Source organism: Piliocolobus tephrosceles, chromosome 3, assembly GCF_002776525.5.
Source record: "Piliocolobus tephrosceles isolate RC106 chromosome 3, ASM277652v3, whole genome shotgun sequence".
Lineage (NCBI taxonomy): Eukaryota > Metazoa > Chordata > Mammalia > Primates > Cercopithecidae > Piliocolobus > Piliocolobus tephrosceles.
Genome location: NC_045436.1, coordinates 57931779 through 58003867, shown reverse-complemented (window position 1 = coordinate 58003867; position 72089 = coordinate 57931779).

Here is a 72089-nt window from a genome sequence, read left to right as displayed (position 1 = left end):
GGGCCAACATAATAAATTCAATCATGTTTAACAAAAATTTGAGCAATAGTTGGTGATGTACCAAGAGTTCTTATCAGAGACTTATGGAGAAATTAATGAAATTAAAAAACATTGAGAAAAGGACTGTGACAAGTTTATTCTACTGTGAGACAAACAAGCACGCAACCTGACTTATGTACTTTTCTAAAGATCTTGTTCCAAGGTGCTAATATTTGAAAAGATGTTTGTTTTAAATGAAAACTATAAAAAAGTAGTCTCATTTCCTCTATTTATAAAGCATACTGAGATGGCCTACTAGTCACAGTGCTTTACAAGCATGCATTTGTATTTGTCAGCACGTATATACTGCTGAGGAGCCATATCCATGTTTGTATGCTACACATTCAATTATTTTTCATACTGTATTTGCATTTCTATAGTGCCTCTTCGCAACGAAATAAAATAAAATCCCTTCAGTATTTGGAAAGATTGATTATTTCAGTCTTTAGTTTATCACATGTTCATGGCTAATATGTCAACTGGGCCGTATAGTACCTAGATATTTGGGTAAATATTATTCTGAGTGTGTCTGTGAGAGTGTTTCTGAGTGAGATTAGTGTTTGAGTACATATATTAAGCAGATTGCCCTCCTCAAAGTGGGAGGGCCCCATTTAATAAATTGAAGGTCTGAATAGAATAAAAGACTGAGTAAAAATGATTTCTTTCTTGCCGCCTAAACTCTTCCAACTGGAACACGGGCATTTTCCTGTTTTCAGAATTGGAATATGATTGGAATATAATTCAATATACCATTGGATCTCCTGGGTCTGTACTTCTCAGTCTTCATAATTGTATAATCAAATTTCTTATCATAAATCTCTCTCTCTTCCTCTCTCTTTTGGTGTGTGCTTGTGTAACCTATTATATACAAATATAGATATTCTATTTATCTATGTCTTTGTAGTTATAAAAAGATACATAACAAATAAACAGATATGCAAATATATACACATCCTATTAGTTCTGTTCCACTGCAGAATCCTGAAGAAAACACACATATTATATTTAGAATACCAATAGGAAATATCAAGTAATTAGAGTAAAACAATACTGGTTTGTAAACTTTAAATAAAACAGATAAAATTATTTGGCAAAATAATGAAATAATAACTGAAGAATAATAAGAACTACAAACTGAATTAGACCTACAAATTAGAAAAACAAAATGAAATAATATTCTGAAGAAAGTCTGATTTGAAAACAAGAAACATAATTAACAACAAAAAATAAACAGCAGATATTATTAATGACTGTTAAATTTATAGAACCTAATATTTCCGAAATTCTCAGAAAATGTATGGAATGAGTGAGATTTTCATGACTTCCAGAATCTCAAAATGATTGCTCATAGTATGGGAACACCACAGTATTCTGTGATCTAACTTGAAGGAGTGAAAGTAGATATTTCTCATATATGATTATCAAAACATTTGCACTTCCAAATTTAATAATTGTATTAACTAATATTTGAATATTCCAAATTTTAGGATAAGTGGTAAAATCACATCATCTATCTGCACTTATATTATTCTTATACTCGTAAATGTATTAAACTACAATGGGTGCCTTTAACCACCCATAGATTCTAAAATAATCCTAGATCAATGGAAGTTATTTTTGCATGCTGGTATTTTCTTGTATGCATTAATATTGCCATCATAATTAGATGAGATTAATTCAATATATCGCAAATATATAATCTACCAAATGAAAGTGAAAGTAGAAAACAGAATGGAAGGCAAGCTCTTAACAAATGTGCCTGTTAAATAAAAATGGAAAACATAGGATGTTAAAAAGCTTAATAGTCTTAATAATGGGAAATGGAGTAAAGAGAAATACTGGACAAATAAAGAAAAATTAGGAACACACACTTAAATATATTTCCAAAAGGTCTTATTAGCTTTTCTAGTATCTGTACTGAAAACAAGTGACTAGAAACAGAAAATAATTTTGATACATTTTATTCAATTTAGTTATATCTAGAATATTGTTTCAACATTCAATTAATGTACATATTGATGGGATATTTTACTTTTTTTCCTATGACATCTTTGAAATCTGGTATACATTATATGCCTACAGTATATCTCAATTTGAGGACTCTACATTCCCATTGCTCAATAGCCAGATATAGCTACAGACCACTATATTGGACAGACAGCTCTAGGGAGTTTTCTAAGACTAATTATGTTTTTATTACATTTTCCGAATATATTTTATCATAAAAGACACATCTCACCTCTGACTGTTGTGGATTAACATGGTAGCAGAAACTAGTATTAATTATAAACATATTTTCTCATTTTAATATGACAAAAGTTCTGTTTTGGGGTGTTATTATTTTTAATATCATTTACATTTGTTTTATTTATTAAATTTTCATTTGTATTTTAGATTCAGGGAGTACATGTGCAGGTTTGTTACAAAAGTATATTGTGTGGTGCTGAAGTTTGGGCTTCTGTTGATTATGTCACCCAGATAGTAAACATGGTAACCAATAGAACGTTCTCAGTCATTGCTCTGCTCCCTCACTTGCTGCATATAGACTTCCCAGTGTCTGTTGTTTGCATCTTTATGTGCATGTAAACCTAAGACTTACCTCCAACTTGTAAATGAGAACATGAGATATTTGGCTTTCTGTTTTTTGTTACTTTGCTTTGGACACCAGCCTCCCGTTGCATTGATGTTTGTACAAAAAACATTATTTTGTTATTTGTTATGTGTGGGTAGTATTCCATTGTATATATATATATATATATATGTCCCATTTTCCTTATTGATGCCTAGGTGCCTTTGGTGGGCACGTAGGTAAATTCTGTATCTTTGCTATTGTGAGTAGTACTGCAATGAGCATACGAGTACATGTGTCTTTTGGCTGGAACAATTTATTTTCCTTTAGTTATTTCCAGTAATGAAATTGCTAAGGTCAAATAGTAGTTCTGTTTTTCTCTCTTTAGCTTTAATTCTCTGAGAAATCTCCAAACTGCTTTCCACAGGGGCTGAACTCATTTGCATTTCCACCAACAGTGTATAAGCATTCCCTTGTCTCCACAACCTAAATAACATGCTATTCTTTGACTTTTTAATAGTAACCATTCTGACCTAGTGTGAGATGATGCCTTATTGCAGTTTTGTATTTTCTATGATGTATTTTCTATTTTGTATTTCTATGATGATTCATAATGCTGAGGATAGTTGCATACATTTGTTGTATTATGTACGACTTATTTTGAGCAGTGCCTTTTCATGACTTTTTCCCACTTTTTAATGAGGCTGTTTGTTTTTTCCTTGTTCATTCACTTAAGTTCCTTGTAGATTTTGGATATTAGTTTATTGTCAGATACATAGTTTCCAAATATTTTCTCCCATTCTTTAGGTTGTCTGTTTACTCTGTTGAGAGTTTCTTTTGCTGTGCTGAAACTCTTTAGTTCAATGACATCTTATTTATTGACTTTTTATTTTGTTGCATATGCTTTTAGAGTCCTCATCATAAATTATTTGCCTGGGGCAATGTCTAGAAGAGTATTTCCTAAGTTTCTTTCTAAAATTTTTAAGATTTGAAATTTTGCACTTAAGTTTTTAATGTATCTTCAGTTAATCTTTGCATATGGTGATAAGTAGGAGTCTATATTCACTCTTCTACATGTGGTTAGCCAGTTTTCCCACACCATTTATTAAATAGGGAGGCCCTTTCCCACTGATTATTTTTGGCAACTTTGTTGAAGATGAGAGGACTACAGGTGTGCAGTTTTATTGTAGGGGTCTCTATTATGTTCTATTGATCTATGTGCCTGTTTTTGTACCCACACTATGCTGTTTTGGTCACTGTGGCCTTGTAGTATAGTTTGAAGCTGGGCAGTATTATATCTCTGACATTTTTCTTTTTGTTAATGATTGCCTTGTCTATTCAGGCTCTTGTGTGGTTCCATATAAATTTTAAAATATTTTTTTTTCTAATTCTGTAAAAAATGACATTGGTAGTTTAATAGTGTTGAATCTGTAGATTGCTTTGGGCAGTATGGCCATTTTCACAATACTGATTCATCCTATTTATGAGCATGGAATGCTTTTCTGTTTGTTTGTGTCAACTGTCATTTCTTTTAGAAGTGTTTTGCAGTTCTCCTTATAGAGATACTTAATCCCCTTAGGTGCATTCCTAGGTATTTTACCTTTGTGGCTATTGTCAATGAGATTGCATTCTAGATTTGGTTTTCAGCTTGAAGATTAAATATATATTAAAATGTTATTTATTTTTGTACATTGATTTTATGTTCTAAGACTTTGCCAAAGTCATTTATCAAGTCTATAAGTCTTTTGGCAGACTCTTAAAGGTTTTCTAGGTATAGAATCATGCTGTAAGCAAAGATAAATGATTGGAATTCTTCTTTTCTTATTTGGGTGCCTTTAATTTTTTTCTCCTGCCTGATCGTGTTGGCTAGGACTTCTAGTACTATATTGAATCAGAGTGGTGAGAGTTGACATCCTTGTCTTGTTCCATTCTTAAGGGGAATATTTCTAGCTGTGACCTCTTTAGTATAATGTTGGCTGTGGGTTTGCCATAGATGGCCCTTATTATTAATATTTTGAGGTATGTTCTTTTAATACCTAGTGTGTTGAGGGTTTTTATCAGTAAAGGAATGTTGAATTTTATCAATTTTTTTTTCCAAATCTATGAGATGATCTCTTTTTGTTTTATTTTATTTTTTTGCTTGTTTATATGGTGAACCACATTTATTGTTTTACATATGTTGAAACATCCTTGCTTCCCAGGACTAAATCCCAATGGATCATGGTGTAATACTTTTTGTTGTGCTGCTCTATTCACTTTGCTAGTATTTTGTTGAGAAATTTTGTTTCTGTGTTCATCTTGGATATTGGCCTGTAGTTTTAGTGTGTGTGTGTGTGTGTGTGTGTATGTGTGTGTGTGTATGCACAATTTTAATATCAGGATAATACTGTTTTTGTAGAATGAGTTAGCCAGGAATCTTTACTTTTCAATTTTCTGAAATAGTTCCAATGGGATAGTTACCAACTTGTTTTTGGCGAATTGGTAGAATTTGACTGTGAATCCCTCTGGTCCAGCACATAATTTGATTGGTAGATATTGCATTACAGTTTAAATTTTAGTACTTGACATTGATCTGTTAAGGATTTCAGCTTCTTCTTGGTCCAAGTTTGAGAGGTTGTGTTTCTAAGAATTTATCCATTTCCTCTAGAATTTCTAATTTATGTCCATGTATATATAGATGTTTATAGTAGTCTCCAAGGAACTTTTATATTCCTGTGGAATAGATGTGATATCAACTTTGTTATTTCTGATTATGTTTATTTGGAGCTTTCCTCTTCTTTTCTTTGTTAATCTAGTTAACAGTCCATCAGTTATGTTTCTTCTTCCATAGAACCAACTCTTTGGGTCATTGATTCTTTGGATGCTTTCTTGGGTCCCAATTTCATTTAGGTCTAGTCTGATTTTAGTTATTTATTTTCATCCTCTAGCTTTGGTTTTAGTTTGCTGGTTTTCTAGTTCCTTTAGGTTCAAAGTTAGTTTGTTAATTTGAAATTTTTCTATCTTCCTGATATGGGCGTTTGGTGTTATAAACTTTTGTTTTAATGCTTATTTTGCCATATCCCAAAGGTATTAGTATGGTTTGTCTCTATTTTTGTTTGTTCAATTTTTTGTTCTACTTTTATTCCACTGTGGGTTGAAAAGATGCTTGATATGATTTCAAGTTTTGAAAACATTGTCAAGACTTACTTTAGAATTAAGTATGTGGTCAATCTTTGAGTTTTTTCTAAGTTCAGAGGAAAAAATGCATATTCTGTGGTTTTGGGTTGGACTATTGTATAGATTTCTATTTCATCTAATTAGCTAAATGTCAAATTTAAGTACAGAATTTCTTTGTTAGCCTTCTGCCTTGATAATATGTCTAATGCTATCAGTGAGGTGTTCAAATCTCCCACTGTTATTACGTGACTATCAAAGTCTTTTCTTATGTTTATAAGTAATGGTTTTATAAATCTGAGTACTCCAATGTTAGAGGCATGTGTGTGTAGGATACCTAAATCTTCTGTTGAATCTTGTATTATGGTGTAATAACCTTATTTTTTAATATTATTATTCAAAGTCTATTTTATCTGATCTAAGAATTGTGGCCTCTGCACTTTTTGTTTAATTGTGTAATAGTTTTTCTCTGTCATTTTTCTTTGAGCATTTAGTCCATTTATATTCAAGATTCATTTTGATATATGAGGTTTTATTCTCATTATAGAATTGATAGCTAGTTTCCTTGCAGTCACAATTGTGCAGTTGCTTTATAGGATCTGTGAGCAATGTGCTTGTGTATGTTTCTGTGATAGCAAGTATCATTCTTTTGTTTTTATGTGTAGAACTTCCTTTAGCATCACTCGTAGGGCTGATCTGGTTGTGACAAATCTTCTTAGTGATTGCTTGTCTGAGAAAATCGATTACTCCATCATTTCTTAAGCTTTGGTTTGGCAGGATATGAAATTCCTAGCTGACATTTTTTTTCTTCTTTAAGAATACTAAAAATGAGCCCCCAACTTCTTCTGGATTGTATAGTGTCTGCTGATAAGTCTGCTGTTAATGTAATGGGCTTCTCTTTATAGGTAATATGACCCTTTTCTTTAGCTATCTTATTATTTTTTTTTTACATTGACTTGAGTAGTCTGATTATTATGTGCCTTGGAGATGGTTATCTTGTATAGTATTTCACAGAGGTTCTCTGCATTGCCTGTATCTGAATGTTGACCTCTCCAGCAAAATTGAGAAAATTGTGTTGAATTATATTCTCAAATACATTTTCCAAGTTGCTTACTTTATCTTCTCTCTAAGAGATGCCAATAAGTTTCATATTTGGTTGTTTTCCATAATCCCACATTTCTTGAAGGCTTTGGGTTTTTATTATAATAATAATTATTATCACTTTACCTGAGTAGGTTGATTTGAAGGACCTATCTTCTAGCTCTGAATGTCTTTCTTTTGTTTGATCAAGTCTGTTGTTATGGCTTTTAATTGTATTTTGAAATTTATGTAGTGAATTTTTTAAATTCTTGAAGTTCTTTTGTTTATTTCTTTAAGGAGGCTATGTTGTCTTTCAACTCTTGGATTGTTTTAATGTTTTCTTTGGACTGAGTTTCAACTTTCTTCCATATCTTATTGAGTTTCTTTGCCATTTATGTTTTAAATTATCTGTCATTTCAGAGATTTTATTCTGGTTAGGATTCATTGCTTGGGAGCTAATGTAGGTGACCACTCTATTTTTTTGTATTGCTAGAGTTGCTTTTGTGCTGATTTCTTTTCATCTGAGAGAGCTGATGTTTCCTTTTTTTCAGTTTGTTATTTCTTGGATAGAGCTTGTTGATTTTTCATTCTCTTTCCCTTGAAGGTATAACTGTAGTATATATTGTGTGATTGATTGGCTTTGTTTCTGGGTGCTTTCAGGTTGCCAAGGCTCTGCAATTTTTCCTTCATGGCAGATAGGTTCATGCAGTGGCTTTCTCAGATGTTCCTATTGTAATAATGTAATTTTGTTTGGTGGTGTAGTTTAAAAATCAGTTCCTCAACAAATACAACCTACCAAGATTGAGTTATGAAGAAATGGAAACTCTGAACAGACTCATATTAAATAAGATGATTGAATCAGTAATAAAAACATCTATCAAAGAAAATACCAGGAACTGGTGGTTTCCCTGCTGAATTCTATGAAACATTTAAAGAATAACTAATACCAATTATTTGCAAATGCTACCAAAAAATTGAAGACAATGTAATAACAGATTTTATGTTTGCAGCATCACACTGATACTGAAGCCAGACAAGGACAATAGAGAAAAAAGAATTACAGACATATCTCCCAAATGCATAAATCCTCAATAAAAGGCTACAGTACTGAATCCAATAGTCTCTTAAGAAGATTATTCACCATGATCCATTAGAATTTATTTACCAAATGCAAGGATTGTTCAACATCTGCAAATCAATAAAAATGACACATCATATTAACAGAATAAGGGTCAAAAACAATATCAGCATTTCAATAGATGCAATAAAATGTATTTGACAAAATTAAAATTGTTGTCGTAAGTTCTCAACAATTTAGATATACAGGGACTGTATTTCAACATAACAAAGTCCATATGACAAGCACATAGCTAACTTCATACTAAATGGAAAAATGCTGAAAGCCTTTTCTCTAAGATCTAGAATATAACAAGCATGTTCACTCTTGACACTTATATTCAACATGGTTCTAGAAGTCCTAGCCAGAGTAAGCAAGAGACATCTATATTTGACATAAAAAGTTATTTTTTTTCCTATTTGTAGACAGCATGATCTTATATAGAGAAGACCCACAGTCCAGGCATGGTGGCTCAAGCCTGTAATCCCAGCACTTTGGGAGGCCGAGGCGGGAGGATCACAAGGTCAGGAGATGGAGACCATCCTGGTTAACATGGTGAAACCCCATCTCTACTAAAAAATACAAAAAACTAGCCAGGCGAGGTGGCTGGCTCCTGTAGTCCCAGCTACTCAGGAGACTGAGGCAGGAGAAGGGCGTGAACCCGGGAGGCGGAGCTTGCAGTGAGCTGAGATCCAGCCACTGCACTCCCTCCCAGGCCACAGAGCGAGACTCCATCTCAAAAAAAAAAAAAAAAAAAAAAAAAAAAGAGAAGATCCACAATACTCTACCAAAAAACTATGATTACAACTAACTAAAAGATTAGTAAAGAATACAAAATCCACCTACCCAAATCAGTAGGGTTTGCGTGTGTGTGTGTGTGTGTGTGTGTGTGTGAGAGTGCTAATAGTGAACTCTGTGAAAAAGAAATCAGGAAAACAATGCCATTTAAAATAGCTATAAAACATTTACATAGTAATAAATTTAACCAAGAAGGTAAAAGATCTCTGCACTGAAAACTATAAAATGATAATAAAAGACAATGAAGATGATACAAATAAAAAATTCCCATGTTCATGAATTGGATGAATTAATATTTTAAAAATTTCCATACTACCCAAAATTATCTAGATTCAATGCAGTCCCTATCAAAACACCAATAGCATTCCTCACAGAAGAAATAAGCAATCTTACAATTTTTATAGAAACACAAATGATTTCAAATAGCCATAACAATTTTGAGCAAAAATAATAAAGCTAGAGGCATTACACTACCTGACTTAAAAATGTACTACCAACTATACTAACCAAAGAGCATTGTACTGACAATTAAAAAAAAAAAAAAAAAAAAAAACAGATACATATACCAATAGGCATCCCAGAAGTAAATCTATGCATATAGAGCGAACTGATTTTCAACGAAGTTAACAAGAACATATAATGGTGAAATGAGTCTCTTCAATAAATATTTTGGGACAACAACATGTACACATGCAGAAGAAAAAAAATTAGACCTTTATCTTGTACTTTAATCTGAAAATAAGCTTAAAATAAAGACTTAAGTGTAAGACCCAAAACAATAATCCTACTAGAAGAAAACATACAGGAAAAGCTCAAGGATATTGGCCTAGGAAGTGATTGTTTTAGATATGACCAAAAAGCACAGACAGCAAAAGCAAAAATAGACAAGTGGGATTGCATTAAACTAAAAATATTCTGCACAGCAATGGAAACAATCAACATAGTGAAGAATCAACCTACATTATGGGAGAAAGTATTTACCAACTACACATCTAATAAGAGGTTAATATCAAAATATATTAAAACTCCAAAGAATTCAATATCAAAAAAAAAAAAAAGAACACAATTTGTAAAAAGTGCAAAGAATCTGAATAAATATTTTTCGAAGAAATCATATAAGTGGTCATAGGTAAATGAAACAAAATGTTCAACATCAGTAATCACCAGGGAAATGAAAATTATAACCAAAATGAGTTATTACTTCAACCCTGTTAGAATGTCTATCATCGAAAGGACAAAGATTAGTGTTAATGAGGATGTGGAAAAAAAGGAACCATGCATACTGTTGGTGAGAATATAAGTAAGCACAGCCATTATGAATAATAGTATTGTGGTTTCTTACAAAATTAAAAATAAAACTACCATATAATCCAGAAATCCTGCTACTGGGTATATATTCTGATATGGTTTGGTTGTGTCCCCACCCAAATCTCATCTTGAGTTGTAGTTTCCACAATTTCCACGGGTTGTGGGAGGGACCTGGTGGATGATAATTTAATCACAGAGGCAGTTCCCTCCATACTGTTCTCATGGTAATGAATAAGCATCATGAGATCTGACGGTTTTATAAGGGGAAACCCCTTTTACTTGGCTTTCATTCTCTTCTCCCGTCTGCTGCCATGTGAGATGTATCTTTCCCCTCCTGCCATGATTGTGAGACCTCCCCAGCCACGGGAACTGTGAGTCCCTTAAACCTTATTCTTCTGTAAATTGTCCAATCTTGGGTATGTGTTTAACAGTAGCACGAAAACTAATACGGTAAATCGGTTCTAGTTGAGTGAGGCACTGCTGAAAAGATACCAAAATTGTAGGAGTGACTTTGGAACTGAGTAACAGGCAGAGATTGGAACAGTTTGGAGGGCTCAGTGGAAGACAGAAAAATGTGTGAAGTTGGGAACTCCATAGAGACTTCTTGAATGGCTTTGACCAAAATACTGATGATACAGACAATGAAATCCAGGCTGACCTGGTCTCAGATGGAGATGAAAAACTTGTTGGGAACCAGAGAAAAGCTAACTCTTGTTAGGTTTTAGCAAAGAAACTGGAAGCATTTTGCCCCTTCCCTAGAGATTTGTGGAACTTTGAACTTGAGAGAGATGATTTAGGGTTTCTAAATGAAGAAATTTCTAGACAGCTAAGCATTGAAGAGGTGACTTGGGTGTGTTAAAAGCAGTCAGCATTAAAAGAGAAACAAATCATAGATGTTTGGAAAATTTGCAGCCTGAAAATGCGAGACAAGAAAAACCATTTTCTGAGGAGAAATTCTAGCCAGCTTTCAGAAATTTGTAAAAGTAATGAGGAATTGAATGTTAATCACCAAGACAATGGGGAAAATGTCTACAATGTTTGTCAGAGACCTTTGAGGCAGCCCCTCTCATCACAAGCCCAGAGGCCTCGGAGGAAAAAATGGTTTCATGGGCTGGGTCCAGGGCCTGCTTGTTGTGTGCAGCTTAGGGACTTGGTGCCCTGCATCCCAGCCTCTCTGGTCATGGCTAAAAGCGGTCAAGGTACAGCTTGGGCCATAGACTCAGAGTGTGCAAGTCCCAAGCATTGACAGCATCCATGTCATGTTGAGCCTGTGGGTGCACAGAATTCAAGAATTGAGGTTTTGGAACCTCTGCCTAGATTTCAGAAGATGCATGGAAATGCCTGGATGTCCAGGCAATTGTTTGCTGCAGATGCGGGGCCCTCATGGATAACCTCTACTAGGTCAGTGTGGAAGGGAAATGTAGGGTTGAAACCCCCACACAGAGTACCCACTGGGGCACTGCCTAGTGGAGCTGTGAGAAGAGGGCCACCATCTTCCAGATTCAAGAATGGTAGATCCACTGACAGCTTGCACTGTGCACCAGGAGAAGCTGTAGACACTCAACTCTGGCCCAGGAAAGCAGCCAGAAGGGAGGCTGTACACTACAAAGCCATGGGGCAGAACTGCCCAACACCATAGGAACCTTTCTTTTGCATCAGTGTGACCTGGGTGTGAGACATGGAGTCAAAGGAGATCATTTTAGCAGTTTATGATTTGACTGCTTTGCTGGATTTCAGACTTATGTGGGGCCTGCAGCCCTTTTGTTTTGGCCAATTTCTCCCATTTAGAAAGGCTGTATTTACCCAATGCCTGTACCCTCATTGTATTTAGGAAATAACTAACTTGCATTTGATTTTGCAGGTTCATAGGCAGAAGGGACTTGTCGTGTCTCAATGGGACTTTGGACTGTGGACTTTTGAGTTAATGCTAAAACAAGTTAAGGCTTCGGGGGACTGTTGTGAAGGCATGTTTGGTTCTGAAATGTGAGGACATGAGATTTGGGAGGGGGCAGGGGCGAAATAATATTGTTTGTCTATGTCCTCACCCAAATCTCATCTTGAATTGTATCTCTACAATTCTCACATGTTGTGAAAGGGACATGGTGGGAGATAATGGAATTATGGGAGGCGGTTTCCCCCATATTGTTCTCGTGGTAGTGAATAGGTCTCATAAGATCTGATGGCTTCATAAGGAGAAACCCCTTTTGCTTGGCTCTCATTTTCTCCTTTTGTCTGCCTCCATGTGGTATGTCTCTTTCCCCTTCTACCATGATGGTGAAGCCTCCCCAGCCATGTGGAAGTGTGAGTCCACTAAATCTCTTTCTTTTGTAAATTTCCCAGTCTTGGGTATGTTTTTATCAGTAGTATGAAAGTGGACTAATGCATATTCAAAGCAAATGAAATCAGTATATCAAAGAGATATCTGCACTGCCATGTTGATTGTTGCATTATTCACAATAATCAAATTATGAAATCAACTTAAGTGGTCATCAATGGGTAAATAAAGAAAACGTAGCTTAAGTAATTAATATATAATTATATGTAATTACACAATTAAGTAATCTTCAGACACTTAAAAATATTCTGTCATTTGAGGAAAAAAAAAAAAAAAAAAAAAACGGCTTAACCTGAGAGACACTATGTAAGTGAAATAACCTAGAAACAGAAAGACAAATGGCACATGATCTTACTCATCTAGAATCTAAAAATGCATACCTTCTGGATAGATAATAGAATGGTGGGTATCAAAAGGTTGAGTGTTGCATGGGGATGTTTGGGTTGATGGTCATAGGATACAACATTTCAGATAGGAGGAATAAGTTCAAGGGAGCTATTGCACAACATGATTACTGTATTTATCAATATATTTTATTCTTGAAAACTAATGAAAAAGTAAATGTGAAATATTATCACAAATAATAACTATAAAGTAATAGATATGTTAATTAGAGAGAGTAGTCATTTCATAATTTACACATACTTCAAAACGATATGTTGTAAATGGTAAATATATGCAATTTTAACTATCAATTCAAAAAGATAAATATGTATATGTAAGGAAAAATTAAAGCACTTTATTTTTAAACTTTTATGTCTAGTTCTCATATTATGATGAATCAGTCAAACAATCTTTAGGGGGTAGAATGTAATTTCCCATTTTCACCATTCTCTATTTCTTCTGGCTACCAAGGAATTTTTGCCCTTTCTTCTGATTATGATTATTCCTTCATCAAGCTGTAAGTCCAAGTCATAGGACCTCCCTTTTCCTTTAATATCTCATGAATTTTCAAAATGTTAGTGAAAATTAAGTATGTTTTATATTGCTTTGAGGTAAAACTTAGCCATCTGTTACTTGGGCTACTGCATTTTTCAAAATCAGGTTTTGCTAACTTCCCCTTGTCACACTTTTTATAGTTACCATACCAATGTTTCTAAAATGCATTTCCAATAATTCCAGTCACTTGGTTACGTCTTTAAAATACTTTGTAGCTTACTATACAAAAGTTACTAAAGACCTTTATGCTGAATTAGAAGCTTTTTTATGTTATGGCTCTTTTTTGCACCTTCAAATTAGGTACTTGTATCCTCTCATGCCCTGGACCAAAGACTCTTTCCATTCTCAGCTACACCATATTAACTGTTACGCTTCTATGCTTTTGAAGATGTTGTTGTTATTTGTCATCTTTTCCCAAACCTTGTTTTCATGCAATGAATATCACTCTGTTTTTGTTTTTCTTTTGTTTTCTTCTGGCAATATTTCTATTATCTTGGTAGATTATTGTGGAAAGGTACACACTCAAAAAGAAAGTAATCTCATTGCATCTGCCCTGTAATTTATGCTATCTTTGCTAGAGAAGATTGCAGACTAATGTAGTATTTTCTATTGCTATCAGGTGAAGGTCAAGACACTGTTTAGATTCACAGGGAATGTACAACAGTATTTATATATAACCTGGCTCCAGGACTATGTTAGTTTTTCTCCCCTCTAGCCTTTCCTCAGAACATCACGCTTTCCACCATCTTAACTACCTCATCTTAATAGGATGAAATGATAAAAAAAAAAGTCCAAAGCACATTAGAAGCCTTAAAAAGACAGATGTACTTTACAAGGTAAAGATAAACCCTGATACCCTAATTTTCTGTACCAAATATGTGTTTTAAAATAAATTCCCCCCCCCCCAAAAACAACTCATGCTTAACAGAGACAAAAGCAATTGTGCTTACATGATGGTCCTTAAGCCTGTTATAGTTAGTTGAAAATTATAAACCACACCTTTATTCATAGTACCTGAAATAATAGATGCTCATTTTCTAAAAAGATATTTATCAGAATACAGAAGAGGTAGATTACTAGGCTCACTATTATATAATAGTGCTTCAATAAAGGTATGAACAATTGCATGTCTGAAATGAACTATGTTATTAAACAACTAAGTTTAAATTTTTGATTTGAGATTCTACAATTAGAAAATGATTACTTAATTGAAAAGACAATGTTAGAGAGAAAAATATCTTATCCATTACTCAAAGGATTTAGTGTACAAACCTTCTGGGTTAGAGAGGTAAAGAATGACTTAAGAAAACATGAGAATTATTAGAATATCAAATACACATTTTAATTTTCAGAAGGTCTTTTTTTTTTTTCTTTAATTTAGGAGTGAGTTAACTTAATCTCCAAGTATGTATGACTTTTAGTGTGCTTCTCCCTTCATTTTTCTGAGTTTCTGCCTTGCAATGTTTTCTCTGGAGACTGAAATATTTTCATGTCGTTTAACTAACCAACTGAAAAAAAAAATCTGGGTTATTAGTGAGAATATTGTTAAATGAAGAAAAAGTAGGAGGCCTCCCGTTGGCTGTTAGCACACTGAAGGCTATCATTCTGACTTAGACCTCTCCTCTGATTTTTGCTTAGCTATCTTCAAACTTTTTACCTATAACACAGTATTTCGTATCAAGATTTTATATTTTGAATTATAACATGAAGATGCAAATGGATTCCTTTAATAAATTCTTTTTCACATTATGAACAGTGACTTTTTTTCTTACACAAATTAGTCAGGATCCTGTCATATTCACCTATGTGGCCATTGTTTAAAGTTGATCATTTAATTCTGGGTTCACATATCCCAAGCTTTGTCTATGTTTCTTACTAAATTATATTAAATGTCACTGTATATTTTTTGTCCTTGAAGGTTATCAGAGCGGAAACTTGAATAAAAGTATTTAAAGTAAAAGTAGTTCCATTCTCAATTAAAAACTCTATAAAATTAAAAATATAAAAATCCCTATTCTACTAATCTGCATACAATAAATGAGTTGTAATGATACCAAGGAGACTTAATTCAATGACCTAATCAACAAAGGCTTATAAATTCTCATTAGTAACAGCTGAATCAGCAACATTTATGATAAGCCTAGTAATCAACTTATATTTGATTATATCTTATATTTACTCTTAGAAATACATGAAAAAAGCAGAACAGTATAGTGGCTCATGTATTAATAAATCATTCATTTTATTACTCCTGAGTATCTTTCATTTTATCCTTTACACATTAACATCTTTGTAGCTATTTTTGACCTGTGAAACAAAAATTACTTTTCCTAGATGTTATTAATGCTGATGACATATGAACAAATGTTTTGACACTTGATAATTTAGGAAAAAAATGTGCAATTGTTTTTTTAAAAATTAATGTTTACAGAGCATGCAAGTAGAATTTCAAATATTTTCATGTTTAAAAACATAGTCAATTGAAAATTTTTGTCAAGAAACCTTCATATTGTGAACATTATATTAATTTTGTCCACCATAAGTGATCAAATATATTTGACATATATGAACTGTTAATTACATTAATGTTAGTGAAACGTCTTTATTTTGTTTTAATTGTAGCCATAAATGCCATCAAAAGTAACATTTTCCATTTTTAAGTTTGTATATGCAATAGTATGACCTTTGGAAAAACAAATTTAAAAGCTTTTCTTTTATAGAAGATAATTGTCCTGAGATTGAAGAAAAAAAAATGAAATATATAGAAAACTACATTTAAAAAGCTTGAATTTATCATTAACAGCAACTACTAAATTTGCACATTTAGATGTTGGATATGTGAGTAAAAAAGGCCTATAGTCTCCTTAAAAATTGAATAATTTGAAGTATTAACAGTTTCAGTTACATTATAAAATAATTATTACCAAAGTTCCACCTTTGAATTTCCTGTATGCACTAAGAAGGAGATAACTAATATTACAATTTTAAGACAAGGTCCATTTATTTCCAAACGTACAGAGAAAAATACAGGGATCTCCCAAACTGTCTTTTGAATAACAATCTGCCTTCGATATTGTGTTCTCCAAAAGCTTCTCTTTTTAATACTAAACAGGTCTAGTATACTGTATATGAATTTATCATATATAATACATTAAATTACTATGAAGTGCATTTCTGGATCTAATTATTTATAGTTCTAAGATTTACTCCTGCATGTTTTTCCAGCTATGATAATTTTAATGCAGGTTAGATGATGACATGCCTTTTCACTACTTTTGTCTAAAAGTGTATTTTTTACTTTGATTTATTTTTAGTGAGAAGCATATATATTAATTCTATTTTGGGTACTCTGATGTTATTTATCTGTTTGGTGTTATCTTTCATCCATTTTGAAAAAATGCCACCCATTAACTCTTCAAATATCTTTCTGAATATGTCTTTCATGTTTTTAATGCTCATGTGTTGTTCATGTTGTATTGTGCAATCTGTGTACTTTAATTTGGATATTTCTATTGATTTACCTTATAGTTCTCCAATTTTTATTCTATTTTGTAGCCAATTCCATCTATTGATGGCGTGTTAATTGCATATTTTATATTTTGCATTCTGGGACATTCATTGAATAAAATTATTTGAAAATTGAACAACTTTTAACCTATTCTGTACATATTTTCATCAATTTCTTGATCTTTTAAAGTATTTGTCTGATCATTACAATATCTAGATCACCGGTGATATTTTAAATGTTTTCTCTCGGTTGTAAATTATGTAATTACTGATATCATTAATATGTTAAGATTTAGTCATTTCACAGAGTTCAATATTTTCTATAAAATGCATGCATAATTAATAGCAGGTGGCCAATTATATATAAATTCTTACAACATTTAACTGTTAATTAAATGGTGTTGATGGCTTATAATTGTTAATATTTCGTTATATAAGTAAATCAGAGAGGAAAAAATAGTAGACTCTGTAAGATATGATAGGCTAATTTTTCCTGCTGCTTTATATGTTAGAAGAAAAAACAGACTTTAATTTAAAGACAATTCAACTTTGAGTTAAATTCCTCAATTTGGGATTTCCATTCATTTTGTTAATGTCTTGTAAATATCTTACAAACTTTACTACTTCAAGCATCGGAAATCACCATTTTATTGCATTGTAGATTTTAAACCCTAGGAATCACTTTAAAAAACAGAATAAATAGTCTCCTTTTTCAGATGAGCAGATTAATATTCAAAACAGTCACATCATATGCTTTTAATGCTATACAGCAAAAACTGCATTCTGATTTCCAGATTTTTAATCTTATATTTTACTACATCATAGTTGTAAGATTTTATTTCTAGTTCAAATACATTTTGTATTATATCTGTTAGTATTTCTTATGACAGAGTAATCGTGAATTTTTTTTTTTTTTTTTTTTTTTTTGACTATCTCAGACTGATCAGTACCTGTAACTGGACTTGCTCAATTACAGGTACTACTGATAATTCTATCTGTCATGTAAGAGACCAAGTGTTGAGATTGTAAGATCAAAAAATTAAATTGAATCCTACCATGGAAGAATTTTAGCCTGGAGAGGTACCTCAAGCTCAAAAGAGTCTTATGTGAACATGAAATATACACTTGTTATGTTAAATCACAGAGATTTGGGGATCGTATGTTGCTATAGGACATTTTTTTTCTAGCCAGGCTAATTCAATGTTTTAAAAAATTTCTGTTTGAAGTCTAGAACCTAGTACATGAGAAAAGAATGTGAAGTATAATTAAATTATATGTTACATTGTAAACTTAGAATTCAGTATGGAAATACCAATCAGAACATCTTAGAATATTATCTCATCTATGTTGTTGCTGCTTGGCCTGGTCAATGTGTTGTGATCAGGAAATATTTGTATGTGTTATGTGCCTTCTATCATATATATATGTGATAGAAAATATATATATATATTTTCTAATTTAGTGTTAAAAAACAGTTTAAAAAGTATAACTATTTTATAGCTTAAAACATTAAAGCTCAAAAATTAAGCAATTCACCGGTTACACAGCCACTAGCTTTTAGAGCTAGAAGTCATATCTGTGGTTGACATTTCTAATTTTTACTAATATCTGGTTCTTGTCTCCTTCCAGTTAAATGGTGGGTTATTTTGCACCCAGCATTAAAGTATTCTGGGATTGTGTGATAGGCTTTAGCCAAGGAAATCTTTCACTTCTAGTCCAAAGCCTTTCATTGTTGGATCTTTAAGTTCTATCCTTGTTGTCCTCTATCATGGTAATTCTAGAACCTTGTACTTATGTGGCAGCATCACAATATAGTGGAACTTCCACTCCACTGAATGTCTAATTGGCTACAGTGTATTTATGACAAAAGATAAATACATAGCATGAATTTTTAAAAAATCATTGTATTTAAAACCACTGAGAATTTATAATTTATTAGGACATTATATCCAGCTATACTGATACAATGTACTATCAAAATCTTCTCACATAAAGCTTTTCTCTTCCACAAGGTTATTGTTTTCAGAGAGCATGATTATGTTCCATGTACATAGTCCATCCCCATGCTTTTTTTAAAGTATATGATGTATAAACTCATGGTACATGATAATTCGCAAAAGATGTATGTTTCAAACCTCAAAATCAGTGTTAAAAAATAAAGTTTACAATAAATTGCTGAAATTTAGTTCCTGGCTATTTTAAGTGTATTATTCATGTATATAGAATGTTCAATAATTGCATTTATTTAAAAAATATAAATAGAGGATGATGTTAAGACAAAACTGTTGTCCTGATTGCTCTAATAAGCAAATGTTCCTTGTGAAATGTTGAGAAAGTGGAAACACTTAAATTACTGAGGACAAAGAAAACATGCAATGTGTGTTATTGTATTTCATCTTCATAGTAAATCTAAGACTCCATTACTCTTATTATCATTTTATATATCAACGAATAGAGCTAAAGGAATTATATAACTTTATATAAATTTATATAGCCTATGAGCATCAGCATGATTTTAAAACAGATTTTACAAGTAAGTTTAGAATTATGCTATAAACCTTATACATAGAACTACTAAACAGAGGCATATTTCTCCTGATAGTTCTGATGTTGCTTTCTATGTACGGTTAATAGATATTGGGAAAATCTCTTCCTTAATCATCTTTTTCATAATATGCTGAATCAAAACTCAATGAGTTTCAACAAAATATTTATGTGGTATAATACAAAGCTAATTCTTTCATCTATTTGTCAGAAGTTGGCTTAATTTTTCTAATTTGTTAAACAGCTGGTGATCAGGATTAAGACACATTTAGCTGCAATAACAAAATTTACAACTAAGATTATTTATGATAATAAATGAACATATTATCACATGCATTACAAAATATGGAGGTGGTATGTGTTTAGCATTAGTTGACTGACCGAATCAGTATGGCCACTGGTACTTCTTTGCTCATGACCAGTGGCACATTCTTTCTTTGTTAAACTTGAATAAAAGTCCACTCATTGATATTGTTATGCCAACTTAGGTTAACACCCTTGTGTGTGTGTCTGTGGTGGGGACGGGGTGTGTTTCCAAACAGCTTTGAGCTATTTTACTTAACCAGGGTTCCTCAATCACCTGGCAGGAATAGTAGGATTATCATGATGAGTTTAGAATAAATGAGAGAGGAAGAAGGAAGAAATTGGTCAAGCAGGCAGGCAGGGTGAGTCATCAGTACAGCTTCTTCAAACCACAAGCAGCCTGAAAATCAAGCTGCAGTCCCCAGATAAGAAAGAGCCCATGTCCTTGAATTGCAGCGCCTATTCTGTGAACCCAGATGAACAAATGCCACTTCTCTTTTGGACACATTTTTCTCGCTTTGGCCAGCCTTTGTCTTGCTTCATGTGCTTCCTCCAGATTGGTCCTTACTTTTCATTGATTTTATATATATATATATATTTAATACCTCTCTTCCTGTGATTGGTCCTGAGCCAAGGTTCAGGGCCAACATTCCAGGCCAAGTCTTCACTTCTGCCTCTAATTGGTTCTTTTCACTATCATGTCTCTTACTGAGTGATACTTTTTCCAAGATGGTACAGAGACCAGTAAGCACATTCCTCCCACTCCCCAGTCCATTAAATCCTGGGCACTTAACCCCACAGTGGTTCTGGTCCCCTTGTTCCGGTCCTCTCTCCTTGCTGAGAACTTTTCTCCCACTTAAGAAATCTGACTGTGTCTTACTCACTGCCTAGTGTCCACATGCCTCATTCTTCTTGGTCGTGGAACAAGAACCCCAGAGCTCGCCAGCAGTGGCAGTAAAAAAGCTATAACACTCACTCCCACTCGTGGGACAACAGGAGTGGAAAACCTGCAACATAATCAGAGTTCATCTTTGGAGCCAGTGATAGGCTTTGATTTCTTCAAGTCATCAGTGCTATTAAGCCCTTAGAAAACTATATGGTTAACTTACATTAAGTATTCCACACAATAAAACATTTTGGAGTGTCTATTATGAGCAACGTTCTCTACTAGAAATTGAGGATATACTAAAGAGCAAAATTGACATGATCATTGCCCCCATGGAGATTGTCTTTTGCTAATAACTGCCAATTAAAATTGTCACAGTGTAAGTCTATGTGCCATGTGCTTTATAAATTGTTCTCAATTTCAACACCATTTCCACTGAAAGGATATTATTTTAATCTCCATATTAAAATGAGGAAAGTTAATTTCACTAGCTTTAGGTAAAATGCACAAGACTGCACAGTGATTAATTGAATGGGCCAGGCTTCTAATCCACTCAGTCTAATTCTGCTGCCTGAATATAGAACTTATCAGTGCTATCTAACCTTATTTATCACATGTATTTCAAATTGCATATACCCTTAAAAGGAGCTATTATCTTTGGGACTGTCTGTTTTTTCTCTACAGTCCATTCATACTACATGTGTATTAAGTGAACAGCTACTTAGAGTTGCATAGGTGGTGTACCCAATTTGTGTTTACCAAAAATCTGGACATGTTCAATATTATGTTTATGTATATTTTGTTATTTAAATGAAAACCGAATGGATTGTATATGTGTTGTAGTAGAAAGAACACAGTTGCTGGAATCTCATGACTATGAGTTCATTTCTTGATATTTTTTCCTTGTAACAGTTCAGTGGCCACAGACAATTCAATTAACATTTATAGATTGATTCCCAACTTTAGATAAAGAGATATGAACAGTAGTATATAGGTATTAATCAGCATTAAATTACACCCCCCAAAATTTCTGTTCAGTCTGGCATGCAACATTAAAGAATTCTTACTTATGCTTCCCCTGCTTTTTCATTTTCTGTTTTGACAGTCTTGCTTTAGTTCAAACATTTGATTAATAATGTTTATATTTGCTTAATGAATGATAGCTACTTTCCATGCTAGCAGAGTAGTTTTGTAAGTCATTTTCTAGTTGACTTGGATTTGTAAACCAACTTTGAAGTGGGGATCCTTATCTAATCTAGAAATGGAGACTCAGGTCAAAGTGGGTCTGTCATAGTTGCTAGATAACATGATGACACTTGTTGGTAGAAAGTTGTTATAGAGCCACCATTATAGACTAACCAAAAATGTGAAACCTAGTTTATTTAAATTATCATCTGACTTGGAGTCAAAAAACAATATTTTAGACACATTATTTATCATTTTGAGTCTGTTACCGTCTACCACGAAATTTCAGGGAACAATAATAATTAGCATTTCTCTTCACATGGTATAGGTCAAATTATCTCACATGCATAAAAATTATTTATGAATTGTGTAATAAAACAAATGGAAACTAGTGTGTTAGAATTTTTATCAACATTATTAATAAAACCTGAAATTATAGTACACTAAGAAGAAATAGTCATATGTAGGCAAAAAGGTATCAGAGTATTATCAATTTCCTATAAACAAGGAGCTTTATTAGTTTGGACCTAATGTATTCCTGAAATAAATAAAAAATATCAAAACTGTCATCTTGCTTGCTACATAGTTTGGTTTTAAATTTATTTGACATTTCTCTATGATTTAACATTAAATTTAAAGAGTTATGTATCATAAATATTTTAAATGAAAGCTCACTTTTTTCAATGTAGCAAACACAATAATATTTGAAAAAATATACATGTAAACATAAGCATTTTGTTGACCAAGTATGGAAAATATAATAGAAACTGATAATACCAAATCATAAATATGTGTGTATATATTTTTGTTCTTTTAAAAAAGTTCTCCTTTTATGGAAATCAGACATGAAATCAATTTCCAATATGACTTTAGATAAAGAAATATAAAAGGTAATACAGATTTTTTAATATCTGGGCCCAGATAAAAAATTAAGTTCTTCAAGATTTCAGCTGTAACTTACTGCTTTCCACTAGGGTTTACATTTGTCATCTATGCTATACTGAGAGAAAAACTATTTTTTGACTACAAATGACTACATAGATGACAAGATGAAATAAAATCAAAATACATCATTTATGTTTAGAAAAAAATACATGTAAAGGCTTTATGTTTTTGACTAGTCTGTCCAGGTTAATAATAGTGATAGTGACTGGTATATTCTCAAAATTATTCAGAATTTTTGTTGTCCTGGAAACTTTGCTCATCATCTTGCAAAAATAAATAAAATCATATATAAAGCTTGTAATATTTAAGTATTTTGACACTCAAAAATAGTGTTTCATTTTAATTATACAATGTTATATTTTATAGAATAATTAGCTTCCAAACTTGCATTAACATATGTATCATGGAGATAAATATTTCATCAACACAATGTTGGATATAAGATGTTCAGAAATTGATAACATTTTCTTTCTCCCTATGAGGAAAGTTTTGGTGTAAGTTATATTTCTAAGATTAGAGAGTGTGCATCAGCATCTGATGGTATTCGAAGAAAATTTATTTTATAAAGAGAAAAAATTAAATATAAATTAATATCATTTCAAAAACTCTAAGATTTGGCTTAGATTTCATTTTATGGTAGTGAATTAAAGTTGTATGGTTCATTCTTTTAAAAATCTTTGTATTAATATTTATTTTGAAGAACTGAATTACTCTTGACTGAGGAAAAGGATGTTGTATTCATCAAATCTAGTAATAGACCTGACCAACATGACATTAGTGGAATAAGTACCATTTCATTTATGGTTATATTTGAAAAATATAAATCATTCAATAAAAATTAAAAATACAAAGATAAATACCAAATTTACAGAATCAGGCTGAGTCAACTAATTATCATAAGTATATTTTACCCAATTACAACAAACATTTTTAAATGCTTATATGTAGATTATATATGATGTATTTTATAATAAAAGCTTAGTTTGACCTATATTTGGGAAAATCTTAAGTATTTTGACATGGATTGTTGCCAGTTTAACAAGTTTTGGGTTTGAAGAAGTTGAATAACTTGGTAGTATTTATGTGGGATGTATATGTGTGTATACAGAAATTTGATATTTAAATAACATTTTGTGTTGGAAATGTGTTTATTTGAGTGCCTACTCTCTTTAAAATCATATGTGAAAATATATTAAAAACTTTTACAATCTGAAATATTTAGAACCAACTAGAATAACTGAAGAGATAGTTCATAGTATTTGGCTTATCCTAATATCTTACCATAGTTAGTAGCAATCTGAAAACCAAACAGCTATTGTGCATCAAATGTATAGCTATGGACTAAATAAATGTTAAAATTGAGGATTTTGGCCGGGTGCGGTGACTCACGCCTGTAATACCAGCATTTTGGGAGGTTGAGGCGGGTGGACCAGGAGGTCAGGAGTTCAAGACCAACCTGGTCAAGATGGTGAAACCCCCTCTGTACTAAAAATACAAAAATTAGCCAGGTGTAGTGGCACCTGCCTCTAATCTCAGCTACTGGGGAGGCTGAGACAGAGAATTGCTTAAAACTGGGAGGCGGAGATTTCAGTGAGCCAAGATCTTGCCACTGCACTCCAGCCTGGGTAACAGAGTGAGACTCTGTCTTAAAAAAAAAAAAAAAAAAATGAGTTTTTTTTTTTTTTTTTCATTTAAGAATGGAGAATTTGTGAATTCTGGGTTTGTTGCATACCTCTGGACAATGAAAACAATATTTCTTGATGCAGTAGAGTTGTAAAGTTCATTTGTAAGAATTTTGTAATACTCTGTTCCTTTTTTTGCCTACCTATGCCTATTTCTTCTTAGGAGATGCTAAAAATATAGTTTAGTGCTAAGTTCTTATTAGCAAATCATTTCAGCTTTGTAAGGAAAACAGAATTTCTTAATGGTTAATAATGATTACTATGTCCTACAAAAATAAATGCTTGGAAAAGTAATTATATGTTCAGCAGTAATATTCAACAGAGTTAAAGACCATAGCAAAAATATTTTATAAATCAATAAAATTGTACTTTCATATGGGGTATATGTTTTTCTGACTTTGATGTGGCATTTAACAGCAAGATGTACCTTCAGAGAAACAGACATCTTTGCTCAACAAATATTGATAAAAATGATGAATTTTAGTTTAACTCTCTCAAAATCTGTCACACAAAAATAACTCAAATTTGTTTCAATGATTTGTACATTTAATTTAAATGTACATTAAGAAATATTATAAAGTAACATAAAAACATAAACCAGGATTTTCTCTTTCACAGAACTATTGAGCTCTTAAAACTTAAAAAAAAATGAAAGCAGAAACATAAAACCAAGTATCTTAGCATTAGTGTATTTTAAACTACTTACTAAGTGCCCTCTTCAATGCTGCTTAGCAGAACTATTAAAATGAAAACAAAAAAACATCCCTGCTACTAGTCACATTTTGATGTCTTCCAATGAAGTACTTTTTTTTTTTTTCCTGGTAAAACAATGCCAGGAATATAGAATATTAAGTCTTTGATTCATCTTAATCTTATTTTGGTTTCACATAGCAGTCACTACATGGTTTCTTTGTCCACGGGCATATTAATTTCATGTTGTGTCTTTGATATAGCTTAACTGTGTCCCCACCCAAATCTCATCTTGAATTGTAATCCCCATATTTTCATGTATCAAGGGTGGGAAAAGATGGAGGTAATTGGATCATGGGGGTGTCTTCCCTCATGCTGTTCTCATGATAATGAACAAGTCTCATAATATATGATGGTTTTATAAGTATCTGGTATTTCCCCTGCTTGCACTCACTCTGTCCTGCCACCCTGGGAAGAAAATACCTGCTTCTCTGTTGCCTTCCGCCATGATTGTAAGTTTTCTGAGGCCCCCCAAGAAATGCAGAACAAATCAGTTAAACCTCTTTCCTTTATAAATTATACAATCTCCGGTATTTCTTCATAGCAGTGTGAGAACGAACTAATACAGCCTTACTCAAAGAATTGCCACAAAAGATCTAATTATACCTCCCTTTAACAAGTCTAGGAGTTAACTGTTTCACCCTTAAATGTGTTTTATCAGTGCACACATAGTAAAATGGGCACATAGCACAAAAGTGCTTTCTTAAAAAAGAAACTTTTAAGTACAGCCATGTGTCACTTAATGATGGGAAAACTTTCTGAGAAATGCCTTCTTGGGTGATTTCATTCTTGTGTGAACATCACAGAATGTACTGACACAAAGCTAGACAGCATAGCCCACTACACAGGTAGGCTATATGGCATATCATATTGCTCCTAGACTACAAACCTGTTACAGCATGTTCAGGTACTGAATACTGCAGGCAATTATAACAGAGTGGTAAGTATTTGTGTATCTAAACTTATCTAACTGTAGAAAAGGTACAGAAAAAAAAATACTGCATGGCTGGGTGCAGTGGCTTATACCTGTAATCTCAGCATTTTGGGAGGCCGAAGTAGATGGATCACCTGAGGTTAGGAGTTCAAGGTCAGTCTGGCCAAGAAGGTGAAATTCCATCCCTAATAAAAATATTAAAATTTAGCTGGGCGTGATGGTGCCCGTCTATAATCCCAGCTACTCAGGGGGCCGAGGCAGGATAATTGGTTGAATCCAGGAGGCGGAGGTTGTAGTGAGCTGAGATCATGCCATTGTACTCCAGCCTGGGCAACAAGAGCGAAACTCAATCTCAAAAAAGAAAAAAAAAAAAAAAAAAAAACACTGCAGCACAGGTTTGTTTACACCATCATTACCACAAATAATGAGTAATGTGTTGCACTCTGATGTTATCACGGTTGCAAAATCACTACGTGATAGGATATTTTTCAGCTCTGCTATAACTGGATTGGACTGGCATGTAAGTGGTTCATCATTGCTCTCTCTCTCTCTCATTCCCAACACAGAAATTTGTGTCTTACTGTGGTTCAGTTTAATTTTCTTCTTCATAGAAAAGATTATTGCAAGTGGCAGCGCATAAGAAAGGAGAAAATTCTACTTGGCTTGTATTGTTGTTAGTTTTCAGTGAAAGAAGAGAAAGGACTGGACATTAAGACTAACTGGGCCGGGCGCGGTGGCTCAAGCCTGTAATCCCAGCACTTTGGGAGGCCGAGACGGGCGGATCACGAGGTCAGGAGATCGAGACCATCCTGGCTAACACAGTGAAACCCCGTCTCTACTAAAAAATACAAAAAACTAGCCAGGTGAGGTGGCGGGCGCCTGTAGTCCCAGCTACTCGGGAGGCTGAGGCAGGAGAATGGCGGGAACCCGGGAGGCGGAGCTTGCAGTGAGCCGAGATCCGGCCACTGCACTCCAGCCTGGGCGACAGAGCGAGACTCCGTCTCAAAAAAAAAAAAAAAAAAAAAAAGATTAACTGAATAAGTTTACTAAAAAAGTTGAGCAATTTATATTATCATAGAGTTAGTTAAAATTTGCACTATTATTAATAGTATAGGAGAACTAAAATATATTATGTAAATGTATTTGTTGGTTATTCATTTGGATGTTTGTGGCAGAGATATAAAATAACATTGGCTTAAGCAAGGAAATATATATTTCACTCTCCCATAAAAATACACACGTTCAGTGCAGTTCTACTCCATGATGTAACCCTGACTGTTTCCTTCTGCATATAACCTTCATATTCATATTCTTGAGATGTTTAACTTTCTCTGTGAGGTTCAGAATGGCTTAAACTCATGTTTATATTCCAGTTTAAGAGGGAATTGAGAAGAAAAGGGTCTCCATTCTCTTTTTAAGGACATCATATCACTTAGACTCAGTTCCAGTTGCCCAGAACGATTAAACATAGCTTTAAGAGGGCTGAGGTTTGAGAACTTTATTTTGAGTAAACATAAATAACAGTAAAAATTATAATGCTTAGTATCATGGTAATTGAGATTATAACAATCCTATCATCTGTCAAAAACAAACAAAAATGCTACATAAGCTACATTAGGTTCTTTATATTAATATAATTTAATTAAAAATGATAAAAATGAAGTGATCTAAAAAGGTATGAGAGAGAGATGTAAAGAATAGAAATTTTAGCAAGCAGTTATCATTTTTATAACTGAGGGAACAAAAACAGAAGAAGTGCAGTTTCTAAAATCTAGGAGCATTGTTGAAGGGCCTCCTCCCCAGGAGATGTGTCCACTTGAAGAATTCACACTTTGGAGAACAGACTGTGACTGTTGGAGAAGAGATCATTTAGGATATAGCTAGAAGCTTGAAGGACCATTAGCTTAGAGAAATAGGAAGAAGTAGGAAGACAGCTGGAATGCAATAGGAAAATAATGCAATTTCTCCTGTCCTCCTAATAAGAAAATAGTTGCAAAAGAACTTTGGAATGCAGCAAGCTCGAGTCTATTACCAAAGAGTGGGCTGATTCTGACTAGCATATTCTGAAGGCAAAATTACCTTATTTGTTTTCCAAAAATAAGAGAAACAACAGCTACTATATTCATTTCCAGTTTTTATTAAATCTGGTTTTTAATACAATCCCGCTCTTGTATATTCCATAATTTGAAGACTAACATTTGAAATTAACCTTCACTACTAATCTGAAATCATAGAGAAATAAAAAAGAAGGTAAATATATAGTAGATGGACAGATAATAGATGGTAAGTAGATTAGATAGATAGATCATCAAGAAAGGGAGAAAATACACATAGTAATACTGTTTTGTTTGTGTCCATGGTAATAAAGCTACAGTTTGTTATAATAACTTTATTCATCTACCAGTTATTCCATATTTTCTTTATTCTCATCTAGTACCTCAACTGGACAGGGTTCTACATCTGATAAGGTAATCAAAACTTTATTCCCCCAATACTCTAGATTTCCAAGTGCCTCTGCCTTTGTAAGGCTACATTTTTTTTAAATTAACTTATGTGGTTGATCATCAAAGTACTAATAAAATCCCTAAAAAACTTCCAAGTTTCAGATATAGTTCTCCTTGTTCTCATTGTGTGTCAACAACCCAAAAAGTTCCCTCTGGCAATTGTCATCAGTTGTCATCCCAGGCAGTACAGATACCTATTTTTTTTTTTTTTCTAAATATTCAGTGGCATGTGGAGACTCAAATTGCAAAGTTCTAGTCTTGTGTTCCCATTCAATGGAACCATTATTTCCTCTATTAAAAACATTCCTTTTTTGGTAACCCTGAACTCTACACCAGTCAATGATAACCACAAATAACGTTTTTCTAGATAGAATTCAGGATTCTGACAAATGGGAAAGATACAGGGACAGAAAACTTTTTTCAGAAGAGAGTAATTATCCACAGAAGAGAACATGGCTTTACCCCAAAACCCTAAGCACTTGCACCATAATTTTCTGAATGTGGCTTGGTAGTTACTCTGTGGAGTATCCTGTTTTACTGTAAATGCTTCAGGTACCACTGGATGTACTTAATTATAAAATCTAATAGGAAGAGAAGTCTAAATATCCTTCAGAGCATTTTCTTGCTTTAGGCCTCACTGAAAACTGGAAATCTTATGAACTTTTTGGTAAATACGACAGACAAATACACACAAGTATTGCATATGGTATCTCAAATTTTAATATGCTCAACACATTTGGCCCATTTCTTGGTTGTAAGGATTATAAGATTCAGAAATACATATATCTATATTTACTTTAGAGTAACTATTCTGGCATGCCAGATATCACGGGAACCTGAGAAGCTTAATTGGCATTACAGGTTTTGGCAACTTCCTGAGTTAACTCAGCTTACTGTGTACACATCTTATGGAGGCATCTTTGAGCTTGTTACTTTCCTATCATCAAATTCAGTCAACAGGTTTATTTTTTCCTATCACCAAATTCAGTCAACAGGTTTATTTTTGCTATTGAGGTTGTCACATGACTTGAAACTTAAATCATCCTCATCTCTTTACATTCAATAATTTTCAAACAAATCTTTATATGCTTTTCTTTTGTTTAAACAAAAATGTCTTCAAAGTTTGAGTCACTATTTAGGGACACTGAAAATATTTCAAAAACAGATACACCGAAGGTTTACTGGTCCTCAGTAAAGTGGACCAGAATAATAGTTTAGTGTAATGTCAGCCTAACTATAATATGGCAAGAAGCAAGAGTATTAACACAGCCCCAAAAGAGTGTGAAGTTACACTTTTGTCTCAGCTAGTAAAAAGAAAATGCTTCTGCTGTTCTTTGCAATAGTTACATAGAAAGTGTCCAGGTGTATGGTGTTATAATACATTTCACCTGCAACTGAAGTCACCATCTAATTAAGTTCATTACAATTAATAATCCTTATCTATGATTCAACAAACTTTTGCCCAGGCCAAAGAGGCAGAAAATGGGGAAGGAGAGATGTCATCCTTACATTTCCAAGTCTTTGATTGTGCCAATGATCTCTGCAATTCCATGAAGATAATATATTACAAATAACTCATTATTCTGGTAGGGAGAAATTCCTGGAATTTACATTGACCTTTCCTCAAATAATAGTCTTACTCCATGGGTAAAGGAGATGATGCAGAGATTTCACCATTTGTCGAGCAGGCCTATGGTAGTCATATACTTAGGTACTGGGAAAATAACCCAAAAATATATTTGTAGGCCCTCAGAACTTGATGTGAGACAGCTTATAGTGAAACTCCATATATCATTTGACCTCCAGAGGATCACATCATAATTTTGGATCGCAGTGGAGTTTTGGAACCTAGGATTTAGTGTAAATTCTTGAAATACAAGAATATTTTCTCTTTCTTCTATACACACACAGTCATCTCACAAAATGACCATGGGTTTATTTAAAGATAGCTTAGAATAGGTTGAAGAAAATGATGCCACATATTAGTCAAAGTCCAAAGAAGGAATTATCTTTTTCTATCTTCTAATCTCCTTGTACTTCTTTCCACTGGCAAAAATTAACAGCTAGGGTAGGTTGCCAAGGATCTTCAAAAATCCAATTTGCATACACCCAGCTCCAGAATTACAGAGCAGCACATAGACAAATAGGCTAGGGGCTGAGATACAATAAAAACATAACCAGCAGTGCTAAGCAACTAGCCATTTCTGTCATAATGAGAAATTGATAGCATAAACCTTAATTATATAACTGAGAAACAATTTATTTTTATTTATTTAAATATTTGCATCTAAACGACTTTCTTGCATTATATACAGGCCACCATTCATGCAGAATATATTAGGTATTAATTGATGGGTAACATACTCAAAATTTAGTGGCGTAAAATCACTGCTTATGGGTAAGCTATACTTGTTTTTAAGTTTCAGTTGGACTGACTTACCTGTTTTTAATGAGCTGCAGATTGGGTAGGTAGCTCTAAATATATTGGCTCGGTCTCATATCTAGAGCTACTGGGACAACTGGGCTTTCTTCCTCACAGTCTATTAATGTTCAGCTAGCTAGAACAGGCAAGAAAGGGTGGTGGTTTATTTCTGAGTGAACCAAATCATTCACGATTTTATGATGATTAGGCTTGACACTGGCAAATAATCCCTTTCTCTACATAGTCTTGGTCTAGCAAATTAAAACCAGAACTGAGAAAAAAGGGGTAAAAAATAAACTCTACTTCTTAATACAAGAAGCTGAAAGACATGTTAAAAAAAAAAAAAAAAAACACAGTGGCAATCAACCTCCATTAACTCCACTGCTTGGTGTATGACTCTGTCTATTCTCCTCCCATATTGTACCAGAGTTAGTTTCTGGGATAAATGGCATACGGCAAAAGTGATGATATGTTACTTTAGAGACTACATCACTGAATCTTAAAAGATGGTATAGCTATTGTCTTGCGCTCTCTCTCTGATTATTTGCTCAGAGGCATATGTGGTGAGGAAATGACTTATACTGCCAACAGTGCTCAGAAGAAGATTCTCAACCAAATCAAGCATTCAGCAATGGCAGATCTGGCCAATATTTCAACTGCAATCTTGTGAGATGCCAAGAGCCTAGATTTATACAATTAAGCTGTTCACAGACTGCAGAAGCTCAGGAAACATTTGACATAATGTGTTGCTTTATGCTGCTCAGATTTGGGATAATTTATTACATAGTAATAGATAACTAATCCAGGTGTGAATATGAGAATATGGCTATTTTTTGGCAAACAAGCTGAGACACAGAACTTTGAGAGATGTAATTCATTTTTTGAAAATGAATTCAGGTATTAGTTAATCTTGTTGTATAATTAACCAGTACAGCTTATCTGCAACAAATATACCTATAAGTTCTTCTACTTCAATTTCCTGAATGCATCATAGTTTAGCTCATTGGATGCCTTTTCCAAAGCAAAAAAAATAAATGTAAGGAAAAATTTGGTTCCATATCCATGAAGAAAATATTATCACAATCTACAAATAAGCAGCTTGAGGAATGGGCAAAATATCAAAATTTGAGCAAATGTTAAAGGACTTTGAGATAAAGTATAAGGACTAAATTCATATTGTTTTTTCAAGAGACTGATGTAGAGACTTAACACATAGCCCTATGGCAAAAATAAAAGGACTAAGAGTTATTAAACATTTCTTATGTATCAAGTGCTTTTTAAAAAATTAGTCTAAATTTAACAACAAAAATCTTATGTGTTATATTACAGATATGAACACCGAAATTCAGAAATGTTACAGCACTAATCCAAGGGCTTTGTAAGTAATACTAAAATTCAGAAGCATTACAGGAAAAAAAGGACTTTATTTGATAACAGCTTGATGAAACAAAGTACAAAGAAACTCATAAGGAAAAAGCCAAAATGCATATGACAAGCTGGGATATAAAAGAATGGAATATCTTTGAGATAAAAAATTCAGCTTTCTTAATACACAAATAAATTTTACACAGCAATTTTTAAAAAAATTATGAAACCCCAAACTAATATCTTATTACAAAAATATGTAAGTCACCTATAAGTATATGAAATGGGTTTTCAAAAGAAAAAAAATGCAAATCAAATAATAAAATGTTGTCATCTATAAGATTTTTAAGAATTAAAATTTATTGGTGTTGGCAATGAGGAAAATTCAGGCAATACAATACCTTGTAGAATAGTGTAAACTGGTAAATATTTTCTAAACAGGAATTGTTGTATATCCATAGTTTAAATACATACATTATGGTGTTGAACAAAACATACTACTTGTCAGAAATTTAAATAAGTTGCCAACATGAAACTAAAATTCTAAATAATTCAATTGTAAAGAGAAAATGAAGTGCTTCCTAGAAGAGGCATTTTTGTCTAAATAATTTTCATGGTTAGATCATTTGCCAACCTTCCCTTCTACCTTCTAGAATTGGGAGTAAAATGGAACAAGATGGTAAAGTTAACAGGGTAAATAGCTTTTGTCCATTGAGAATATGCAAATTTATCATGGAGAGAATGGATCCGTCACCTCTGCAGTTGGCTGAACTAATGCCATTTAACTTGAAAGAAGACAGTGTCCTGCCAGTGTCAGGAGTAGAGGAGAGCAGGATGAGGTTTAAAAAGAGCTTGATGTCCCACATTAGAGAACTATAGGGTGGAGAAGCACCAGAGTCTCTGAAAATTTGATATATATTTTCCACAATAGAGTCTATCTACATAAAAAGTACAAGGGCAGGCAACTTGTCCTTATTCTTATCTCAATAAAAATGGAATTAGAATTTGGTTCAGTTAAGTAAAATCATTGTTCTCTTTTTTATTAGTCCCTATTCTACTTTTCTTCAGTAACCCCAGAGGAGTTGGAACCTGGACAGGGATTGTCTGTATGTACATGTGTAACACTGACGTTTTTGGTCCCAAAATATCTCTAACATGTATTTGGAAAATAGTTTTGCAGTAGCTTAACATTTTAAAATTAGGATGTACTAATTATTGCTAGCTAAAAAAATAAATAAATAAATAAACAAAAGATATGCTAATGGTGTCAGTAAGCTGCAGTAGGGATGATTCAACATCGCACAGTTGAGAACATTGACTATACAAGAAAAACACCTTCGTGTGTAATCCTAGCAATTTGAGAGCTTTAATAATCCATACTATAAAAGGTGCTACTAGCTATGTGTGTAATGATTTTCTCACTGTAGCATTGTCTGTAACAGAGAAAAATAGGAAGCTAACAAGATATACAACCATAGTAACTTTGAACCTCATTTATCCTGGTGACATATTTTCATACTCTAGAAACAAACTTACTTTGGAAAAAGAGAAAAAAAATTACTGTGGTTCACTCCCAGAATTTTTATTATAATTTCCCTTGTGTTACTCATAAAATGATTGTCATAATAATAAGAAAAACCTACCAATGGTTTCATCACCGTCTGAAATATTAGAGTCAGTATATAGTCTACTCATGTAAACAATTTGACAAAACAACAGGTTTAGTTTTGCTATTGAGGTTGTCACCTGTCTTGAAACTTAAATCATCCTCATCTCTTTACATTCAATAATTTTCAAACAAATCTTTATAAGCTTTTCTTTTGTTTAAACAAAAATGTCTCCAAAGTTTGAGTCATCACTTAGGGACACTGAAAATATTCCAAAACTAGATACACTAAAGGTTTATTTATATGCTTAAGCTTTATATTTAAAAATTGAAAAACCAAACGCCCTAATAAGGTACAAAATACCGTGTTCCACTCCACTTTTTCACCCCCGCCACAACACACACACACACACACACACACACACACACACACACACACAACAGAAAGAAACCAAACCCCACAAATAATTTTTTTTAATTTTTCTTAAACATCCACTAATCCCAAATTTTTACAAGTATGTGGCTACAGCTCAACCCATGAAGGAAAGCTTATATAGAGAGTATCGACTGTTTTAATTACTAATGATATCAGTGTTTGTATAAAAAGAGAAACATAAATTGAATTTAAGAGAGGTATAATGTTACCACAACTTTGTAAGTAAAGATAATTGGAATCAGTCACTGATACTTCTTTTATTAAAAGTCTTCAGAGAAGTTCTAGAAGTAACCCTGTGTGTTTTCCGTCCTATTTCTTATTATCAATATTTGTTAATGCAAATGTCACTTACCAAAGCTAGATAAATTGACCTCTGAACTTTTGCTTCTTTCCCTTCAGTGAGGAACTCTGACAATAGGGCCTATAAGTCTCATACCATTCATATGTCTTTGCTTCCTATGTTTGCAGACTGGCAGCAATGTATCCCTAGATCACAGCTACTTGCCTAAGTCTCAGGCACAACCTGTTAACAGCACTTCCTACAAAATTGAACAGGCTGTGGACCTCTTTAAGATTTTAAATAAAATGCATCTGTGAAGCACTGATTCACTTTGGCATCTGAAAACCAAGCCTTCAATTCTGTAATTCGTTTCTTGAAAGAGAATATTGACTCGCAAAACTCTAGGGATGGGGAGAATTCTTTCCCCAACCCTCAAAGGTTTGAGTCTACTGAAATAAACTGACAATAGATGGATGAACAGGAGAAAAGACATACAAAGTCATTGATGCGCATAATCATGAGAGCCATACAAAATATGAGAATCAAAGAAACACCAGATGGTCGAAGTTTATAGGGGAGCTTCACAGGGGAAAGGGAGATGGGGAAAATGTAAGTAATTTTGAGAGGTTGTAAATAGTTTTTAGAGAAATTGAATGGATCTAAAGAACAGACAATAGTTTGTAAATAATTCTCTTTGGACACTGAATGTGATCAAATTATGGAATGTGAGAGGTAGAACTGCATAGAAAACAAAGTTTGTCTTGTTATGCAGATAAAGTCTCTTAGTTTCTCTGGGCTTCCCTCAGAAGAATAGATTAAAAGTCTGTCTGGGCATGATGACAACTTTTAGTCTCTTCTTTTCTCTGGTGGTCAGTCCAACCTGCTTATTTGATAAGATTCCTGTGGAGAAGTTTTTAAGACAATTGCATTTCTTTTGGAAGAATGAATGATTGTAAATGAATTATTTAATTCAATTATCTAATCTAATGTCTTTGCAATTCTTCAAATTGCCTGACTTGTAAGTCTTTGTAGCAGTATTCAGCAAATTACATTTTGTGGAAATTCAAGTTTCCCAAGCTACATTGTTTTGCAGAGGGAAGAACTAGTCCTCAGTCAGGTAAAGGAACTCCCAGAAAGACCCCTTGCTACCTTTGGGAGAGGGGCAAGAGAAGATTAGAAAGTCCTTGGCTCTGAGCTTCTAAAATCTTCCGATTTTCTTTCACTCAAAAGTGCTCAGCATGCCAAAGCATCATATTTTAGGGTATCATTCTGTGTGCCCCAACTATGCAAAATTAAATATGGATGTGAACTCAATTATTTAAACTTATTTAGTTAAATATGCATGTAATATGTGAGCAATATGTTTATGATTTACTGCTATCTTTTAGGAATATTAAACATTAGATAAGATAAATAAGAGAAATCAGAAAAGGGAGAGGTATAAGAAAATATAGGTTAAGAATAAACAAGTAGATGGTGAAAGATCTACGAAGAGAAGTACAATAGTAGAAACAATGTCAAAGAAAGCAAAGATCATGAAAGAAGTCAATATGTGGATAACGAAGAGAAAGCAAAAGATCAATCAAGGACTATGAGAAAGATGGAAAGGTAATTAGTAAGTTCTAAGTTATCAGTCAAAGCACATTGCTCCTAACATGTATTTTTAATTAAACAATGCATTTTTGTAAAATTTCGCACTGAGTTTTTATAAATGAATGATCTAATTACCCTCTTTTAACAGTTTTTCAAATTGCCTAACCAGGAAATCTTAAAAGCAGCATTTGTAAATTGTATATTGTGAAACTTCAGGTTTCCCCAGAAATGCCTCAATGCTCTGTTAAAGTAAATCTTTAGACAAATTAAATGTAGAAAAATTTAATTGATCAAAGAGTGATTCACAAATTGAGCAGCCCCCAGACCAGAATAAGCTCAGAGCAACCACAGGGCTGCCACATGGTCAGATAACATTTAAGGACAGAAAGTGAAAAGTGATGCAAACAGCAAATAGAAGTGAGGTACAGAAACACCCAGATTGGTTACAGCTCAGCATTTGCCTTATTTGAACCTGTTTTACAAATTTAGCTGTCTATAGTTGACTAAAGTTTGGCTGTCGTTATTAACTGAGACTCAGCTAGTTATTACAAGCATAGGTTAGTCCATTAACACATCAAGTTGAGTTAGAGTTCATAATGCATGGGAAAACCTTCAGGCCAAACTTAAAATCAGTAAAAGAGGGCAACTTTAGGCCAAACATAATTTACCAGCTATAATGTTTAATTCTAATTCAATTTAATTTTAAATATTTTAAAACATAAATAAAAAACACAAATGCTCAAAAATATTATGTACAAGTCTGTAACCCATTGTGATCTTAGTGCTCTGCTGCTGGATTAACTGTTTATTTATTTATTTTTTAATTTATTTTTTTTGAGACAGAGTCTCACTCTATTGCCCAGTCTGGAGTGCAGTGGTACAATCTGGGCTCACTGCAAGCTCCACCTCCCGGGTTCACGCCATTCTCCTGCCTCAGCCTCCCTAGTAGCTGGGACTACAGGCGCCCACCACCACACCCAGCTAATTTTTTGTATTTTTGATACAGATCGGGTTTCACCGTGTTAGCCAGGATGGTCTCGATCTCCTGACCTCGTGATCTGCCCGCCTCGGCCTCCCAAAGTGCTGGGATTATAGGCGTGAGCCACTGCACTTGGCCCTGTTTATTTTTATTTTTATTTTCATTGCAGACATCAGGATAAAGTTTCTCCTGCCATTTCTGTTTAAATAAATTACATCTTTTAAAGTAGAAGGCATAATGTTAAAAAAAAAAAAAGCATTTATATTTAGAACGATTCATCTTAGTGAATCAAGATTATTTCGTAGTTTATGAATTTAAAGAAAGAGAAACCTAATTCAATATTCACATTAAAATAAGCATTATAAATTAATTTTTTTAAGTATAAAATAAAGCATCATTTATTTTGATCAAAATTTACTGAAAAGTTTTATTTTGAAAACAAACAGGCCGGGCGGTGGCTCAAGCCTGTAATCCCAGCACTTTGGGAGGCCGAGGCCAGCGGATCACGAGGTCAGAAGATTGAGACCATCCTGGCTAACACGGTGAAACCCCGTCTCTACTAAAAATACAAGAAAATTAGTCGGGCGTGGTGGCGTGCGCCTGTAATCCCAGCTACTCAGGAGGCTGAGGCAGGAGAATGGCGTGAACCCGGGGCGGAGCTTGCAGTGAGCCGAGATCGTGCCACTGCACTCCAGCCTGGGGCACAGAGGAAGGCTCTGTCTCGAAAGAAAGGAAGAAAGGAAGAAAACAAACAAAAAGCCCAATTGAGTACCAGTAGAGCAGTTTTAAGCAATTAAATCCAGGTCAGACTTCAGCCCCAGAATAGAAGTGCTCCTGTCAAAAAAGGGCATTTTGATTTTCCTCTTCATGTTCATTTCACGAACTGGAAAAAAAATATTAAAAAAAAAAAATACACTAAAACTAAAACAGCTCATCATATTGCTTCCCCAAGGAATTTTTGACTTATAGACAGCAAATTAAGAGCAAGCGCAGGGTCCTTGTGTTTATTTCTTTCAACATACAAAACAATTTTCCTTTTGTAAATGAGTTTAGCTAATGTACCTTTGAGATGACTCATAGTTCACTGACAGCTGTTTGCCTTCAAGCCCACCTCAGATAATTTACCCTTCTCTCTAGTCGTATTTGAATTCAACATAAACATGCTCAGTAAATTCTCTTGGTATCAAGTTAAAGGTTAGATTGTCTTTTGGCAATGGATTAACAATCAGGTGGAAAGCAGAGAAAGAAGTTGCAGATGCTTCCAAAAGCAAAATTAAAGACAGGCAATTTTAATTGGCCTCTAGGTATGACTATTATTGATTAAATTCTGATTAAGTGGTGTAAATTACATTTTATTAGTATGTACCTAATATTAGTCAGATTTACCATACTCTATTTTCTTTATGTTTGTATAATTTCCAGATCACTAATTTATTAAAATATGCAAAGCGATATAAAACCCAATTATATAATTCATATATTTAAAGTTTTCAATGTGAATATCACTCAAAAACCTTTCTGAGGATATTATTTACAGAAAGTTCAGAAATTATGTGTACTCTTTAAGGACACATTAGAAAACTGTAGTTTATTTTCTTATAGTGCTGGATTAAACATAATAGGTCACATATTATGGCTTAGAAAACATTTTGAGTATCACAAATATTTTGTTCTCCAAACTCTCTGTAAGATACACTGCATATTTTCTTATTTCCATTTTAAAATAAATAATGTTAAAAAGCTCAGTGACTTGACCTTTGTTACATTACTGGTAAAGTAAAACTGGAAACCATACATACATACTTCAAAGCTTTAAACCATACTACTTGCACAATGTATTTTTTCTAGCATAGATGCCCAAAGTAAAGCACACATTTTTGTTTTATTTCTCCCAGTTCTAAAACACTGGGTTTGCTGATTTTTAATTTCTATATAAATGTAACTCGTGAAGATATGTTTCCCAAAGACCTTTTTTGATTTGTTTTGCTCATTATTATCATTTGAGGATCTTAATTTACCTCCTTCAAAAAATCTTTGATAAGGTTTGTTGTTGGAGTGGGTTGTAGGATGTTGTCAGGGTAGCCATAGAGAAAATTAAAAAAGACTCATATTTTCACTGACCTCTTTACGTATTATGCTGCAAGATTGTACTTACACAGTTCTAAAGAAAGTTTTGTTTGAATGTTGTATGGTTGAGGCTAAAATGAACTTTATTTTTCTGATTTTGGGGCACTAGGAAAAGTATTACTCTAACAGAAAAGAGAGATACTAGAAGAAATCTGTATTTTTTGGAAATCTTAATTTGGGGTAATATTAATTTGATTCTAACTGATAGAGATTTGATTAATGCCAAATGCTGCTTTTCTGCAACATGGTGTGAGGATTCGTAACCCCTGCATCACCTCCAGCGATTGTGCTTCAATTACTTGGTTAGATCCCAGGCACTGCTATTTGTATAAGTGTCCCATGAGAGGCTAAAATGCCATCATGGTTGAAATCCAATGATGAAACTGATGTTAGTTTTGGGGCTGAAAAACCTGGGCTTTCGCTCATTAAACACAGGTGTGGGGCATGCTGCTATTTAACTTTTTAAAAATATCAGATCCTTTCTCTGTAAAATGAGGTTATTAAAGCTTATTTTGAATAATTTCTGTGAAGATTGTTAGTTATCCATATGGTCCTATTTTGCTTACCATTACGTATTGAATTTTTTTTCTTACTGATTTTTGTTAAGGAAAAACAAATCTAAATAAAAATTTGGAAAAAACTCACTTTTTAAAAATGGAATGCCTGCAAAGGAGAATAGGTGGAAATGAACTATTTTCATACAACACAGAGCAACATTTCTCATAAAAGTGTTTGAGATATGGGACTATCTCTAAGTCGCTTTTCTCCAGCAGTCTTATTTCCAAACCCCTTTGCTCATTGTAAACTGTACTCCCAGTGCTATTTCTCTCTCATTTTCCTCTGTTGCTTCTCTTTTCCTCCAACTTCCATACTTTATAGATTTTCTCTTCTATGTAGATCTCCTTTTTTGTTTATGTCAATCTATTTAGCCTCTCCCAGCTTCTCTTAAACCTCTTTTACACAAATTAATATAATCTTCACTATAAAGGCCTAGAAGCTTAAGTGTTCAGATAAAACAAAACAAAAACAAAACAAGACAACTCTTTAATGGTCACTTACAAAGTGGATAATTTTCAAGAATTCTTATATAGCTAGCATGTTTTTATAAATGCAAAAAGATTACTAATTAAGGTATAAAAACTGAAAGTTACTATCCCCCCCAAAAAAAGTTTAAACTACCTAACCAAAGGAAGATTCCTGTTTTCTGAAGCAGAGAGAAAGTGGCTCAGTTGTTAAAATTTAAAGCAGCTTTATTTCAGTCTGTAGGCAACAGTAATAGTATAAATTTGGGGGCCATGTTTCTTAAATGAATCTATGCTTGACTTCTTTAGAGGTATTTTCAGTTGCTGAAATTTTATTTGGAAAACAATTTAAATAAGCATGGTCTGGATCATCTTTATTATCTTAGCCTTACAGAGCAGTTCTATTCAAAATTTACTGTGCATATAAAACACTTGAGTTCCTGTTAATTTGAAAATTTGATTTAGTAGTCCTAGCATGAAGCATAAAATCTGCATTTCTAAGAAACTCTAGGCGATTCTCATAATGACTAATTCCACAGTATAGGAATTGCACTGTGGGTCTGTGAACCACCTGTTTTTGTATGTAGGCAAAGACCTAGACACTATTTTTACATTCCAGGAGAAACAAAACAACACCAAGAAACAAAGAATTAACAGTATTTTAATGATGAAATATGCATTTTTAAATAATAACTTGGGCCCAAAGTGGAACTGTTTGACTGTCACAGCCTAGCAGAAAATAACAGAAGCAGACTCAGTACATTTATAATGTCAACACATGGCTCAGTGACATCTCACTATAAGATCTACATAAAAGTTTCAAAGGAGTTTAAAGAATGATGGAGTGAAATATGTTAGCATGAGGGTATTATTATATGTGTGTGTGTGTGTGTGTGTGTGTATAAACAAAAAATATATATAGAGAGAGACCAAGTTAAAAATAACCCTATGACATATTTATGTTAAAAATGTAATTTATTTTAGTGATAAAAATCAAACATCATATTTAAATAATTATGTTCATTTGAATATCAGAAGTTTTGAAATATAGTTTGAACAGATTTAAAATGAGTTTGTACTTTATGACTGCATATGTTATGATAATGGGTACTTTATACTTAGTAATAAATTTGTGAATAAGTCTTACAATAAAAATACTTTAATTCAAAATTATGGATATGAAAAAAGTATACATATAAAATATCCAGGAAAAAAGTGGGAAGGGAAGTTAAAAATTAATTTTCATTTAAAAATAGATAGAACATTCTGTCATGTCTATATATTAAAAAAAATTCATTCTGGCTGGTCATGGTGGCTCACTCCTGTAATCCCAGCACTTTGGGAGGCCAAGGAAGGAGGATCATGAGGTCAGTAGACTGAGATCAGCCTGGCCAACATGGTGAAACCCTGTCTCTACTAAAAAAAAAAAAAAAAATACAAAAAATTAGCCGGGCATAGTGGCACGCACCAGTAATTCCAGCTACTCAGGAGGCTGAGGCAGGAGAATCGCTTGAACCTGGGATGCGGAGGTTGCAGTGAGCCAAGATAGTGCCACTGTACTCCATCCTGGGTAACAGAGCAAGACTCTGTCTCAAAAAAAAAACTTCTATAAAAAAAAATTGCTACTTAAGATACATGGTAGGGTAATTACTTTCCTTTATAGTTTTAATTTATTTTATTATAAATCAAAAGGGTAAGATGGATCTTTTAAATTTGAAAATTTATTTGAAGTCAATTTGCATTCTCAGCAAAAATTAGATTTTGCTGTTTGTATTTTTGGTTGTAGTAAGAAAAGTGATTTATGCTATTTAAAAGTAATTTTTAGTGAGAAATGAGATGTTTACCCCTAGAATTAGAAACGAGATGAGGATCATCCTTTTTAATTTTCCTTTCAACATCTTACTGGAAAAGTTCTATATAATGTAATGAAATGAGAAGACAGAACAAAATATATACAGACTGGGAGCAAAGAAATGAAGCCATCTTTGCATATCACATGATTGTCTATGTAGAAAATGACAAAGAATAAATAAAAAGCAAAAACAAAATAATTTTCCTGGAAATAATAAGTGATCGTAGCAAGGTTATAGGACACAAGCTTAATATACAAAGGTCTATCATTTTCCTATATACCAACAGTGAACAATGTGAGCTTTGAATTAAAAGCACAGCATTACTTACATTAGCACAAAACACAAATGAAACATTTAGCTCTAACAAAATTTATAAAAAATCTATACCAGTAAAACTACAAAATTTGATGAAAGAAATCCAAGATAGACTAAAACCAGAGATTTTCTATGTTAATGGATAGGGATTCTCCATATTACTAACATGTATGTTTTCCCAATGTGATCCAGAAATTCAACGCAGTCCAAATGAAAATTCTAGCAAGTTGTAAAGTTTATATGGAAATTTATTTTCCTATTAAAGCAAGCACAACACTGAAGAAAAACAACTGGACGACTTAACACTATCTGCTTTAAGACTGACTAAAAAGATACAAGGATCAAGACAGTGTGGTATCAGTAAAAGAACAGACAAATAGATCAATATAACAGTATAGAAAGTTCAGAAATAGAAACATACACACGAATACTGTCAACTAATATTTGATGAAAAAGCAAACACCTTTCAATAGAAAAAAATATATAGACTGCCACAAGTAGTGCTAGAAATACTGGCATGCACGTGTAAAACAATAACAACTAAACAACCACCAAACAAATCTATACACAAATCTTACAACTTTCACAAAAACTAACTCAGATTCAATCATATAATTAAATGTGAAATGCAAAACTATAAGACTTCTAAAAGATAGCACAGAATAAAACCTAGGTGACTGTGAACAATGGCTTTTTAGATAGAACACCCAAAGTATTAGCCAAGAAAGTGAACAAGTAAGTTGAGCATCGTTAAAATTAAAAAAAGAAAAAAAAAAAAAATGATCCGTGAAAGACATTTTTATTGTTAAGAGAATAAAATGCCAACTAACAGCCAGGGAGAGAATATTTGCAATTCATACCTGATGATTTACCTATATTAGTCTGTTCTCATTATCACTATAAAAAACTACCTGAGTGAGATTGAATAATTTATAAAGAAAGGAGGTTTAATTGACTTACAGTTCTGTAGGCTGTAAAAGAATCATGGCAGCCGGGCGCGGTGGCTCATGCCTGTAATCCCAGCACTTTAGGAGGCCGAAACGGGCGGATCACGAGGTCAGGAGATCGAGACCATCCTGGCTAACACGGTGAAACCCCGTCTCTACTAAAAATACAAAAACTAGCCGGGCGAGGTGGCGGGCGCCTGTAGTCCCAGCTACTCCAGAGGCTGAGGCAGGAGAATGGCGTAAACCCGGGAGGCGGAGCTTGCAGTGAGCTGAGATCCGGCCACTGCACTCCAGTCCGGGCGACAGAGCGAGACTCCGCCTCAAAAAAAAAAAAAAAAAAAAAAAGAATCATGGCTGCGGAGGCCTCAGGAAACTTACAATCATGGTGGAAGGCAAAGGGGAAACAGGCATGTCTTATTTGGTGGGAAAAGGAGGAAGTTAGGGAGAGGTGCTACACACTTTTAAAGCTATCAAATCGCATGAGAATTCACTATCATTAAAACAACAAGGGAGTAATTCACCTCCATGATCCAATCACATCCCATTAGGCCCTTCCTTCAACATTGGAGATAACGATTTGAAATGGGATTTGGGTGGTGACACAAATTCAATCATATTAGTACTATTATACAAAATACACACACACACACACACACACAAACCCTTAAAACTCAACAGTATGAAAACAAACAACACAATTTTAAGAAGACAGACAAAAAAAAAATCAGTAAATACCTCTAACCAATTTGATACAAAATCTAACATCTATTTGATACAAATAGCAAATAAGCATTTGAAAGATGCTCAAAATTATATTTCATAAAGGACAATGACAATACTAAATTCTAGTGAGAATGTGAAAGAACAGTAATAGTTTTTTACTGCTGATGGAAATACCAAATGGTATAGCCACTATGGAAGAAGGGTAGGCAGCTTCTTTCAAAACTAAACCAAGGCTTGCTATACAATTCAGAAATTACACTCCTAGATATATATGCTGAGTTGAAAACTAATGTCCACACAATACCTTGCCCATAAATGTTTGCAGAAGATTTATTCAGAGCCACCAAAAATTAGATGCAGTCAAGATCTCTTTCAAAGGTGAATGAATAAACAAAGTGTGGTACTTCCACACAATGAAAATAGATTTTAGTGATAAAAACAAATGGGCTATGAAGCTGTAAAAAGACATAGAGGAACCTCAAATACATATTGCTGAGCGATAGAAGCCAATCTGAAAGGCTCTAAATTGTATGATTTCGACTATATAACATTCTGGAAAATACTGCACTCTGAAGACCTAGAAAGATCAGTGGTTGAGAGGAGTTTAGGTATGATAGAAAGGATGAATAAATATACCATAGGGCATTATTAAGGCAGTGAAAATACTCTATGATACTGTAAAGGTGGATTCTTGACTTTATACATTTGTGAAATTTCATAGAACTATACAACACAAAGCGTGTAACCTAATGTAAACCATGGGCCTTAGTTCATCATGTATCAATATGAGTTAATCACTTGTAATTTGGTCATCAAATCTACCACACTGATGCAGGATACTAATATGGGGCAAATTGGCAGTGTAGGAGAGGCGAGAGTATATGGAAACTCTGTACTTTCTGTAAAATGATTTTATAGCTTAAAACTGCTCTAAAAATAGTATATTCAAAATTATTTTTGGCAAAACTGGAAAAAAACAGGCTTTTCTTCAAGAGTATATCAGATAAACACATCATGGTATATCCATTCAATAGAATACTTTCCCATAATTACATGAAATATGCTCTTTATTCATATACCAACATGGATGAATATAAAATGCATTTTTATAAGTGAAAAAAGCCTGATGCAAAGACTACATGTTGTATTCCATTTATACAACATTTTGGGATGATAAAACTATATGAATGGAAATCAGTGGTTTTCAGATATTGGAGAACAGGATTGACTGCAAAAGAGATGCATGGGCAACTTAGAGGGTGACAGAAATGTTCTATGTAGCATTAGACTAATGGATACATGCTTTTAAGAATTGGTCAAAACCTATAGTTTATAGATTGAAAAAAAAAACATGCAGGATGCCAGAGACCTCAAGATGGAATGCAACTGTGACAAATTAATTAAACTATATTTTTATTGTATGAAATAACCTCTCCGAAGGGGATGGGGATAACAAAGGAACTGATCTATGTAACTTTGGAAAATAATGTTTTGACCTCTCCGAAGAGGATGGGGATAACAAAGGAACTGATCTATGTAACTTTGGAAAATAATGTTTTGATTGTAAATGCTAGGTCAAAGACAAAATGTACTATATAAACACCGTACTATGAATATATTTATCATTTGGCAGGAGAGAATATGAGTTAACAATTGTGAACCTTCTTTTCACTTAAGGTAGGGTTGAACAAATAAGTAAATGAATGAAGGATGGTAGGAACCAGGTGTCTTATAGTCATAGACAGAAGCTACAGATATGCAAGAAGATAAGTCTAGGATAAACCCTTTTGTCCTGAATTTGAGGCAGAGAAATGAAAAAGGCATATTCTCAACTTAAAATATATATAGATACAGATTTATTGACTAACAGATACAGAAATAACATAAAGTTAAGTTAGGATACAGCATATATTTCCTAAATCTGTCTACAGAGGAAGCAGTGACCATACTAGCAAAGAATGCACCTAGCACTTAGATCTTGGTTTCTGAATACCATTCTCCAATTAGAGGAGCCAGAAAATTGCTGTTTCCTAGGTTTAGGACAGAGGAAATAAAATAAAGATGTGCTCAAACAATAGAATGAGAGCATATCAAAGGGAAACACAAGTTAAGCTAAAAGAACTCCCTATGACCAGAGTTGGAACAATTTAAGCAGCAAAATAAATAGTGTGGCATTGGATTACAACTCAAGATATGAAGGTAGGAACAGGAAAAGAACTAAACTAAGAAAAATATTGACTTTCAAAATTATGAATAACACTGAGCAGTGTATGGGGCAATGGACTGCTGAAATTCATTTTAATTTTGCTCACACTTTGACATTTTAATGAGTGTTTTCACTTCTGATTTAAGTTCTTCTTTACAAAATGGTTCAGATTCACTGGCAGGGTGTGAAAGACTCCACCAATGGTCAATTTCAAGGATGAGATACATACTGCAATGTCATGTCAGATACAATTCTGTGTTCTCTGAACTAGGTTTCCAGAGTAAATTTTTTTGTTTGTTCATTTGTTGTTGTTGTTGTTCCTCACCCCATCATTTAAAGGCAGGCCAAAGTTTCCACTCACAAGATAATTAGCACTTAAAAACATAAAGAATTTCCTATACTGGGTGAGTCAACCATAATTCCAGTTATGAGAGGTGACAGCGTGCTGGCAGCCCTTACTCGCTCTCAGCGACTCCTCAGCCTTGGTGTACACTCTGGTGGTGCTTGAGGAGCTGTGGGAGCCCCTCTCTGGGTTGGCCAGGACAGGAACTGGCTGCCTCTGCTTACAGAGAGGTGTGGAGGGAGAGGCACAGGCCAGAACCGGGGCTGTGGACTGCAGTCACTGGCCAGCACCAGTTCTGTGTGGGCGTGGGCTTGGTGGACCCCACACTTGGAGTGGCTGGCCAGGATCTGCAGGCTCCGGGCAGTGAGAGGGCTTAGCACCCAGGCCAGCAGCTGCAGAGGGGGTGACGGTTTCCCCAGCGCTGCTGGACTGCCCTTGCCTTGCTGGAATTCTTTCAGGGCCTCAGTCACCTCCTGGCGGCACCGGGCTCGGGACCTACAGACTGCCATGTCAGAGCCCCCCATTCGCAATGGGCTCCCACATAGCTCAAGCCTCCCTGATGGGCACTGCCCCCTGCTCTGTGGCAGCTGGTCCCATCCACCACCCAAGGCCTGTGGAGTGCAGGTGTGGTGCAGGACTGGCTGGCAGCTCCGCCCTTGGCCCTGGTGCGGGATCCACTAGGTGAAGCCAGCTGGGCTCCTGAGTAGGGTGAGGACTTGGAGAACTTTTATGTCTAGTGGGAGGATTGTATATGCACTGGAGGATGTATATAGCATTCTGTGCTTAGCTTGGGTTTCATGGATGCACCAATCAGCACTCTGTATCTAGTTAATCTGGTGGGGATTTGGAGAATCTTTATGTCTAGCTCAAGGTTTGTAAACACATCAATCAGTACCCTATGTCTAGCTCATGGTTTGCAAACACACCAATCAGTGGTCTGTGTCTAGCTAATCTAGTGGGGACTTGGAGAACTTTTACACCTAGTTAGAGGATTGTGAATACACCAATCAGTACTCTGTGTCTAGCTCAGGGATTGTAAATGTACCAATCAACACTCTGTAAAAATGGATCAATCAGCTCTCTGTAAAATGGACCAATCAGCAGGATGTGAGTGGGGTCAGATAAGGGAATATAAGCAGGCTGCCCGAGCAAGCAGTGGCAACTGAGGTCACGTTCCCTTCCACACTGTGGAAGCTTTATTCTTTCGCTTTTTACAATAAATCTTGCTGCTGCTCACTGATTGGGTCCATGCCGCCTTTATGAGCTATAACACTCACCACAAAGGTCTGCAACTTCACTCCTGAAGCCAGCAAGACCACAAACCCACCGAGAAGAATGAACAATTCCAGAGGCGCTGCCTTGAAGAGCTATAACACTCACCACTAAGGTCTGCAGCTTCACTCCTGTCAGCGAGACCAAGAACCCACCAGAAGGAAGAAACTCCAGAAACATCTGAACGTCTGAAGGAACAAACTCTGGCCACACCATCTTTAAGAACTGTAAGACTCACCGTGAGGGTCCGCGGCTTCGTTCTTGAAGTCAGTGAGACCAAGAACCCACCAATTCCAAACAGTTAGAAATATACATGTTGAATTTCTGCCTTGACACGAATCCAATAGTAGTGACAAACTGTCATGCATCAAAGATTTGCTTTTAATAGTTCAAGGAAAGTAAGTATATGTAGCAATATATACTTTGTTACAAAATATCCTCTATTTTTCTGTAATACTTATTTCTTTTCATCTATTTTTTGTATACTCTCAAGATTAAAGTATAATGAGTTATATGTAAATGCATTTGTGTAACTGGGAAGGAATATATTAATATTTCTTCAATATGTTCATGAGTTTCAAGTCTTGACGGAGATATACCAAAAATCTGGCACATGCTTGAAAGCGTTCCTTCCAAATTAAAAAATGAAAATATAATCCAAATATTTTAACACATTTTATTGTCTTCACTTTGTTGAATGTTGAAATCAGAGATCACACAAGCAGAAGAGCAGCCTAGATTTCATACTAAGAATTAAATTTCTAAATTAAATAACACAGTGCTAAAGTTGTAAGTCTATGTGCACAGTCTTTCTTGCATGTTTGCCAAATAAAGTTGGCAATGTTCTATGGTTGATTTTTGTATTTGCAAGGGAAGTAGCACATTTTACATGCAGATGTTGAGGTTTGTTTTGGTGATTTGCAATATTTTGTGGACAAGTACCTAACAGAGCACTGCACAAAACTATATACAATGAATTATTCAATAATGTTATTGAGTTAAAAGTATCACATAGTGCAATGTGGTCTTTTCTGATAAAAAGTGTTTGACCCCATGCATGGCACAATGAAAATGTCATAGTTAGGCTGGGCATGGTGGCTCATGCCTGTAATCCCAGCACTTAGGGAGGCTGAGGTGGGCGGATCACGGGGTAAGTAGATCGAGATTATCATGGGTAACACGGTGAAACCCCGTCTCTACTAAAAAAAATATATATATATACATATATATATATATATATACAAAAATTAGCCAGGTGTGGTGGCGGACACCTGTAGTCCCAGCTACTTGGGAGGCTGAGGCAGGAAAATGGTGCGAACCTGGGAGGCGGAGCTTGCAGTGAGCTGAGATTTCGCAACTGCACTCCAGCCTGGGCGACAGAGCGGGACTCCATCTCAAAAAAAAGAAAAAGGAAAGGAAAGTGCCACAGTTGGACATAGAGCATTATAATGAAGATTGAAAATAAAGAAGAGGGTTTAGGGTTTGGTGGAGAGTTAGCAGTTATTATTCTCCATCTAATAGCTTTACCATGTTCTGCTGGTGGGTTACTCATTTTTTTTAGTTTAAACAATTGCATGTTTTAGTCAAATATGAAATATTGAAGCATTAGAAATAAATGTTCAAACAAAGCCAAGTCAAAACTTAAAAATCAACATCAAATAATGAATTTCTAATATACAAAAACATTTTTACTCAAAAATTATATTAGATCTTTTTTATTAAAAACTAGATTAAAATTTATCTTTTGAAATTTTAGGTATAATTTTGAACTTTCTGATCATTTTGGAGTTTGAGAAAACAAAATTAATATTCTACTTTTTATTGATTAAATTATCTTTTATTTAAATACTCAGTGTCTAATATCACTGTATGTCCAATCATTTAAAGTTATTTTAAGTGGTAATTGTCATGTTATTACCCCAAACAGTTCTAATCTATTATTCTGTCTTTCCTTATTACATAAATGATTGTTATTATTACTTAAGCTAAAATGAGAACGTTCTCTTCCTCAATTTTTTTAGACATTATGCTGTTCTTAATAGTTGTCTAGTGGTCAATTTTTTTATTATATATATAATTTATTTCAAATTGTTCACATTTTTTGAATGTTAAACTTATTTGTTTCATAATTTTAGTTAATTATGGCTGCAATAATAAACCTTTATTCTTCAATTGACCAGTTAATTATTCATAGATAATTCCCATAGTTTACAAGTTATATCTAGAATTCTCATCTATATTCTGATAATGAATATATATTATATATATATATAATATATATTCTCATCTATATTCTGGTAATGATTATAGATATTTAAAATGATTTAAATGATAAATGATAGTTTGTGTTCATAACTGATGTTGTTATTTAAATTAGATATAAGCTATGCAATCCTTGATGGATGCAACATCAAGATTGAAATAAAGGCACAATCCAAATCGAGTAGAAAATAAAATGTGTTCAAACATCAAGATTAAAGTCAATACTTTCATTTTATGTTGACATTAATTTATGTACCATTCAACCTCTGTAACTTCTGCATTTACAAAATGAATTTTTCTATTGCTCTTAGAAATTAAGAGCAATAGAAATTACAGTCTGAGAAAAATTAACCAACAATAAAGTTTAATAAAACATCCATTTCTACTCTGCAGTTTACACATACACATAAGCAAATTCACAAATATGTGAAGATTTAATAATAATATTAATAAAAAATAATGTTAAATACTATAATATCTTAACTGCCAGTCTAAGACTGATTCAAAATGAGATGCTGAAGATTCTTCCCCTGACTGTAATGGAGAAGATAGTATCAGATTAAACTGCCTACTGATAACAATAAGAAATGCTGGGTAAATGAAACAAAACAGCTGTGTAGAAGAATCAGAAAGTCACCACGTCAGACAGGACGTGAGGAATTAAGCTCCTGGAACAAAGGAAAACATTGGAATGTGAGTCCTATAGTTCCGATTGCAGGGTTATAGTGGATAGCCGTGGAGTGTAATTTACAACAGATTCACGGGCCACAGAGATAAAATGTTGTTTTCAGAGCTACTAAATAAGTGGTGAATTAGGGGTTAATATTAAGGAAAGTGGAACTGCAAAGAATGAAGCACAATACCCTCTGTGCCATCTGTTATGAAGAAAATAGCTGATTGATGAGTTTCAAATGCATGCAGTAAGAGGTGGAAGTTTCCAAGCATAAAGCAGTTCTTAGAAGACTGAAAGCCCAAGCAGGGACTTTGGCAGTTTGAAAGTTATAGTACAGGCAAAAATTCGACATCAGCATTCAACCAAGAGAAGAGACCTAGTAAATAATCACTGTACTTAGTGGAGATGCATGAAGGTCAACCTCTAGGAGAAAGAAGGAAAAAAGAAATAGGTATTGTATCACAAGGACTGAAAATTAAGTCTTGAATCAGTTGAATGTCTGGTGGGGTCAAGGAAATTTGCATATACTATTACTCTTTCAGAAAAATATTAAATTTTCTTTGAGCAAGATTCATATAATTCAGACACTGGCAATTGTCTGGCAATCAATCTCAAAATTACAGGTTCACCAGGACATAGGAACAAATGAGAGAAAACCAGAGAAAAAAATATATAAATAAAGCAGACCAAAAATCATTCCTCGAAATGGAAACATCAGCTACAAACTTCAAAACAATTGCTGCTGACAAGACCAATAGGTGCTAAAATTACTGAACAAAAAGTATTATGGAAAAGAAGATACTTATATTCTTTCAAAGTATCCCTTTACACCTCAAATTATCAAAAACTAATAACAAAGAGACAACATAACTTCATGGTGGAGAAACTCACAAGCACCACCTTATCAATGTACTCAGTTAGTGTTACCAGAAATAAGATATTATGATGACATCATACAACGCCTGACATGATTCACTGAGAAAGGCACAACAGGGCTTCTGTGATACTCTTGCGCCCCAAAAAAGAAAAAAAAAATCATCAATCTCATTATGAGAAAACATCACACAAAACCAATTAACGGGGAAAATGGCTGATGGATGGCCAATGCTCTTCAAAAGTGCCAAAGTCTTGAAGCAGCACGAAAAATCAGTAGGTTAATTAGTAGCATTTTTTTCAATGTAACCTTTCTTCTTCTCTCTCTTTTTTTTTTTTTTTTTGTTTTGGTTTTTTGAATCAGGGTCTTGCTCCTTCGTGTAGACTAAAGTGCAGTGGTGTGATCATGGCTCAAGCAGCCTCTACCTCCCAGGCCAAAGTGATCTTTCCACCTCAGCCTCCTGAGTAGCTGGGACTGCAGGCTTGTGCCGCCATGTATGGCTAACATTTTATTTTTTGTCAGTGGGGTTCTCACTATGTTGCCCAGCCTGACCTTCCTTCTTTCAATAACCTTATATGGTTATGGGAGATGCTAACATTAAAAGAAGCTGAATAAAGAAGAATGCTTTCTTTATACTTTTTGCAACTTTTCTGAGGTTCCAAACTATTTTAAACTAAAAGGTTTAAAACTGTTGTGAGAATATATTAATAAATTAAAAAAACTTTCTTGAATAGCATCTTTTTATGTGTATAAGGTTATTTTAGTCTAATGTATGCACAGTAACTTAACATATATGTATTAAAGATAAAATAAATTCAGTACTATATACCTACAATAAAATTAGTTTTCTGAGGGCAAAGTTTTTGTCAGGCTAGGTGTGGTGTTTCATGCCTGCAGTCCCGGCACTTTGGAAGGCTGAAGTGGGAGGATGGCTTGAGCCTGGGAGGTGGAGGCTATAGACGGCCTATATCACTCCACTGCACTCCAGCCTGGGCAACATAACCTGTCTCAAAAAAAAAAAAAAAAATTGTCAGGTTTGTTCATCACTGAACCTATGGAAAGCATAATACTTTTCATACATTCAGTATAGTACTTTCCATACCTTGGGCCCTAAATAAAAAAATTGCCAATTAATTGACTAAATAAATGAGTGTATTTCCCCAAGGAAGAATAATTACAATATTCCTTTGGAAAATTTGCAAGCCTTCTAAAGGATAAGGCGGTGTTGCCTTCTTCTCTCCCCTCGTGGGCACACACTCCATTACTCTCATGCTTAGGTAAGGAGAATTCTCAGGGATACAGCTGATTTATTTTCTTATTTTGAGAAATAATGCATTTATGTGATGGAAAGATCCTTTCCAAAATGGACCACAGAATTTTAGGAAAGTTACGAAAAACAATGTTCGCCTCTCATTTTTTAAACAGTAGCTGCTGAATTAAAGATTAACAACAACAAAAATGAACAAACATATATTGAGAATATAATGAAATGTAGTTGTGTGATGAGAGAGGAAATTGAGGAAAAGCAAGAAGTAATAAAAAGTTTTTACTAAAGACTGAGGCTGACCTTCTGTGTTCCTAATATTAGTTACACAGCCAATACAGACATGGGGACTCGATTACTTCAATGGGAAGAGAAGGTAAGTTGCTGCAAATGGTAAATACAAATATACTTGGTGAGGATGAAAGAGTGGAAAAACCTGGGAAGGAAGGAGGACAAGCATATAGGTTAGAGAATTTTAGAAGTCCATATTTAATGGTTCCCTGAAATCTGCAGGTGTTCCCTCTTTCCCCAGATAGTCGATGAGACTTCTCACCCCTGTTATAATTAGAAAAAGCAAAGAAGTTGGACTAAAGAAACAATTTCAGATTTCCACAACACTTACATACACACAAACACACACATGCACACACAGACCACACATTATTTTTCAGTTCTGAAACATTTATTCCTGCAGTAAAATTTTTTTAAACTTCATCTTGGTCATGATATTGTGTATATTCACTTTAAGAAAAAGTTGGTGTTCCCCCCTTCATTTTAGCTGGGGGCATCTTTCTGTATTAGCCCATATATGTGTGCCATATCATTTATAATAGCCACATCTTTCTATATTGTTTGACTCTAATATTATTTATTTAATAAGGAAACTGAAATCTTATGAAACACTGAAATATTATGAGACCAATCCTAATAAATTGTTGGAAGCTATCTTTCTGTGGAGTCTGTTCACCTGTAACACATTTCTATCATAAAAATTAGTTCACAAGCAACTAATACATAGAATGATATCAGTAAAATGTAATTAGGAACTTCAGCAGAGGAAGGCAAATTTATTCATCAATTTAGCTGCTGCATTGGCATCAGTGAACATTTTAGTTCAATTTTGAGAAAAATAAGAGCAACTACCTGTACTAGGATTTTGTCCCCAGAAAGGTACACTGTGAGTCTGGAGTGGTTATCTGTTCCTTGTAGGTTGCCTTGAATCCCAAAGAGAAGACCTGGGTGGTAGTGGGTGCAGATAGCAACAGAGATTTAACTCAGCTTTTGGTTTACATTCTTACTGTTCATTAAATCCTCTGGTTTAAAAATTGCATAGATTTTGCATGAATGCCTCTATTTTCCCATTAATTTGACTTATTATTTCTCATTATTTGTACTTATTAACCTCAGTATCTGATTTTATAAAGCACAAACTTTTTCAACAATGCATAATATTATTTTCAAAGAGAAACCCCTCACGTACCATATTCTATTAAATATTGTAAGTGTGTCAAATACAAACGAACACAAACTCTTTCCCAATGTAAAATATTAGTTTTACAGATTTGAAACTCTTAGCCTCTATTTGGTAATTGAGTCTGAACTATTCTGAATTAAATGATGTCTTTACATTTAGAAGGTGGTATTCCTTACCATCCTAATAAACAAAGATTCAAATCTATTAGTAGTGAAACATCCAGTTCATTATGATTACTTCCAGCATTTTTCCCTTTCTCTGATTATTGCTTTTTAGAGGTTTCTGTCTTAGTACTTAATACTTCAGTAATACTAAAACAACACTATCTTGCGGGACAGCATTTGTATCCAGGGTCTCAGAGAAAGTGTAGGATCCTTTGCCCTCTTCTTACTTTCTTTTCCATCAGCAAACATTATTTTAGGATAGAAAAAATAAAATATCCATTTAAATAGTCAATAGATCTTTCAATCTCAGTATATCCACATTGAAACTCATAGCCTTTGTCCCCAAACATGATTCTTTTCCATGTATTTATTTGATCATTAGCAATTAACTCATCCAATAAATACCTGTGGCTTTGTCATGTTGTCAATATTGCACTGGGTGCTGCTGAGAAACAGTTTGCTAAGCATTGTTTCCTATGCCTTCACAAATTTACAGTCTGGTAGAAGATGCCTCCTCTGAGGAATTTGACATTTGAGCTGAGACCTGAAGGATGAGTAAATATTAACTAGGTGAAGGCAGGAGCAGAAGAGAATTAACTCCTGGCATCCTGCCAAGCAGGAGCTGAGGCAGAACCAATTACAATATGCCAGAAGAAATGAAAGGTGGCTAGTGTCCCTGGAGTGCCAGGTGTAAGGGAAAGAGTGCCACTGGGCAATCATGGAGACATGAACAGAGATGCCCAGAGCCTTAGTAGGGATTAGTAGGCCATATCAATGAAGTTTAATTTCATAATTAACTGTCATTGAAAGCTTGTGAAGAATCAATTATTATGTAATTTTTTTCACATTGTGTTTTGAATCCGTATATGTGCCAGCATTCTGAGATACAATTATTATCACCATGTATAGAGCCAGAAACCAAGGAGGGTTAGGTATTTTAGACTGATTTTAGACTGCATATATTCTAAGTAAGAAAACTCAATTTAAAACATAGGGAATACAAATTAGATTTTTTTTTTTTTTTTTTTTGATAAAGAGTCAAGCTCTGTCGTTCAGGCTGGGTTGCAGTGGTATGACCTCAGGTCACTGCATCTTCTGCCTTTGGAGTCCAAGCAATTCTCCTGCCTCAGACTCCTGAGTAGCTGGGATTACAGGGCACGCCACCACGCCTGGCTAATTTTTTTAATTTTTAGTAGAGACGGGGTTTCACTATGTTGGTCAGGCTTGTCTCAAACTCCTGACCTCATTATCCACCCACCTCAGAATCCCAATGTGTTGGGATTATGGGCATGAACCACCGTGCCTGGCCAGAGTACTTATTCTTTTTGCCACTAGCATCCATCTTCATTGTCTTTGCAATGGAAACCCATGATAGTATTTTAGGCAGAGGAGTAGGAGTAATCCTCACATCCTGTTCCCCTCTGTCAGTTCACCAGCACCTTTATACTTAGCAGCATCTCCTCCTTACTCAGAATCCTAATGGTTTTAACTACAAAACATAGCTCTAATTCACCATCTTGGGCTAAATCCATGGAAACTATAGTTGGCTTTGTGTTTGACCTATTATGTGTTTCTAATGCCCTTCATTACAAACAATATATCCAATATTATTGTCCTAGTCTAAACTCTTCTTCACCAGCAGTGTGAATCATCTCCTTTAGTAGCAAGGCTGCTTATGTCAAATCATACTTAAACACCATAAGCTCCTTTACATTGCACGTAGGGTAAGATCTTCATCTCTTAGAAGATCTGTAGAATTCATCCGTTGAGTCTGACTTCAGCCCAATTTTCTGCCAATCTCTCTTTCACTCACTAAGCCCCAGAGACATCAGGGTTTTCTCCATTTCTCAAACATCGAGCATGTTCCCGATGTATCGTCATAGACCAGGCTCTGTGTTTACTAAAATGCTACCTCTCCGGGCCTACCACATTGTCCTACTGGCACTCATTCATCTATCGGGTCTCAACACACAATTATTTCCCCAAGGACATATTGTGTTATATTCTGGGCTAGTTTAAGATTTACTTTTTTCTTACAAATTTCTGTTTTGTTTTGTCTGTTTTATCCTCAAAAACTAATTACTTAAACACAATTGTTACTAAATGATTTTTGTATAATTAATTTTCCAATGACTGGCTTCCTTTTCATTTGTTTCTTGGCAAGTTTTCATGAGAACAGGGTTACATATCAGTTTTCATAACTATTTTATCAGCATTGTATAGCACTCTTGGACACCAAGATACATGTTTGCAAACTAGATATGGTTATTAATTCTATCCTGTATTTGGCAATAATAGGAGATTGAGCTTCAAATGTGAATTCTAGAAATTCAGCGCAACGCTTGCCTCACTGTGCGAGAAAGCTATGCGTGCTATCTAAAAGTGAAAACAGTTTAAATGTCAGAATAAAACTACCAAGTTTTCATATATGAACTCTCTGCCCCACTTGTATTTGCAGTTAAATGTTGAAAACCGGTTACAATGTATGAAAATCCTATTAGTATAGCTGGATGGAGTGAATAGGAGAAAGCCCTTCCGACTAGCAATTGCTATGTTTGTTATTAAGGATTATTTGTTTTAAATCTTCCAAACGTAATTAAAATTGTATTGTATAACAGAAGGCCTGTGACCCAAAGGAAAATAAAATGGTGATATGGACTATTTACAGATGATCTTACAATGTGGTAAGAAATATCATATAAATTAAGAGCAATAAATATCTAGTTTTCCAAAAGTTGAAGGAAAAGGTATAAAGAGCTAATGTTTTCTTAGGTCTGAAAAATATGTGTGCATGAGAAACAGGAAGTTTTGCTCCTGAGATTATTATTCCTCCCCTCATTTATTGCCTGTTGCTAAAATGGCACCAGGTCAAAATAATGAGATACTTTGCTGATAGTATCGCTATAAATACATAGATTTATTGATGGAATTATGACACTGCAGAAGCTTTTCAATTAGTATTAGAGTCATTAACTAGGCAGGGAATATATGGATAGTGGCACTTTTTTCAATTATACTTATAAAGATATATTACTGCACATAATAAGAAGTAATAGAAACACTTGTATATAACAGTGTTTAAATGAAATACCAATAAAATGCTGCTTTTTTTTCTCTCAAACAATGTAGCTGATAGCATTTTGCTACTCCCACAACTTTAAATCTTGAGGATTGGATCTGTTCCCTGAGTGATCTTGGCTTCCTGCAAGTCATTGAGTTTAGTGGTATTAACAAAGTCATGTAAAATTATTTGTGCCAGCTTTTCATAGCTTGTTATTTCATATCATTCAAATATCTGCTCAAATATCAGTTCATCAAAGAAACTCTCTCTTACTAGCCTCCCGAAAATTTCCACAACTTCATGAATACTACTTACTGTTCCACTGTTTGAACTCTTAGGGGTACAAGTATCCAGGTTTGTGGAATTTAGCAATTCTTATCCTTTGGCACATGGTGAGGTAAGCATTGCACAGAATTCAAATTACTTGCTTTCATTATAGCATGCTAACAATAAAGGGGTGACTTAATAGCCCACATATACTGCTTATTAACAACTGGTAATCAAAGAAATCTCAGTAAAATTAGCAGTGTTTTTTTCCATAGACAAAGAATATAATAATAGTGGTAATAATAAAGAGACAAAAAGAGACACAGTAAAACTAAAAACTAAAACCAAATGTCCCCAGACCTTGGCAAATAAAACTGTAAATATAGGCAGATTGTAAAGATCCAAAAGGTATTCCAATAAATTAGGCTATGCTGGGCTACCACGACTCATAGACTCAAGTACATAGTCGTTCAATATAATAGAAGAGTAGATCATCTAACAGTCCAGGGTAATTGGTGAGGGGATGAGGGCATATTTTCCATAGTCATTCAGGGACCCATGCTGAGGACCACTGTGCTATCTTCAATGTAAGACTAGTCCAGACCACCAGGTGATTATTCTGTTGCCAGAATCAACCAGAGGAGGAAAAGGACAGGCCTAGAAGAAGCATACATTATTTTTGTTCTCATTCCATTGACCTGAATTCAGTCATATTACCACAACTAACTGTAAAGAATTATAACAAATTTGGCTCAGTTGTCTTCCCAGGGAGAAGAAACAGAGAATTTTATGGTCAATGAGCAGACTCTGCCACAGTAGCATAGATTGTTGGTACATTGGTGAGAGCTTGTACAAAATCTTCTGTAACTCAGAACATGTTCTGCAAAACTCCACATTCTATAAAATTAGTAGGATGACTACTTGTCCCAGGTTGTTTGAGGTTATACTAAACACGTTGTCCCCAGAAACTATCCAGTTATTATCCCCTTTCCCTTTCAAAAATGCCCATGTTAATTTTGTGAATTATATGGCAACGCTACTTATCAGAAAATAATGAGATTAGCACAGACCACTCAGAACCTCAGCCCTAATAAACAAGAACAGTCATTAAAAAAAAAAAAAAAAAAAAAAATGCCAGCACAGTTACACTTCCACTAACATTAGTAGCCAGCATTATAATCAGTCTATCCATTGAAGTCTTAGTCCTTGGGTCTCATTTTTCTCTTTTAGTTAATATTTGGCTTCACGTAATCTGTTATACACTCTTTCTGTGTGGTTATTTAATATTTCAAACCTAAAATTAAAAATTTACCCTCAAGCTATGATTATCAAAATACTTTAGCTATACTTACTGCCATCTATACCAAGGATTTATTAAATAGTATAAAGGACATTTGTAAATACTTTTCACTTCTAGGATGACTAATAATTAACATGTGAATCAGTAAAATTATTGGGAAGTCACTTCCATGATTATGCAAAGTAGAGAAAACAAAGGATCCCATGTAAATAGGTCCTCATGTCTGTAATTCTTATGGGTTATGAGCAGCCTCACACTGATTAGAAGGTTCATCAAATTTTTCTGCTACAGTATTGTTACATGTGACTCATGTGAACCTTCAAGATTTGGGGAAGATACAGCACTTGGAATTCATTGAGCCTCTAGAATCATTTTATAATTTTTTTTTTTTTTTTCCTAAATGATAATAACATTTCCCAGCACAGCAGAATTTATTCTGAGACTTGTTTTCATTATAACATACCATCTGGCAGTAGGGAGACTGATAACGCTTGCGTACATCCTACAACTGAATAATTACTACAAAAAGACATCTAATGATTGTGAATGACCATACTTACATCAGTTTCCAATAGAAATTTTATCAGTATCTGGCCGGGCATGGTGGCTCATGCCTGTAATCCCAGCACTTTGGGAGGCCAAGGCAAGTGGATCACCTGAAGTCAGAAGTTCAAGACCAGCCTGCTCAACATGGTGAAACCTCGTCTCTACTAAATATACAAAAATTATCCAGGCGTGGTGGCAGGCAACTGTAATCCCAGCCACTTGGGAGGCTGACGCAGAAGAATCGCTTGAACCTGGGAGGTGGAGGTTGCAGTGAGCCAAGACTGCGCCATTGCACTTCAGCCGGGGCAAAAAGAGTGAAACTTCGTCTCAAAAAAAAAAGGAAGTTAGTCAGTGTCTTGTTTTGTCAAAATTTATAGTGTAAGTTTGGGAGTAAGTGGGTGATCTGAGTGCAAGAAAGCCCATTTGAGAGAAAAAGCACTTTTTTTTTTTTTTTTTTACCTTGTTGTTGAACTTCTCAAGATGCTGTCAGCAAATGGTCAGTCAACAAATGAAATACGTCGAACACAAAATCCTTGAATGTATGAGTACATACTAGAAAGAGAAAGGTAATTGTGTAAGTGAAAATATAAATATCAATGTGGCGGAGGTGTCATTTGTTTTCTCCATGAAAGCTATGCTTAATAGTTTGAAAGAAAAGTAGAAAAAAATTTAAAATATACAAATCCTATCAATTAATCCTATGAATGGTGCAGTCTAAGAAAATTAAGAGGTATCATAAAATAACACATTTTGAGGCTAGGGAATAAAATGTGTATATTTCAAAGGGATTTTGCTGCAATAAGTGAATATGCTGAACAGTGTTGTATCTCGCGGAACACAGGGGTATTTGACTGTGAGTGTGTGAAAAACAGATGAGATCCGGGTCACAGCCAAGGGAACATAACGTAATAGTAGGTAAAGTGCAGCACAGCCATGATAGAAAGTAGTATGCATTCCATTGACTATATGCAACATGATTATAGGTGTTATCTAGGCACTATGTTTAAAATTACAATTTAAATATGTTTGTTTTAAATTGAAGTACACGAGGAATACATAATACCTCAATATGTCATCAAGGTAATTATTATGTAAAACAATGATAGTAAAAGGAATTTATTTAACATATGAATTAAATAAGATAATAGTGAGGCAGTAAAATAGGTTCTGGGGGCAAGGGACATGAAACCAATTCACACTTCAGCTATAACAGGAAATATCCTCTCCATAGGGCCTACACCGTAAATAACTTTGTAAATTTACTTCATCCTCTCCATTTACATAGGGTGTACCCAAAGTAACCGATGAAATCCTTTAGGAGGTATTAAAACTCCCAAAAATTCTGTAACGGGACCTTTGATCCCCTATATTCAGGCGCACTCCCACACTGTGGAGTATACTTTCATTTTCAATAAAACCCTTCATTCCTTCCTCGCTTTGTGTGTACGTTTTGTCCAAGTCTTTGTTCCAGACGCCGAGAACCTGGACACCCTTCATTATTAACAATAGTACAAGATGAAAGCCATATTTTATTGATCTTAAAGGAGGTATTTCAATGAATCAAGTTGGGGCAACACTCAAGTCAGAACAAATATGCAGTGTATTCTTTTGGTGAATGATTAATAAGTGTAGTTTGGATGTATTTAAGCTGAAGGATCTTGTTGAGGATGGTGGGTAATGAATTTAGTAAAAAAAAAAAAAAAAAAAAGTGTGACCTATTTGCCTGATGGCAGTTTTCACAACAAGTTTTGGGCAGAATGTGGAAATGAATTTTTCCTTCAGCAATATCAAAATGGTGTATTTCCAGGTATTTATAATCTTCTTTAGGGGCAGGAGTGGAACACTGTTACTCCTGTAGACCCCATGCTCTTCTTTGTTTTTAAATATTTATTTAATTTTAAAAATAATTGACATAATAATTGCACATATTTATCGGGTACAATGTGATATTTCAATGCATGTATATATTATATATTGATTAAATTAGGATGATCATCTTATCCATCACTTTTAAAATGTATCTTTTCTTTGTAATGCCAACATTCAAAATCTTTACTAAACCAACTTTACTTTGCTTGTGTAGATGCAACCTGAAAATGATATATTATCTTGTTTATGTGTTTCTGTACTCAATTTGCTAGTATTTTCTTTAGATTTCTAGAATCTATATTTGTGAATGAGATTAACCTGTGATTTTCTTTCCTCATACTGTACTTGACTTGTTTTGTTATCAAAACATAAAAGTGTTGGTGGTTTTTCCTATTGTTAATCTGCCAACCAGTGTAATTATTTGTATAAGATTAGTGTTTGGATTTATTTGAAACAGTATCATAAGTGCCTCAGCCTATTTTTATTTTAGTAAAAACATTTTAATTTACATTTAAGGACATGTTCATGTCAGGTTCTTTATTTCTTTTGGAGTTTGAGTAGGTAATAACATATTTTGTATGTATATCTAGAGAGATGACATAACGAGTTAAATATATATATATATATATGATTTACTCAAAAATATCAAGCTTAGTAAAATAAAGTTTTTACAAATATTATATTTTATTACTGTTTAATGTCTTCAGTCTCTATGGCTATATTATTTTACAATACCTAATATTGTTTATTAAGCCATATATATACACACATATGTATGTGTGTATATATGCATATATGTGTTTATATATGCATAAATATATAGTTCAGCTTAAAAGGAGCATTTATATTTGAAATTATATTTTTAAATTAAAATTAATAAAATATATGTGTATATAGCTATATTAATATATATTAATAAATATATGTATCTATAAATATATACACACCTATATATTTTCCTTAATATTGACAAAGATTTGTATACTTAATTCATCTTTTAGGAACCACTGTTTTAACTTGCTTGCTCTTTTCATATAAAATTATTGTGGCATGATTTTCAGCTCTTATTTTTATTATTTTCGTTATGTATTATTTTTTGTTTTACTATACTGTTCTTTCTAACTTCCTGTTAAATATTTGGCTCATTTAGTGTGAACCATTCTAATTTTCTTTTATATCATTTCAAGTATAAATGCTCCTTTTAAGTACTGTTTTGGCTGAGCTATATATTTTATACATATATAGATGAACACACACATATATACACAAGTACACATAAACATATACATACACATATATACATATATACACATGTATATAAACCCATACATACATGTGTATCCTTAACAAGGATAGAGACATTTATTGTCATAAATTGTCATTTATTGTCTCTATCCTTGTTAAGGATAAAGGCCTATAAAAGGCCAAGACATTTCTATTCTATACAGTAAGATTTTTAAAGTAATCAGTTCCTTAAAATATGTTTTCAATGTATGTTTATATTCATATACTTTTCAAGCTATATTTATGTAATTGATTCTAAGTTAACTGTACTCTGATAAAAATGTCATATGGAGCACTGTTCCTGTTATTTATTTATTTTTTGAGGCTAGATCATGTTCACTTTTCATAAATCATCAAAATGTTTTTTTTAAATGGCTTCTATTTCCCAATGTCATGGTGAAATGTCCCATATATTTTTATTAAATTAAACTTACTTGCTTTTTTATCAGTAAGGTCACCTAGATACTGTTACGTAATAAAAAGCTTGTGCCAGACTGTAAATTAAACCACTGCCTCTTTCATTGAGAATGTGTTAAAATTAACTAAAAGAAAAAAATGGTAACGGATAAAAGTGTGCTTAGTGAGATAGTTCATTCGTTTATGTTCTAGCCCAAGCTCCAGAACTTGTTACAGATCTATAAAGGTTTGGAGAAAGCATTGAGTGTGGTCTACTAGGTACAGATCACACTTTGAGAATTACTTGGGCAAATTAGATTTTGCTAACAAACATCCCCAACCTGATGTCTACAACAAAGACATAAAGTAATTTAGGAAATAGTAGCTCCCAGCTCATGTCATCCTCACTCAGAGATCCAACTTTGAAAGATTTCATAAAGGTGATGCAGACCCAAAGAGTGAGCAGCAGCAAGATTTGTTGCCAAGAGCAAACGAACAAAGCTTCCACGGCATCTAAGGGGACCTGACTGGGTTGCCTGGCTCTGACAACCAGCTTGTATTCCCTTATTTGGCCCCTCCCACATCCTGCCAATTGGTCCATTTTACAGAGAGCTGATTGGTCCATTTTACAGAGTGCTGATTGGTCCGTTTTGACACAGTGCTGATTGGTGCATTTACAATCCTTTACCTAGACAGAAAGTTCTCCAAGTCCCCTACCTGATTAGCTAGACACAGAGCCCTGGTTGGTGCCTTTACAAACCTTTAGCTAGACACAGAGCACTGATTGGTGCATTTACAGTCCTTTAGCTAGACAGAAAAGTTCTCCAAGTCCCCATCCGTCCTGGAAGCCCAGCTGGCTTCACCTCTCACTATTAGATATATTATTATATCAGGCGGTTATTGTTTATTTGGATTTACCAATGTCATTACTCTTTCTTAAATCACAGATTTTCTATTTGAAATCTTTTCCCTCTGCACCCAGGAACTACTTCAGAAAATGTTCTCTTTTAAATGGATCTTGTGTGTGTATTCATGTAGCAGACTTTTACATTTTGGGTAAAAGATGTCTTTCATTCACATTATGTCTTTTTGTAGGTATTTTCATACATTTTTATTTTCTACATGTTTACTATTTAAGACTATATTTAAACTTCTTAATTCATTTCTTTTCCTTAACCTGATAATTATTGTTTTCCAACAGTTGTAGAGAATTATCAGAGAATTATCAGCTGTTGTTTCCTCAAATGATGCCTCTCATTTTCTAATAATTTCTAATAATCTTATTATATATATATATGTGTGTGTGTGTGTGTGCGCGCCTCATGTTCTTATATCTGTGTCTCCTATGTTATGTTTTAAATATTTCATCTAGGTTTTTTTCCATACAACATTATGCATGAATTTTTCAGTTCTAATTTCTAGTTTGCTTATGTTTTATTAAAATATTCTTAATTCCTTAATCAGATCGTCCCTGTTATTTGCTTTTGTAATTTATAAATCATACTTTTCCATTTTGGAAGTTTTATTTGTTTTTTTAATATTCATTTTACAAGTCTGATACCTGAAATATCTATATTATGCTTTTGCCGCTTCTTGTTTCTGCTGCTTCTCAATCGTGGTGACTTATTTCCCCATGTGTTTCACAATTTCTATTTTCTATCTGCTTATATCATTTAGTCTGAGTTTTTTCATATAAGCTTTGCTTAATGTCTGCAAGTTTTTTGTGGTTGCTACCAAATTGGATACATTTTTAACTATGTTTCTCTCTTAAGATTTTTGATAATACTCAGACAACAAGAAATTGGATTGAAAGTTTGCATTTGGGGCAGATTATGATAACCAGTTCTTAGAGACAATTCTTCTTTTTCTCTACTCAATTTCCTTGCAGAGTGATGTTTATTTCTCATCCCAAATTATGATGCAGTCCAACTCTTTGTGGAACCATCCGTGTTCTGCTATATTGTTTTGGATTCCATAATACAAAGCCGTCCTGGCCTTATTACTTTCTCTATATTTCATGAGTTCCTTGATAGGAAAACGCCAAGTGTCCAACATTTTACAGCGACCCTCAGGATAAAGTTCATTGAAGGCATTATTCATAACCTCTGAGTTTCTAATTTTATTTTAAACCTCAGCATATTCATCATTTTCAAGGAAGCTTGTAGTTGTGTTTTAAAATGTTTTAGTCAGCACATTAATTGTTTTGGCTGATGGAGTCATTCAGCTCATTTCATTTTTGTTTTCTATTAATTCCATGTCTGTGAATATCTACTGTTATACCAATGAGGTCATAAGATATTTGAAGGAATAGGTACATCTTATATATCGTTTTACCTGTAAACAACATTAGATTTAATTTTTCTTTCCAACCAATAGCAATCCATTTCCTGTCACTTCCTCTCCCCAAATAATAACGTAACTACTTGTAGTTTTAAACAAGAACCGTGTTTTCCTTCATTGTCTTGCATGTGTTTCTGTCAACATGTCCATAGTTTTATCTGGAATACTAGTCTTCCTTTATTAAATATAAAAATGTACATATATATTTATATGTGTATATGTATATTTATATATTTACTGGATTCATTGTGCCTAGTACTATCTAATTGCTGAGATACTATACAAATCTTGAACACATACAAAAAGACTACCTTTAATTCTTCTAAGACTATGTTGAAAAAGACGGACATTTGGAATTAATTACACCAGTATCAAGAAGAGTATTAAAAATGGAAAACGATATTATATTGTAGAATGTAAGAAACTGTTGCAACAATCAATTTCTTGTTTCCCAGATCCAGATCAACCCTTCTATGTCCTGACTTTAATACAAGAGAATGATCTTGTAAATATTTCTTCTTTGTCAACTGGTGCAACATTAGACCTTGAAAGTGGAGGGCACCCGAAGAACACTGAACAAGGAAGCAACTTCTCTTTATGGCTGTGATCATTTATTTTATGCTCCTATGGTGAAGTTGGCAGCAGCAGAGTATTCAAGCCAGGCTCCACGTTCCATGTAAGTTTTGTGTAGGAGACTCAAGAGCACCCAAATTGAAGAAAGTTTTAGCAGTGGCCTTGGAAGAAGATTCCCAGTGTGTTTCATCAGTGAGCAGCAGGCAGATCCTCTGAGAGATTTTCCATCACTCAGCAGGTGCCCTTCTAGGGACGCTGGTTGTCAACTTAGTCAGTGGATTTCTAGAGTTTTGCCTGTACCTGAGTGGGAAGTTTTCTACTTCTCTGTTTCAATCTATGACATCTCAGTAAACATCTTTGATATCTAGTAGGCCACACCATATGTGTTTAATAAAGTTTGAATCTCAGATCGTTTTTTAAGTTTGTCTCTTTAGCATTTGTCCTTGATCCTAGAAGTTATACATTATTCCTTACACTTGTTATTTCTGTATTCTTTAGCTTTGTCTATGCAGTTTTTTTAGTTAATTAGGTATAGCTAGTTAATAATTCTTCATATTAGATGCCTCTTATTCCATTTCCCGATACAATTTCTATCTCCTTGATGAAACTGTCCAATACAGAAAGGCACGTGACAGCAGAGAGCCCTATTATGCTCTGTGATATAAAACATAAATTAAAAAGATTACTCAATTGATCTTGTAGGATTTTCATCTTGGAGTAACAACATCCTACTTATACCTGAGATTAACAAAATATGAGGATATAAAATATCATATATATATATATGAAGTAATATATTTCAGCATATTAGGCATCCATAAATAAAAAACAGCAATCCTTGAAACACTGGGAACAAATCACACTCTACCTTAATCCCAGTTCACTTCAAAGATATAGCACATGGAAGGGAAAACAAAGCAGAGCCTATTAGCTGCCCTGAGTTCATGTGATAACTCTGAGAACTCAGAGAAAACAAAGTGGGTAGAATTTGCTGGGCAAAGTATCAAAGAGAAGAGAGTTGCACAGAGAAAAAACTGAAAAATAGTTCTCCCCCTCTTTTCTCCTCTTTCTCCTCCTTCTCACCCTGCTTCTTTATCTTCTCCTTATCCTCATCCTCCCCTTTTACTTTGTCCTTCTTTTTTTCTTCAAAAGAAGATACAATCATCCCAGTAGCATTTGTTAAAAAGATTATCCACACATAATTGAGTTGACTTTGTACATTTGCAAAACATGATATGTGAACACAAATGTGAATCTATTTCTGGACTCTGTATTCATTTGACTTGATCTATCTTATGACCAGTACCACAAGCTCTCAGTCACTGTAGCTTTATAACAAGTCTGTCTAAAGCTTTCTTCTTTCTCAAAGTTACTTTGGCTAATGAATGTCCTTTCCATTCCATATACATTTTATAATCAGCCATTTGTACAGGCATAGGGTGTTAAATAGTCAATTAGGGCAATGAGCCAAACGGAAAGTAGCAAACCTTTTTTCACTTACTGCAATAGTACAGGAAGGAAAGAGATAAAGAAAAAAAAGGATTTTTTTCCTTTTCTTCTTTTTAATTTTCATTTTAGGTTAGGGGGTATAAGTGAAAGTGTGTTGCATATATAAACGTATGTCATGGGAGTTTGTCGTACTTGTTATTACATCACACAGGATTAAGCTCAGTACCCAGTAGTTACCTTTCCAGCTCCTCTCCCTCCTGCCACTCTCTACTGTCAAGTAGACCCCAATGTCTGTCCAATCTTTCTTTGTTTTCATAAGTTCTTATCATTTAGGTGTCATTTATAAATGAGAACATTCAGTATTTTCATTTTTGATTCTATGTTAGTTTGCTAAGGATAAGAGTCTCCAGCTCATCCATGCTCCTGCAAAAGACATGCTACTATTGTTTTTATGGCTGCATAATATTCCATGGTGTATATGTACCACATTTTCTTTATCCAGTGTGGGCAGTTAAGTCGATTCCATGTCTTTGCTATTGTGAATATTGCCGCAATTAACATTCATGTGCATGTGTCTTTATGGGGAAATGCTTTATATTCTTCTCGTTATATACCCAGTAATGGGATTGCTGAGTTAAATGGTAGTTCTGCTTTTATCTCTTTGAGGATTTGCCATACTGCTTTCCACAATGCTTGAACTAATTTACACTACCACCAACAGTATGTAAGGGTCCCCTTTTCTCTGCAACTTTGCCAGCATCTGTTGTTTCTTGGCTTTTTAATAATTGCCATGCTGCGTGGCGTGAGATGATATCTCATTGTGGTTTTAATTTTCATTTCTCTAATGATCAGTGATGTTAAGCTTTTTTTTTTCATGTTTGTTGACCACATAAATGTCTTCTTTTAGGAAGTATCTGTTCATGTCTTTTGCCCACTTTTTAATGGGGTTGTTTGTTTTTCTCTTGTAAATTTGTCTATGTTTTTTATAGATGCTGGGTATTAGACCTTTGTCAGAGGCATAGTTTGCAAGAATTTTCTCCTATCCTGTAGGTTGTCTGCTTACTCTGTTGATAGGTTCTTTTGCTGTGCCCAAACTTTAAGTTTAATTAGATCCCATTTGTCAAATTTGCTTTTGTTGTGATTGTTTTTTGTATCTTTGCCAAATCTTCGCCTGTTCCTAGGTCCTGGATGGGATTGCTATGCTGTCTTCTGGGGTTTTTACAGTTTTCTGATTTACACTTAAGTCTTTAATCCATCTCGAGTTAATTTTTGTTTATGGTGTAAGGAAGGAATCTAGCTTTAATTTTCTGCATATGGATAGCCAATTATCCCAGCACCATTTATTGAATAGGGAGTCTTTTCCCCATTGCTTGTTTTTGTCAGCTTTGTCAAACATCAGATGGTAGTAGATGTGTGGCCTTATTTCTGGGCTTTCTATTATGTTCCATTGGTCTATGTGCCTGTTTTTTTAACTGTACCATGCTGCTGATTGTTTCCCTAATGCTCCATTTTTTTGCCAATAGAATGACACTGGACAAGGCTCCGTCAGATGACATGAAGCCCAGGAGAGGGGAATAGAATCATCTCATTGCTGAAAAGCCCTACATACAAGGATCCTGTTGTATTATGAATCCAGGAAGAGGGCAGGTGAGGGAGAGGAAGAAGGGCTAGGAGTGGAAAAGTACTGACTAGGAGTGGAGGAAAAAAGTGCCTTAGTCAAGTCTACCATTACGCCTCAACAAGACTTCCTTTGAGGTTCTTGAAAAGGCTTCAGCCAAAGATCCACAACAGGGAGACCTCCAACAGGAATCTCCTAGGCTAAGAATGTAGACATCCATGTGACCATGGCTGTACTGGGGGATGCCTTAGTGCTTGACTGTAACTCTCTCCAGAAAACTAAAATTCACTGACTGTGCACCAAGTCTGATGAGGAGGGCAACTTTCCCTATGAAGCCTATCAGTAAAGTCTTTGTAATAGCCTAATTACAAAGATCAGGTTTAAAGAATTGCACATAGGATTCTGCCCCAGAATCAGACTCTTCAACTCCACCATTTGATTCTTCAGGGCCTGAGCCTGAAGCGTAGGCTACCTCATAGGAATCAAAACAGTTTGCTTTAAGGGGCTATGATTAATTACACTAGTGAATTCGTCTCAGACAACAGTTAATGACCCAAATGATGACTAAACTTTAAGTAGGGTAATCAGACATGCCATGGAAGAATGAATATAGCCATATATTCCAGTCATTATTAAGTCAGAAAAGGATGTCCCAAAGCCCAATAGAATCTATTCTAGAGATCCAAGAGACCAATTGATATGCTTTGGCTCTGTGTCCCCACCAAAATCTCATCTTGAATTATATTCCTATAACTCTCATGTATTATGGGAGGGATCTGGTGGGAGATAATTGAATCATGGAGGCAGTGCCCTCATACTGTTGTCATCGTAAGTGAATAAGTCTCACAAGGTCTGATGGTTTTATCAGGAGTTTCTGCTTTTGCATCATCCTATTCTCTTTTCGTCTGCTGCCAACCATGTAAAACAGGGCTTGCTCTTCCTTACCTTCCACCATGATTGTGCGGCTTCCCCAGCCATGTGGAACTGTAAGTCCAATTAAACTTCATTATTTTGTAAATTGCCCAGTCTCAGGTATGTCTTTATCAGCAGTATGTAAACAGGCTAATACACCAATCATCTTATGTTTTTATATGATTATTTTTAAAATCTGGCCTGAGGCATTGATCAGTCACAGCACAGCTCTGGCCAGTAAGTTAAAGCTGCCCTAAATGCTTTCTAGGATTGATGCTGTGTCATGATGGTCAGGGTACAAACATAAAGTACAATCCCAGTAGGCGTACCTGGTGCCACGGTAAATAAATAGTTTACACTGTTAGGGCATCCTGATCAGGATATACATTATTTAGTCAGTCAGGTTAATAACACCCCCATGATGTTCTTGCACCATGGGGTTTTTTGTCCACACAGAAGAATTTAATTTAGTCCTTGCTTTCAAAAGGACTAACTGAGACAGTCGGATGTGAACAGTTTTATTTGTTCATGACATTAGTTTATCAGCCTCAGGAGTGTGAATGACATCTGGAGGTGTTCTCCGTGGAAAATCTAAGAGCTGAGGTCACCCCCTGCTGTCTCATAATCAGCATTACCAGGTGTGATCCTAGTCTCAGCAGTCACTTTGAACTCCATGTGTTCACAGCAGTTTGGAAAAGTAGTGCAGGGAGGTGGTGGTGGTGGTGGTGGTGGTGGTGTGTGTGTGTGTCTGTGTGTATGTATGTGTGTCTTTCCCCAGAATGAACAAAAAACTGTCAGAAGCTGATCTGGAAAATAAAGATCATTAATGTGCTGGCCAGACCTTACCTCTCACCCCATCACAAACATATCCCCAGGTGTCAGCTGGGCTTTGTTTGTTTGCGCACTACCACTTTGATTCTTCATTCAACAATCAAAAATTCTAACTTTATTAATTTTCTGCTATTCTCACCACACTTTTTATTCAAAAGAGTTACATGCAAGATGTAAAATAAAAGCAGTTTAACATAAATAGTTTTTATACATTATATCCAGAAAGACACTATATGTTTAAGAATTGGTCGGGACAAAATTCTGATAAATTTAAAATGGGTTTGCATAACCTCTCAGTCCTTCCTGTTTAAAATCACTCCGGTCTGCTACCAATTTGAGCCTTCATAAAAGGGTAGAAGAGAATGAAAGGCCATGGTAGGGTCAGACATGCAGAATTACATATCAATAATTATTAAAAAAAAAGGTATAACATTGAAAAGGGGGTGGCAGCATGGTCAAATATAAGTAGCAAACGAGAAGTGCCTTTTTTAGGGAATTGCTGCAATGAGACCTCACATTGCTTCCCCATGATGGGCAGCCAGGCTGGTTTTCTTGTTTCCTCCCAATTGTCACTTAAGCCTGTCATTTAATTGTAAATTGAAAGGTTAACCATCCCTGCAACTTGGGATTGTTATAGAACATGGGGATTGTATCATAGGATCCATGAGCTCAGTGATATGTAGCTTTGGCTGCAAATACAGGGCTACTAACAGATGCATTGTGCCAAGGAAACATAAACAGAAAACAAATGTGGACTTGCCAGGCCTGGATAGTGTGACTTGAGTTAATGGAAAACATCGGAATCCAAAAAAAAGAGTTGATTCAGTGGAATCCTGTAGATGGGATGCGAAGCCTGAAGTGATCT